Source organism: Macrotis lagotis, chromosome X, assembly GCF_037893015.1.
Source record: "Macrotis lagotis isolate mMagLag1 chromosome X, bilby.v1.9.chrom.fasta, whole genome shotgun sequence".
Lineage (NCBI taxonomy): Eukaryota > Metazoa > Chordata > Mammalia > Peramelemorphia > Peramelidae > Macrotis > Macrotis lagotis.
The window spans coordinates 281,800,354-281,860,365 of record NC_133666.1 but is presented as its reverse complement, the minus strand read 5'-3'; the positions used below and the strand labels follow the sequence as shown (position 1 = coordinate 281,860,365).

The window sequence follows — 60,012 nt, the reverse complement described above, 5'->3', positions numbered from 1 at the left end:
AGTATTATCAGTGTCATTTTTCTATACAGGAATACATGCAGTTCATCATCATTAAGTCCCTCATATTTTCCCCTTCTCCTCCAATCTCTATGCTTCACCCAAGTCCTGTATCTGAAGATCAAACCTTCTATTCAGCTCTGGCCATTCCAAAAGGAACATTTGAAATTCCCCTGGTTCATTGAAAGTCCATCTTTTTCCCTGGAAGAGGACATTCAGCCTTGCTGGGTAGTTGATTCTTGGTTGCATTCCAAGCTCTTTTGCCTTCCAGTATATTCTATTCCAAGCCCTATGAGCTACCAATGTAGTTGCTGCTAAGTCCTGTGTGATCCTGACTGCAGCTCCATGGTATTTGAATTGTGTCCTTCTGGCTGCTTGTAATATTTTCTCCTTGACTTGGGAGTTCTGGAACTTGGCTATGATATTCCTAGGTGTTGGTTTTTTGGGATCTCTTTCTCAGGGGATCAGTGGATTCTCTCCATTTCTATTTTGCCCTCTGCTTCTAGGATATCAGGGCAATTTTCCTGTAGTAATTCTTTGAAAATGATGTCAAGGCTCTTTTCCTGATCATGACTTTCAGGTATTCCAATAATTTTTAAATTATCTTTCCTAAGTCTGTTTTCCATATCAGTTGTTTTTTCAATGAGATATTTCACATTTTCTTCTAATTTTTCATTTTTTTTTGGTTTTGAAGTATTGATTCCTGATTTATGGCAAATTCATCCATCTCCCTGAATTCTATTCTTTGTCTGAAGGATTTGTTCTCCTCAGAGAGTTTTCTTATCTCTTTTTCCATCTGGCCCATTCTGCTTTTTAAAGCATTCTTCTCCTTAATAACTTTTTGAACTGTTTTATCCATTTGACCTAAGCTGGTTTTTAGCATGCTATTTTCTTCAGCATTTTTTTGGATTTCCTTGACTAGGCTGCTGACTTCGTTTTCATGTTTTTTGTGCATCTCTCATTTCTTTTCCAAGTTTTTCTTCTAACTCCCTCATTTGATTTTCAAAGTCTTTTTTAATCTCTGTCATAGCCTGAGCCCAATTTTGTTTTTCTTGGAGTCTTTAGATGCAGGAGCTTGTGCTTCCTCATCTTCAGACTGAGTGTTTTGATCCTTCTTGGGTTCATTTGCAAAATATTTCTCAGTTGTGTTCCTCTTTTTTTCTCTGCTTGCTCATTTTCCTAGCCTGCACCTGTTTTGGGATGCTTCCTCATCTTTTGGGACACTCCTGCAAGGGTCTCAGTGTGTGAGGCTCTGTCCTCCCTCCTGGTCTGTGAATGACCATATGCACCCCCCTCTGCCATGGGGCTGAGGTGGGGGGGCCCTGCTGCTCTTCCGGGGGGGGCCTAGACAGCAATCAGGATCTGAATGTGGTCAGAGCCCCTGAGTCCTGTTCCTGGGGCTAAGGACAAAGCTCTGCAGTCTCTCTCTCCTCACTCCCCTCCCTCAGCTCAATGGGCTCATGCCCTGGGGGCTCCTGCTTACTGGCTCTGCCTGCTTCTGTTCCTGGATCAGGGCTGCAGAAAGACCAAGTTGCTTGCTGTGTGCCCTGAGGGCTGGGCTTCATGTGCTCGCTCTGGCAGAGATCCCACGCTGTTCCCCCACTTTGTGCCTGGTGCTCCCTGGGATGCAGCTCAGGAGACTCCCCTGCTGCTGTGAGCCGCAGCTCCCAGCGCCCTGGGGCTGCCTCCGGGAGGCTGAGGTTCTTTCCCTCTGGTGGGCCACCCCTCTGGTGAGCTGTCCCTCTGACCCCGGGAAGCAGAGCCTTTCTGCTCTTTTCCAGGTTACCTTGAGTAGGTAAACTGCCTCATTGGGGCCCTCTGTGGGTTCCGTCTCTGGAAAGTTTAGTTAAGAGTCCTTAGCTTATGAGTTTTTTATAAGCCATATTTTAAAAAAGAAAATAAATATGCTTCAATTGGCATTCTGAATCAATCAGCTCTTTATTTGGAGGTGGATAACATTCCAGTATGAGTATTTTTAGAATTGTGGTGGATCTTTGTGTTGATCAGAGTTACTAAACCTTTAAAACTTGTATATCTTTCCAATATTGCTGTTACAGTATAGATTATTCTCCTGATTATGCTCTCTTCACTTTGCATCAGTTTATCCAGGATTTATTAGGTTTTTCTCAAACCATTCTCTTCATCATTTTTTATAGCACAATAGTATTCCATCACATTCATATGCCTCAATTTGTTCAACCTTCCCCTTTTGGTGGGCATCCCCTTAGTTGCTAATTCTTTGTCATCACAAAAATACTGCTTTAGATATTTTTGTACATAAGAATCTTTTTTCCTCCTTTTATCTCTTTTGGGTATAAAGTAGTAATATTAGTGAGTCAGAGAACATATATACAGGTTAATAGCCTTTTTGGGGCATAGTTCTAAAATGTTTTTCAGAATGGTTAGATTAATAATGGAGTTTGCTGCTCCAACAGCAATGCATTTTAGTGCATTGTTTTTGCATATTCCTTCCACCATTTGTAATTTTCCTTTTTTTTCTTTTTGTTATCTTAGCCAATCTGAGGTATAAGGTGGTAGCTTACAGTTGTTTTAATTTGCAATTTTATATTTATTAGTGATTTAGATTTTTTAAAATGACTAGTTATAGCTTTTATCTCTTCCTCTGAAAATTGCCTATTCATTACTTTTGACTATTTAATAATTGGGTAATGTTAATCATTTTGCTTCCAAAACAAGCCTCTTCCACATGAAAGTTTCAATTTTTATGTTAGCCAAGAAGTTGCAGAAATTAGGGATATTAGGTTCTTTAGTTACTGAAAATCTGTGAGGGAAAAAAAGTAACCTTGATTGCTTTGTTTTCTCTCATCTGAGGGAGAATAGTTTTGTTTTTTGTTTTTGTTTTGTTCTTTGAGATACTTTAAACAAATCTCTATCTATGAACAATAATCATTTAATCAATCAATACCTGTTTTTAAAGTACTTGCTTTGTACCATTTGTGCTAAATGCTGAAGATACACAGACATGAAAGGAACAGTTCTACCCTCAAGGAGCTTATATGCCACCATCAAAACAGATTATATATAAGTATAAACAGCATGCATATAAGTAAAATACATAGTAATTTTGTAAATATAAAGTCATTTGAATAAAGAATATGAGTTGACACATCTACAGGAACTAGGAGAGACTGGTAATGTATCATAGAATTTTAAAACTGGAATAACTGAGTCAAAAAGTTGAGTGACTTGGGAAAGGCTGCATGCTTACTTAGAGGGAAGAATAAAACCAAACCTCTTCCCATTAAACCACTCTTCAGGTATTGAAGTAGGGAATATTTTTAGTATTATCCTTTACTGCACTAGCAACCATAGTTGATGCTGAAAGTAGGTTGCAGAGTATATAGAGCACTGAGCCAGGAGTCAGAATAGACTGAAGTTCAAATTTTCCCTTAAACATTTACCAGTTTTGACACTCTGGGAAGGTAATTTTTTTAACCTCTGTCTTATTTTTTTCATCTGTAAACTGGAGATAATAATAGCAGCTGCCTCCTGGGGTTATAAGGATCAAATGAGATAATAATTACAAAGTGCTAGTACAGTGCCTATTACATAATAAACACTACATAAATATTATTTGTTATTATTTTTATTAATTGCTCTAACCTGTGATTTCATTGCTATAGTAAACATCTGATATGGAAACCCCTTCCTGTGACATAAATCATCCATTCAGTTGATTATAAATTCTCTTATCACCCATAATTTGAAGTCTTAGAGATTGCCTGGAACTCCAAAGAAATTTTGTGAATTGCTTATGGTCATATAGAGCATTCTCTTAAGAGTTAGGACTTGAAGCTCAATTTCCTCAACTTCCAAGGTGATCTCTTGATCCCCTCTTCATTAATACCACCTGTTATCATCTTTGACCACAGTTTATGGATGGAATTGAGAGATCATTGCTCTTCCCTTTCTCTCGTAGAGATTGTAATGACCAATACTAGTTTCCTCTGGGACTGACATCACTGAGCTAATGAGGAAGTAACAACTGGAAGATATTAATTATAATGCTAGTAATTTGGATATTTGAATGTTGCTTTACATTTTATAACATTTTAATATTCCTTTAAAGTTTATAAAATGTTTTCATATATATTATTTGATTATTTGAGGTATTCCAATAGTAATGGCCATAAAGGAAAGGAAAACAAAACAAAACAGGTAGTTTTAAGTTAATACAGAAAGTTAATCATAAATATTTTTTTCTTTTAGATTTTAGTTTACTTGCCATGAAGGAATGTACTTCACGAAAATTGAATCTTTTCTTTGTTAGAGTATCTAATCTGAAATGCAAGGAACTTATTGAGTTATTAAAGTTGGCATCAGGTAAGTTCAATACTTTCATCAATTTGCTTATGAATTTTTAAAAAAATTTTATAGTATGGTCAATATTGATAAAACTGCTTGCAAAGGTGAGAAGTATGTATCTTCTTTATAATTTACATTCAGTAATTGTCAGAGGTCTCATATCTAAATTTTCTAAGTGAAGGTAGCGTTAATTTATTGTAAACAGCACTTTCTGTCTCTCTCTGTCTCTCTTGTTCTTAGTGTTTATTTCCTATTTGAAATCTTCTAACTTTTGAAGGAATTTAAACTTTGTAGAGATAAAGAAAAACATTAGCTACTCCATAACCAATGACAGGAATAATCCGGGACCCTTGTTTAGACTAGAATTATGGAGATTTGGTTAGTATATATAAGGGTCTTCACACCCACAAGCTTCTTCTGTTAATCTTTTCCCTAGACCCTTTCTTGAATAATCTATTTTATTAGATTAGCATTGATAGGAGGGGTTTGCTGGGTAAGAATGGAGAATATATTGGGTCAGAAGATTCCAGAGCATCACTCATTTCTTCCTCTCTTTTAAAACATAAGTGAATGAAGACAGGTTAATAATTGGAATAATTATTTATATCTATGTTAAAAATGTACCATTCAAACTGAAACAATAAATTCAGCAAGCCTTCTATGCTATTCTAATTAAAGTTTCCAAGCCTATGAGGACTTGATGCATTCTTTCTTCCATTCTTTCTTCTTTTGAATAAAGTATTTTTTGGTTCTCTGTTCTGAACTTGTTTTTTTCCTGTTGATCTAACTTTATTGGCTTTCATCTATTTAGATACACCCTTTTTGTTTCTACTGAGGACAGTGTGGCTTAGCGGATAAAGAACCAACTTTGAATCCAAAAATATTTGAATTCAAATCTCACCTCTCCTGCTTACTGGCTATGTGACTCTATACAATTCTCAGGCAACTCCCCAAATTGGTGAAGTTCAGGAAATCTCCTTTCTCTGTCTAGAAAGTTAGAACTTAGATAACACTGCCTAAGGAATGTAAAATTCCCTTTCCTTTGCATGAATTTGAGGTTCACGAATATTGTCTACGGACTAATCTTTTGGGTGAAGCACAAGTCTTGTTTCTACTATATGCTTAAAAATTTTTTTTAACTTAATTTTCAGTGAACAAGGATATATTTTCTCTGCCTTCCACCTCATCCACATTCTCATGGGGAAAAAAGAAAAGCAGTCTTTGTAACAAATCTGCATAGTCAAATAAAATAAATTCCCACATTGGCCACATCTAAAAAAAATATATATGTCTCATTCTGTACCCTGAATCCTTTGCTTCTCTATCAGTAGGTGATCAGAATAGCATGTTTGATTACTCATCATCTGCAATTTTGGTTAGTCATTGTGCTTATCAGAGTTCTTGAGTCTTTCAAAATTGTCTTTACAATGTTGTTATTAAATAATTATTCTTCTGATTCTGTTCACTTTATTGTGCATCATTTCAGATCTTCTGAAATCATTCTTTTTTTTATAATTTCTAATAGTATTCCTTAAAATTCATATCCTATAATTTGTTTGGTCACTACCCAAATTGATGAATACTCCATTAATTTCCAATTAATTTCTTTGCTACTTACTAAAGAGCTGCTCTAAATATTTATATATTGATATATTCTTTCCCTCTTTCTTTAGTCTCATTTGGGAGTATAGGCCCAATATTGACATCCCTGAGTTACAGAGTATGCACAGTTCAGTTTCATATCTAAGAATGTGTTTAAGGTTGCTTTGACTTGTGTCTTATGCTTCTGCTGGGCACAGGGCTGTGCAAGGGCACAGATTATTCAACCCCCAAAGCACAGATTTTCTCTGTTGCATTCTGGTCCATTCTCAAAGTTCAAGGAGACAGAGACAATTAGAGAATTAAGACCTTACAGCTTGATTTTTTATCCATAAAGAGGGGTATTTCCTTTGATAAGAGTCTATCCTCTGAATCTCAATCAATTTTCAAGAGTTCCTTATGCCCTTTCAGCATGGTACCAATGGGCCTATCTATAATCCAAATTGAGGGGGCCTTTTTTAATTAAAATCTGTGACCTATGATTTCAAGCTGATTTGGGAACAGGGACTCCCCTGATCAGTTCTGTTACACCAGAAACATTTTGAATCATTTAAGTGGATACATCTTCAGAGGCTCAGATCACAACTCATTTTGTGTTAATTAAGATTTTAACTTATACTTCTATTTTTGTACTTTATGCTTCTGTAATTCTGAATGTTGTGCTATGCTTGCTGGAATTTTCATTTTATATGCATTTACATTTTCTTAATTGATATCTTTAATTCCTTCTTGTATAGAAATGAAAAATAACTTGCTCCACGGTACTGCATTTGTCAAGGGAGGAAACTCAGCTTTGGTAGCTGGTCTTAGTTATTTAAATGTAGATGATCCTGCTGGAAATAGAGCCCGGTATGCTTCATGGGCTGCAACTGTGGGGCAGTATCCCCAAATAATAAAACAAAAGGTAGGTGATTTTTTTACATAAGACAGCCAGGAACAGATATATTTATTTGTAAAAGTAAAATGAGATGGTTAAATAGAGGCGGCTGCTCTAATGAGAATTTCCTGTAGTCAAATCCTGTTTGATACGTTAAAATGTATACATACACCATAATAAGAAATTTTAGTCACATTGTCAGGTAGTTTATCAGGAAAAGTTTAATGCTAAATATCATATTAGGGAATTTAGCCACAAAATTTCTAATTATTATTTACGTTTTGGATTTTTCCGTGGCTCTATACTTGCAAGGTGTCAAAACCTCAGAGAACAAGTCGCTTGGTCTTGCCTACTTCCTCCAAGTTTATGATACAGACTGATACTTATTCCTATTTTTAAGGCTCTTCAGGTACTGAGATTCCATAATCTTCAAGGGCTGCTCATTCTTGAGTTAAACCAATCATCCTATAAATCAAGCTATTTATTCTGCTGACTAATTAAAGTCTTGAAATATAGTAGAAAAACACTGAATCTAGAGTTCTCAAACCTAGGATCTTCTATTTGTTCTAGTAACCCCATTGCATCCTGTCTCCTCCATCAGAATGCCTCATCTATCATCCCCACTCTCACTTATTTACAGTTTCCCTTTCAATTTCCTACTCATTTCCTATTGTGAAAAAGTATGCATGTCTCCTCTATCCTGAAAAAAAAAATTCTCACTTGATCTTTCCATCATGAGTAATTATTGTCCTTTATCTCATGTGCCCTTTGTAACTAAACTTTCCAAGCTAACAGCAAAAGGTGCTTCACCTTTTCTCCTATTCATTTATTATCCCCTTACAATCTGGCTTCTGATCTTATCATTTCACTGAAACTGATCTCTCCAAATTTACTAATCATCTCTTAGTTGTCAAATCCACCAGTCATTTTTTTTGAAAGAAAATAAAAATTTGTTAAAAGAAGTTTACAATATATAAAAAAATGATGGGTAAAGAGAGATAGAGACAAAAGAGCAGTCAAGCAGAGTTGACTGGACTAGCAAGTCAGAGGAAGACTGGTGTCAAGTGAAGGTGTCACCCAGACTTAGGTAGAGTGTGAAGCCTAAGGAGAACAGGATACAAATTTTATATTAAACAATGAATCAATGGTAGTCAACTTACATATCAAGAATGGGGATCTTTATCCAATTTGACAAGATTTAGCAGTCTTTAAGATTACAAATTTTGTTTTTGCTACATTCATAATTCTCTATTTCTAGTCAATTTACATCTCAAGAGTAGAAAATCTCCATTCAATTTAACAAGATTCCACAGTTTTTAAGATTACAAATTTTATTTCTGTTAGTTTACAATTCTTTTCATCTTTCCGTGCATCATTCCCCCCCCCCCCCCAGAATTATTTGGGACCCAGATTCTTCTGAGCCTTTCAGAGTCTTTTTGGAGAATGAATGCATTACAGGGAGGATTTCACTGAGGCAGGGTCCAGGGAATGATCAGTGGCAAAGCTGGTTGGCATCCTTCAGAGGCTGGTCTTGGAGATATACAGCTAGAGAAACAAAACTCAAGGGGAAAAATTGAGCAAGCAAAAACCAGAGATTTGTAATAGAGAAGGCTATTTAACATAGGTCCAATAATTAGAAAAAACTAGAAGGTCTATAAAGAGCAAGAATTATACTTCATGATCTTGAGCCAGTATCAAAATACCTTTTATAAGAACATGGGTTCCAATATAACATAGATTCATCGATGGATGCCACATAAGTTATAAAGAAAAGCTCAAAAAATAGTATAAACAAATGTACTGAAAAAGCATTTTAAAACTCCATGTGTCTAAAAGGTAATTTACTCCAAAATTTTCTATTTTGCTTTGGCTGTGTTTAGAATGAACAAAAATTCCAATTGAAGAATGGATCTCTCTTTTAAATCAGTTAAAATATACCAATAAGGCATTATCCTGATATTAACAACTATACTTATATTTCTTTTCCTTAAGGGAACTTGTTGTGGTAAAAAGTCACATCCTATATTAAAAAGACCAAGACAAAATATTTGCCACTTATTTAAAATTTAGAAGATAGAATTCTAAATGGCTCACTCTCATATTTAATTATGATGCACCTGGAATGATCATGGCAATTCACTATTACAGAGAAGAGAGGAACATGAGAACATCTTCACTTATGAAGTCATACAGAAAGTTCTTTTCAATAAGCCAGGTGAGGGATTTCTTTAAGAAAATCTTACCCCAGATGAGGCTAGGGCCATTCTTTTTTTTTTTTTCTTTTTAGATTTTTTTTTTCAAGGCAATGGGGTTAAGCAGCTTGCCCAAGACCACACAGCTAGGTAATTATTAAGTGTCTGAGGTCAGATTTGAACGCAGGTACTCCTGACTCCAAGGTCCGTGCTCTATCCACTGTGACACCTAGCTGCCCCCTAGGGCCATTCTTTAAAAGGTCACTTATTCCATCTGTAGCATTTAACATAGCAATAGGGCTAATGGCTTCATTGGCTTATTGTCTATTTTAGCATACCTAATGTCAGGCAGATCAATTATCAATATGTTGTAATGTAGCAATTACCTATAACCAGAGCTTATTCAATTGTTGCTCATGAACCTAAAGTCAGTGCTGTAAATGAATTGCAATAAAACAGATTTTGAGATGTAAAAACACAATAACTTTAATTCATATTTTTTATAAAATCAACTTTTTTTGCAATAAACCCATTTAGTTATTAACTATGTTTAAAATAACTAAACATCTCCTTCTGGCTAGGAGGTTGTCCATCATCTCCAGACTTTTTATATAACAATTGGCTAGAGACTACCACAGAGAAATCTCAAATTATCATCATTATTTTATCCTCCTCATGTTACATGGCTGCTTTTCCCTCAAAGCAAATAACCACAGTTTAGTCCTAGTTTACATATATAGCTATAAACGTCTATACATAAACTTTTAACTAAAAGCTATCTTCAGAATACAAGTGATTACTTTCAGAATTCTTTAAAAAGCCATTAGAACATCTTAGGTAACCTTAAATTTCTAACATGTGTTATTGATTCCAATGCAATTAAACAATAGTAAAAACAACCTGGCATTCAAGTCAATTAACAACATAAGTTATTATGCATGAGTCCATAGATATCCCAGAAGGGTCATAATTTGTGATACTTCCCTTACCATTCCTTCAAAGCAATCACATGTTAATTCAAGGCTTTAACATTACAGTATTCAAATAACTTACATGTTCACAAAAGAACCAAACACTGTAAATATAATTTCTTTGAAGCTACAAAAGAATATCATATAACTGATAAGCACATCCTATTCATCAATAAGTTACCTTACAGAGGAACCATACAATTGCTATTTGTTCATCTGTCAGAGTTGTCTGCAGTTACCATGAGAAAGTCCATATTCTTGACTTCTTGAAAATTAGTGTATCTTATTTACAGTGAACATGAGATTCTTATTTAAACATCTCATTCCCCTTAGAACAAAAATAAAATGCTGTAAATGCTAGACAATGTTAATACATTTTCTTATTTTCAAATAACAGCTGTTAAGTGGATGCTACTTTTGTCATATATATGCATATATATTCCCTTCCATAAATGTGTGATAAGAGACAAAGATTACAAACTTTCTTCCTTTACCATCAAAAGACCTTGTGAGATTGTTGACAATGTATTATCAATATCAATTTAACATCAAAACAAATCAGATTACAAAATTTAGTATATTTCTCTTTCTCAAAAGAAATCAGTAAATATAATAATTACATATGATGAAATATTCCCAAATTCCTTGACATACAATTTATCTCTCAATCATATTTTCCTTCTTAATAACACATAAATTCTCAAGACTTGTTACAGAACTTTCAAAGGTGACTAAATTACTCTTATTTAGCTCTCAGGTAGCTTCCTTTTTTTTTTTTAACACAAGGTGGTGACTTTTTCCTATCAAAGGCCTTCCCACTCTCTTTTCAATGCCTCTTGAGGGCAGAAAATTTGCATTTACTAAACCTTGAAGTTTCAGTTACCATATAAGTTGAATACAGCCTTCACAATATTAGGTTAACAAAAACAGCACACAGCTGAGATCCTTTCACAAACTTTGCCACTTACAAACTTTCAAATAGTATAAGGGGATGGGCTCAGATCCCAACTTCATTAATTACTTAAATTTAAATTAGACCTTTTTAAGTGATTAAATTCAAAACCCAAACTAAAATGAGTAATATTTAACTCAGGTAACTAACTATTTCAGATCTGAATTATGCACACACACACACACACACACACACACACACACACACACAAAACACAGGAATTTAGACTCTTTTGTATAAAGATTTCAATTTTACCAAAATGAGACTTTGGATACCCTGGCCAGCACCAAATCTCAGAAAACAGAAACATTTCCCTACATCTGCAGGCCAGTGGAGAGATGTGAAAACATTCCATTGATGTTTTAATACACACATACACACATATTATCTATATTTTTCGAATAAAACAATTAAGACCAGTCAAAAAAATAATTTTTAGAATCAATCAGAATTTCTTGAGGAATCTCATATATTCATTAAGATTTTGAAATAGCCAATCAATAGTTAAAATTGAATGCATTCTTAAGTAACTTTATAAAGTTTGAATCTAGTTACTCTATTAGAGATATTAGTTATTAGCATAGGCTTAATTAAAAGATGAAATCTGAGTTTTCTAGTCCCAGAAAAAGTTTTCTCTTTTTTTTCTTTTTTCTTTACTAATTGACCACAAGGCTTCTCAATCAATCCCGAGGGTGGAACTTTCTCTGCCCAGCTAATGTCTTTAGGGAATGAGGCTTGGAATTGATAAAATACATGTAATCTAAGAAAAACATGGTTGTTGCCCAACTTCCCCTTCCCCAAACCAGAAAAAGACATGGGGGGAATCCCCTCTTTTAAACAATAGGGCCAAAACAAGTTTTTTTTGGGGGGTCTTACCCTTCCTGCAGTGAAGCATGAGACAGCATCTGAGACTTGGATTTCAGTTTCAGAAGTTCTAAAAAGGAAGATTTTCCTTTTCCCTCCCCCCCTCCCCCTGCACAGGGTGAGGGCAGCAGAGAATGAGAGAGATCTCTTCAAAGAGGAAGAGAGAAAGAGAGAAAGAGAGTTCCACCCAAAGATAATTTCCAGGAGCTTTTGTCAAATCTAATTTCTTCCAAGGAGCTAGCACACAGCTTGGGGGGGGGGAGTCTTTGGTACCAAATTTTCCCCATGTTTTAATTCTCCTAAACTTCTAGATAGTCAAACACGTCAATTGGACATATGCCAAACATTCTTCTTTAGCAACCCACCACTCCACACTGGGGGTTCAAACACCTCAGGGCTGCCATCACCGTTCAGCCTAAACAAAACACAGGGCAGACCCACATAAGGATGGCCACAAATATGTCAATTGGACATATACCAAATGTGCTTTCTTACACAGGAGGAGGACTAGTAGTCCAATAATTTTCCTACTTTTATAAAAATCTAGGATCTAAAAAAGGAGTGTGCTTCTCACTTATAGAACATGATCCAGCTTCCCAAGTCTGGGCAGAGATTTCCTCTTGGCTGGCTTGCCATTATGTAGCCTCTGGCTATTTCAATTTGGTTCTGCCTATGAAGAATCATTATTCAGACTCAGAAAAGCAAGGGTGGAAAGAAAATAAAAATTTATTAAAACACATAAGAAAAGGGTAGGTAAAAAGAGAAAGAGACAAAAGAGGAGTCAAGCAGAGTTGACTGGGCTAGTGAGTCAGAAAGACTTACCCTCCTTAACCTCTCTACAGTCTCTGACTGCAGCCTCTCCTTCTTGATATTCTGTTGATTTTTGGAACAACCATATCCTGATTTTCCTCTTTTCTCTATCTTCTAACCATAGGTGTCCCTTAGGATTCTGTCCTGGACCTTTTTCCTCTTGTCCCTCTATACTACTTCACTTGGTGATCTCATCAGTTCCATGGATTTAATTACTGTCTTGGTGATTATGACTCTCAAATAAACCTTTCCTGCCTCAAATGCTTTACTAAATTCCAAACGAGCAGCTCCAATTACCCTTCAAACATCTTGAACTGGATATCTATTAGACATCTGAAGCTCAATATATCCAAAATGAAATTCATTATCTTTCCCCTTAAAGTCTTCCCTTCTCCTACTTTCCCTTTTATTGTGAACAATAATACCAACCTCCCAGTCCCTCAAGCTCAGGCAATTATCCCGAATTACTCATGTTTTCTCATCCTTTTATCCAAGCTATGTCCAAAACTTGACAATTTCACCTTTGCCAAACTTTTTTTTTAAAGAAAGATTTTATTTATTTTGAGTTTTACAATTTTTCCCCTATTCTTGCTCCCCCCCCCACAGAAGGCAGTCTGTTAGTCTTTACATTGTTTCCATAGTATACACTGATCTAAGTTGAATGTGATGAGAGAGAAATCATATCCTTGAGGAAGAAAAATAGAGTATAAGAGATATAGCAAAATTATATAATAAGATAATTTTTTTCCCCCTAAATTGAAGGTAATAGTCTTTGGTCTTTGTTCAAACTCCACAATTCTTTCTCTGGAAACAGATGGTATTCTCCATCGCATATAGCCTAAAATTGTGTCTGTTGCACTGATGGAATGAGCAAGTCCATCAAGGCTGATCATCACCCCCATGTTGCTGTTAGGATGCATAATGTTTTTCTGGTTCTGCTAATCTAGCTCAGCATCAGTTCATTTTGCCATTTCTTCCAAAAACACCCCATTCTTTTCTCTGACAGTGCCACTACTCTAGTCTGATCACATCACCTCCCTACTCCAATGAACTCTAGTGGCTTCCTATTGTCACCAGGATTAAATGCAAAATGCTCTGCTTGTCATTCATAGGCCTTTATAATCCAGCTCCCTTCTATCCTTCCAGGCTTTTTATACCTTACTCCCCAACACATACTCTTCCATCTAGTGACACTGACCTCCTGTCTATTCCACATACAGGACACTCCATCTCTCGGCTCTGGATGCTTTCTCTGTCTGTTCCCTCTGCTTGAAACTCTGCCTGCTGACCTTCCTGATTACTTTTAAGTCCCAACTAAAATATTATCTCCTAAAAGAAGCCTTCCCCGCTTTCTCTTAATTCCAGGACCTTCCCTTTTTATTTCCTATTTATACTGTATATAGTTTACTTTGTATAAATTTTGTTTGTATATTGTCTCCCCCCTTCTCCCATAAGGTACTTGCAAATAGGGATTGTCTTTTGCCATTTTTTTTGTATCCTTAACAGAGTGTCTGGTACAATAATTATTGAAATGAATTATATACTTTTAGCTTCTGTTTTCCTCTCCTATAAAATAGTGATAAATATCTTCATAAGATCAAACCAGATAATGTAAACCTCAAGTTGCTAAGTGGTTGTCAGGTATTACTCTTCTGTATTTCAAGTCCATTTCCTTTTGTTCTTCCCTTGGTAGAAATGGAAGGTTGCTCCTCTCCTGGCTAATGTTGACTTGCCTGAGTTCTCAGTAAAATTTCTAAAAAATGAATTGGTGTAGAGGGCAACTAGGTGGTACAGTGGATAGAGCACCAGCCCTGTAGTCAGGAGGATATAAGTTCAAATCTAGCCTCAGACTTGTAATAATTGCCTAGCTGTGTGACCTTTGGGCAAGTCGCTTAACTCTATTGCCTTAAATAAATAAAATTGAAAAAATTGGTGTCTTTTAGATTTAGGAAAAGGATAAAAAAAGCACAGAATTAGCAAGTTTTGATTCAGAGGCATTATTCTATGAACTATATGGCAGAGGCTTTTTCCAAAGTAATCCATGTATTTAACTTGTCTTGACTCTTATAGCTCACACCTCTGTATGAGCTTGTGAAGGAGGTTCCCTGCTCATCTGTCAAAAGGCTATATCTGAAAAGAGCCATTGAGGAGTATCTGGCAGAATTTGACCCTTGCCATTGCAGGCCTTGTGAGAATGGTGGTCTGGCAGTAGTTGTGGGAACCCAGTGCCAGTGTCATTGCAAACCTTACACATTTGGCATTGCATGTGAACATGGATTCCTTGTAGAAGGTCAAGCAGGTCAGTATTCTATTTCCTAAAGTTATTTTTTGGCACTTAGCATCTGACTGTAGCATTAGCAGAGTATGGTAGAGATTGACTGAATATTCAGTCTCTCTGCAGAAGAGAGATCTTAGTCTTGCTTCCAATTTTAAGAGAGAAGGCATGTCTAGTTTTTCCCAGTATTTCCTGGTAGAACTGTCTCTCTGAAGAGAATCTTGTACCTAATGGCTTCTCTCTTCAAGATGGAAAGGACAAGAGTAAAATCCCTCCGATTTTTCAGACTCTCATCAATTCAACCCCTCAGGCAAACCTGGAACATTGAATCGTCAATCTGTACCAATGAAAAAAGTCTTACACAAATGAGTGGAGGGAGGCAATGAGAGGTTGTTGTCTGCGTGTGGGGGGGTAAGGTTTAAAGCATGAATCTAAATATGGGGGTTTAGATTATAGTTTGTTCCCCTCCCGACCTCACCCCCATCCCCAATCACTTATTGGCTAAATTGTCTTAAGCAAGGCTCTTAAGTTCTTTTAAAGTCCCAGTTTTCTTACTGGGAAAGCATGGTATAGTACAGAAATCTGATTTTGGAGCAAGATGTATTCAATCCTGGCACAGATGTGGGATATTGTATATGATATGAGTCTTCAGTTGATGTGTTAGTTGGTTTTACTGGATTGCTTTTTTTCTTTCTTCTTTCTTCTTTGTTACATAAAACAGTACTTTGGCTCAGAGTAGGTGATTAGTAAAAGCTTGTGGACTGATTTATTGCTTACAAGGTATGTCTTACTGGTAGGAAAGGAGGCAGTGAAATATTTGGAAATGAAAGTAATTTAAGAACAAAAGACATTAATTGAAATTTGAAATGAAAAATATCAAATGAAAGCATTATGTATATAATATAAAATCTTCCTGTAATAGATGCTGCAGTAAAGTGAATTCTAATCAGAATGAGGGACCACATTTATTTGTGTGAAAAACACCATCACACACACACACACACACACACACACACACACACACACACAAACACACAGAAGATATGTATCACACCCAGAAGAGTGATTTGGAAATGATTGAAAATCTTCATTTTATGTTCTCTTCCAGTTTCAAGTAAAAGCACATAATCTAGAGATATATAAATTCTGAGTTTACCCCCAAATTCAGAAAATCTTTATTTTTATTGAGTTATCACACTCTTACCCTACATGTCTTTTAATCAATAGGAATTGTTGATGGAAGATGGAGTTGCTGGTCTCCTTGGAGTACTTGTATGGGGGGAAGGAAAGTAAGGAGACGAAGTTGTGATAATCCATGTCCTAGTAGAGGCGGTAAATCCTGTATAGGAGAAGCATTTGAAACACAGCCTTGTCAAAATGAAGAGTTGGAGCATTTTCGGTAAAATGAAAACAAAACTTTTGAACAGTCATTGGGTGGAACATAATATCCCAAAATATAGTAGTCATTCAATAATATTTTCTTATTTCTTATTTTCCTCTTATTATCTTTAAGATTGTCATAGTAAAGTAGGATATGGTTTATTATGGCATAGCGTACTAGACTTGAAAGCAGAAAGACCTCAGTTCAAATACTGCCTCAGACATTTACTAGCTAGGGGACTTTGAGCAAGCCATGTAGTTATTCTTTTCTTGTTTCCTCATTTGTAAAATGTATGGAGATTTGTTGGCCTCTAAGATCCTTTCCAACTCAAAACTTATACTATGATCTTATGAGCTTGTCTAGTCATTTTCTGTTGCCATGCCTTTACATAAAATATTCTCCATGCCTGACTGTAAAGATTAGCTCTCATATTTTTTTTTGATGATTAAAATGCTTCATTTCCTTTTAGGCTCTGTCCAGGAGTCATCTCTATGAAGTTTTCTGTTTATAGCCACTTTTATTTATTTATTTTTTTGGTGGTAAAGAACTAGAAGCTAAGGAGGGGTGCTGCCAATGGCAGTTTTCTTCTCTTCTCAGCCTTTCCCCGTGAAATTCTTACATCTCTCTTGGGATTTCTCCTATGCCCTCATATCTCAATATTTATTTGTATATTTCTCTGATTTCCTCTCCTAAACTATTGATGGAGGATTTATGGAAGGAAATAGACAAGGATTACATATGATGAGGATACCATGAGTTTGAGTATGTGTTATTGGAGTTAATATCCATTTAGTCTTTTATAAATGCCATTATGGATATGCCAAAATATTGAAGTATCAATTACATAAAAACTGTGTCAAGAGCTGGGTTTGTTAATGATAAGGCATTAGATCCTGTTTCTACATTCTACCTTGATTAGTCATAGAATCACAGAATCTCAGTCTTGTAAGTGATGTCAGGGATTGTGGTACAGTTTATTTATTTTTAAAATTTAATAGATATTTTCCAATTTTAACAAAAAATTATTTTTTCTCTCATTGTTTCATGGAAAAGAAGAAAACAAAACCATTATAACAAATATACATAGTCAAGCAAAAAAAATTCTTATATTTGGCCATATCAAAAAAAATTGTCTCATTCTATTCCATAAGTTCATAGACTCTCTGTTAGGAGGTGGGTAGCTTGCTTCATCCTGAGTCCATTGTAGCTGATTAGAGTTCTTTTGTGCTTCAGAGTTATTTTCTTCACAAAATTGATGTTATAAATTGTTCTCCTGGTTTTCTTACTTAGCTCTTATCAGCTTATACCAGCCTTCCAAAGAGTTCTCTGAAAGCATCCTTTTCATCATTTGTTACAACCCAAGAATTCTCCATTGTATTCATATACCATGATTTGTTTTGTCTTTGGCAGCACCCCCTTAGCTTCTAGTTCTTTACCACCAAAAAAAAAATTAAATAAAATAGGCTATAAATATTTTTGTACATTTGAAACCTGATAGGATTATTCTAATAAATCTTCCATTACCTTCTCATTTAGCTGCTTGAAATATCAACATACTTACATTTTGGTATTATCTTGTTAGTTGTCATATTGGTATACACAATAAACATATTCCTTTAACACACACACACACACACACACACAATTCATCATCAGCATATACAATAATGTACAAAATCTTTAAAGTGCTACCTAAATAATGATAAAGACCTTTTGTGTTTTACTTTTCAGTTTGATAGAACCACATTGTTTTGATATGTCTGGAGTCTCCACAGCTTCCTGTCCATCACCACCTTCCTTAGAAAATGGATTTGTTCAAGTAGGTTTTCTGTGTTTTCTTTATATTCAAACTTTTTTTTTTATGTTTGGGCCAGGCTTTAGTTCATTGCACAGAATCATAGAATTTTTGAGTTGAAGAGGACCTTGGAGATCAGGCAGTTTAACCTCTTTTTTTCAGGTTAGAAAAATCAACATTCAGAGGTTTAAATAACTTGTCAATAGTCACAGAAATCTCCCATGAGTCCTAGTAGTGAAAGTTTACTATCCAACATAATCTTTTGAGCTAGAAGTTCAGCTCTTTCAGAGAAATAATCCACAAAAATTTATTAAGAATTGTTCCCTTTGAACCCTTTGCACTCCTCTCCTGTGTTTTGTTTCTTTAACTGATGTGACTTTTCTTTCTTATCAATTATCAAGAATTTATTAAGTTCCAATGTAATGAATGACACAGTGCTAAGCCCTAGAGTGAAGACAATCCCTGCCTTCAAGGAGCTCACAATCTAATACATAGTAAAGAGGATCAAAATTATCCTTCCCCATTTTCTTCCTTCTTCTCTTATTATCAATGTAGGCATATAAGAGGTCATGTCAAACCATAAAGTCTATGTCAGATTTGTAAAGATAGAAATATATATCCTTGGTACCAAGAATGAATATCCCCCAGGAACATGTCAACTAGGCAGTTCATTCTGGTGGGACTATCCCAAGGAAATCCATTGGACTTGTAGACATTTAGTGAATGAACTGTGAGTTACTTATAACTGAACTTTAGACATTTTGTTAGAATGGGAAAGGGAATGTGACTTATTGAATGGACATACTTCCTAGTTATTTGACAACATGGGAATTTGCCCTCCCTGCTTTTGATTCACATTAAACCAGAAGCTTCAATTTTTCAGGAAACTATTAATGAAAATTTAGTTTTTCTTGCTTCTCAACACATCCACAATGTTTCCAAAGTAAATATTACTCACATATTTAAATGGCACTATGATTGATGTAGGTATCAGGGCAGATACTAACCCATTTCCATCATTTTATTCTCTGATTCTTGTCCATGTTCTTTCATACATCTTACATTAAGAATGCTTGAGGTCTTCCTAAAGATCCTTTTTGGCATTTTTTTGAATACTAGTGTAGCATGTAGGTTACCTGATTGCTATCCCTCACTCACCATATCCCTAAATTCTAGTTGCAGAGGTATCTAACTGGCACAATGGATAGAATCCTGGGACTGGAATCAGGAAGATCTGCATACAAATGTTGTCTCATAAACTTTACAAAGTCCCTGTATGACCTTGGACAAGTTTTTAATGTCTCTGCCTCAGTTTCCTCAATTGTAAAACATGAGGATAATATTAACATCTACTATCCAGGATTATTGTGAGACTTAAATAATATCAGATTTGTAAAATGATTCACATCCAGTAGATAATAAATGCTTAGTCTTTTTCAGTCATTCCCTTCCCCCTTGCTACATGATGAATGACTCTTCAGATTGTACATTTTCTGGGTGATAATATTTATGCCAGTTCTTATACATTTGACTTTATTGAAAACCTGCTATAGTCAACTTGTATCTATCATGTATACATATAAACATGTAAACAATATATAAATATACATATATTATATATATATTATATACTTAATTTACCTATCTACAATATGCAGACAACCTATTTTTTTCCTTAAAAGTATGATTCTCTTCCCCTTCCTATTCTACCTCTTGCTTCATGATCTGACTTTTCTTCATTCTGTTCAGGATACAGGTCCATCATTTCCAGTTGGGAGAAGTGTGATTTATACATGCCAGGAAGGATATGCTCTTATTGGAGACCCTGTTGCCAAATGTGGAGAAGATTTAAGTTGGCTTTTTGGGGAAAAACATTGCCAGAGTATGTACTCTTAATTATAATGTACTATTTAATCCCAGAAGTTGCAGTTGGGACCCGTTGAGAAGAGTATGCTGGGGCACAAGGATGTTTATTCTCTGTCCTGACATCATTTATTTGGGAAATTTATTTGGTCCTAACCCAAGTTCAGAGATACCCAGAGAAATCCTCTTGAGGATATTCTGCATTGATAGGTAGTGGGGTAGGTAGAGTACTGAATTTTCAGTTAACCATATCTAAGTTTGACTCCTTTTAATAACTAACTGTTGAACCTAGGCAAGTCTCAGTTTCTTCATCTATAGAATAAGAATAATTATACCTTTATTTTATGTATATATATATATCTCCATATAATATACATTATATATTATAAGGACTGTTGAGAGGATTAACAGAGATAACATATATAATGTACTTTGCAAACCTTAAAGTATTATATAATTTAATTATTATTATTATTGTTATTTTTCAGTCCTTGGAGAATTCTTTAACTTAGAACAATATCTAGATCTCTATTTAGGGTTCCATCTCATCTATATTGCAGTACATAGTTGTTTCCCAAATTCAGATTAGCAAAATGGAAAGAAAACTTTGTGAGTTGATTAATGTGATTTGTAGAAAACCCTGGGCAGTGAAATGTATGAGATATTAGTTTTATTATGAAAATATACAAAAATAAAGCAAAATATTCCAAACTTTGGTTCAATGACATAGTGGTTCAGTAAAATTTTCTTAATTTTTTTATTATTCTTTTTCATGCTTTCTCTAGCTGTGTGTGTTTCCTCTCTTTCTACATGATACATTTTCACCTTGAGCATCTAGGCTAACAATGGTAAGCAGATCATAAGAGATAGAGACAGAAGAAAATGAAGACTTGACAGCCCTGTCGAATAAAACTGTTGAATGAAATTTCTAGAGAGTAGAGTAATGCAAATATATAAGAACATGGCATTAGGCAAAATCTCTGAGGGAGATCACTCAACTAGAGAGTTCCAGGTTTAGTTAATTTTGCTTTTAATTGTAGACTGACTTATAGGTCTCTGGGTCTCTGTATTCATCAGTCTTATTTAATTAAAATTTTCATTTTATTTCTGGAGAAAGAATATCTGACTTGGTCTTTCAGAAAGTTCTCAAGAGTGAGTTTCCTGATTCTACTCTTTTCTCCACTCACAAGCAAGAACAAATTAAAAATACTCATGCAACATAGGACTGTGAAAGTTTGGAAATTTAAGGACCCTTACATTTTGTAACTTTATGTTCTATTTAGAAATAGGCTGTGTCTTGCCTGCCTTGGAAAGAGGTCTCCAAAGTGATCCACAGAAACCTTTTTTTGAGGTGGGAGAGAAGGTGACCTTGACTTGTTCAGGGGGCATGATATTGGAAGGTCCATCTCTATTTTCATGTGGCTCCAATCTAAAGTGGTGGCCTGATATGAATTCCCATTGCAAATTAAGAGGTAAGTTGTTCTATGTTTTCAGTGATTCTAATCCAGCAATTTAATTAAATTCAACAAACTTATTCCTCTCTGTCCTCAAGAAACTAATGTGACCCAATAACTCGAAATCAGGAGTCCATTTTACCTATATATTTTGGTTCCTGTTCAAACTGCCTTAACTGTAGCCACATTTTTGTATAAAGTATTTTATTTTATTTTTTTCCAATTCCATGTAAAGATAGTTTTTAGCCTTTATTTTTTAAGTTCCAAATTTTTCTCTCTCTCACTGTCTAAGACTAAAAGTAATCTGATGTAGTTGTACATGTACAATCATGTTAAATATATTTCATAGTACAATCACGTTAAACATATTTCATAGTACAATCATGTTAAACATATTTTGCACTGCTTAAAGTAGAACCAATTTCCATCCAAAGCATTATAACATGATGCAGTTATATAGCAGAATTTTGAAGTCACTGGCAAGCAGAGCAACTTTGAAGGGATTAACAACTGTGCTTACAAATAAAAAATGATCATGGATGCTTTGAAAATTTCAGAGAAACAGAGGGCAATGAGATTTATGAAAGGAGAATTTCCCCCCATCCTTCCACTACATATAGGGTTCATATGGCAAATAATGTGAAAATACTATTTTTATTTTCCTAGTGCTTCTTATTTTGTTTGTTGACATTATTGAAATTGAAAATTAAATCACATATATATATATTTAAAACTTCAAAAGAGAATTTCAAGAAGGGAAAAGACAGTCTTTTTGAATAATGCTATTTTTGAAAGTAGCAAATAAGGAACCTAAGGTTTTGAATATTTAGCAGACTGAGCTCTTCTCTTTAGTGGGTTTCTCAGATGGGAAGGCACTTAGAAAAGCCAAACTATTTACCTCTACCTCCTCTATTTTACAGGTAAGGAAACTGAGGCCCAGATAGGTCAGAGATATCTATGAAAAGATGAATTGATCCAAAATAAACTCCAGGGGGTGGCTAGGTGGTGCAGTGGATAGAGCATTGGCCTTGGAGTCAGGAGTACCTGAGTTCAAATTCAGTTTCAGACACTTAATAATTATCTAGCTGTGTGGCCTTGGGCAAGCCACTTAACCCCATTTGCCTTGTAAAAACCTAAAAAAAAACAACCCCAAAACAAAATAAACACCATAGTCTTTTTTCCTTTGAAAACCTAAAATGAAATAAAATAGCATAGTTTTGCAGTTATTGGTATAAAAGAACCAAATTTGCATACTTTCCATATTCAACTAGCTTAAGAAGTATTTATCAAGTTTGAAGAAGGGGTCTTATTTTTACTCATGTTTACCTCTTGAAAACAAATAATTTATCTTTCCATTATTGCTTGATTCAATTTGAGGTAACATATAGGCTCTGGAGATTCAAAGACAAAAAATAAAACATCTTTGCTCTCAAGAAGCTTATATTTTGTGTTACAAGGGGCAACTTCACTAACTGATTTTTGTCATGTGGACTCAAGTTTTGTTTGGAAAAGGATGGATTGCAAAAAAACTATGTTTTATATGGATCTTGGCCATGAAATTATATCACCACAGAACTAGAGAGATAGGAGTGCTAGATTGTATCCTCTTCAGGACAAATTGTGATGTCCTCTTTAGTTTTCAAAGACAGTTATTAATGGAGAATAATTTTATTTTGCATATATACTGAAGCCAGAATAACCATGTGTTCATTTGGGATATTGAAAATAATGCACCTGGGTAATGATTTCTAAAAGGAAGAGAAACAATGTGACACTGATGAGGTCGCACTTTTGTTCTGAAAGAAGATTGCATATTAATTCGTCTTTCTAAAATGTCTGTTCTCATGCACATTGTAACTTTTTTTAAAAAATACTTTGGGATGTGATTTCTCCCACTCAGGGGAAATTATTTGGTAATGAAGATTTCAAACAAAAATATACTTTCAGAGTATATTTTTTGAGGAATCAAGATGATTGATTAATATTTTTTAAAACCAATTTAGCTAAAAATGATGAGATAGTCAATTTTCATTTAAACTTGTGCTTTATATAGTTTTGATAGATTAGCATCCTTGACTTAATTGGAAGAAATTTGAAAGAGCAGATTTTTAAAAATTATGATTTCTTAAATGGTACTACATTTTTTGGAAGTTCCAAAAAACTATTTCTAAATGATCCATGGCATCACTTTTTTTTGTTAGTTTTTGACAGGCAAGTCATATAAAAAAAAACAAAAGACTTTTTTCTTTTGTTTATTTTGAAATGAAATGATTAGCAATCAATAGCAACAACAAAACCACTCCTTAAGAAAGTCTTTGTAAATAATGTATACAGAAACATTACTCACATTCTATGACTTTTCAGAAAGAGAAAATCTTTTTTTAATTTATTGCCAATATTGACATTGACACTGCAAAGCTCATAACAGATTTATTTATTTGATTTTTTCTAGGTTATAAGTGATGAATTATTAGCTCATTGAATATTTAAATTTTGTCCAATTCTAAACTTTTGTGAATAAATATAAATTTGCAGTTAAAGATCTGGGAAATATCTCTGCTAATCATTTCATTTTCTTTTTTTCTCCTTGAGTTTCTTTAATTGAATGACCTGTATGCCTTAGTTGTAAAGTATTATTATTTTAAAAATAGTTTTATTTGTTATCTTTTACTTCATTATCACTTTCTTTCATGAATCCATTTCCATCCCTATAATAAAGCCATTCCTTGTAACAAAGAATTAAAAAGAAAAAGGACAACTAATTTGTGACTACCTAGTATTGAGGTTTCTTTTTCATTTGTTTTGAAAAATCTTATTTGTAAAGAGGAATGTGCTAAATGGCCCAAATATGAGCAAGCTTATAAGTTATCTTATCACTAGTCTTTATCAGATTGATTGCTATTGAAGATGCTATAGAAGTAATCTCAAACTTTCTTGGGATGTGAATAGTATTTCTGTATATATCAATTTACCAAAGACTCATTGAAAGAACAGTTTTGTTGTTGTTGTTGGTTGTTAGTTTAAACTTTTGCAATTTCATCTGTGTAAGAGACTTCCATTATGAAATTTTTTTCTGCTGATGCAGATCAGCAACATATCTGTAGGATGGTGAGTTGCCTAGGGCACAGATTCTTAAATGGCTTTCTTAGTCTTAAAACTATTATTATGTGTCAGTCAGGCAAGACCTGAACTGCATTAAAAGCCTGTATTCAAAGTCTGGTCTCTTTCTCAAGGTAGTTTTACGTAATTAGTAAACAAGAATTTATGAAACTCTTACTATTTGCCAGACACTGCTATGTGCTAATGATAAAAAAGGGCAGCTAAGTGAAGCTATAGATAGAACTTTGTGCTTGGAATCAGGAAGACCTGGGTTCAAACTCTGACTCAAATACATAAAAGCTTTATGACCATGGACAAGTCACTTAGTCTGCCTCACTATCCTCATGTTCAAAATGAGCTGGAGAAGAAATGAGAAAACAAATCTATTGATTTGGACATGACTGAAACAATAAAAAAATGAAGATAAAAATAAAGCCCTTGAATTCAAGAGGCTCAACTTTGATATGAGGAGATTACATGCAAATATCTATGTACACAAAAGATCTCTCTCTGACATAATCTTGAAAGGAAAGGTCTATTCTAGAAGCCAGATTTGAATTGGATCTGAAAAGAAACCAGAGAAACCAAGAAACAGATGCAAGGAGGGAAAACATTTGAGGCATGAGAGGCAGTCAGTGAAAAAGGCATAGGAGGTGGAGTATGGTGTGAAAGTCACAGCAAGGGGGTGGCTAGGTGTCATAGTGGATAAAGCACCGGCCCTGGAGTCAGGAGTACCTGGGTTCAAATTTGGTCTCAGACACTTAATAATTACTTGTGTGGCCTTGGGCAAGCCACTTAACCCCGTTTGCCTTGCAAAAACCAAAAGCCAAAAAACCAAAAAACAAACAAACAAACAAAAAAGAAAGTCACAGCAAGGAAACTGATGTGCCTGATCTTATGTCATAAAGTGTATTAGGCTAGAAAGCTTCTAGAAAGTGGTGGAGTTGTAAAAGATTTTAAAAGGTAAACAGAGTAGGTTATATTTAATTCTAGAGGTAATGGGAGCATTGAGTCTATTGAGTGGGTGGAGCAGCATGGTTAGAACTGCACTTGAGAAAGAATACTTCAGCAGATGAGTAAGTGATGCTTTGGCGAGCTAAGAGTGGAAAGAGACTCAAGACCAATCAGAAGTCTAGTACAATAGTCAAGGTATGAGGTGAATAGGATTTACATCAGAATGGGATATATGCAAGAGATGTTATTAAGGTAGAATCAAATATACTTGGCAAGTGATTTAATAGGGGTAATGAGAGAGAATGAGGAGTTGAATATGACATCTACATTTCAAGTCTGAGTGACTGAGAATTGAGTGATGCCTTAAATATTTGTAGAATTATTAAGAAAAAGGGGAAAGTTTAGATGTAGAAATAATGAGCTCTCTTTTGAACATGTTGACATATACTTTGAGATGTGACTTTAGTTCAGGAGAAGTTATGACTAGATAAAGAGATTTAACAATCATTTGCATAGATAATGGTAATTGAACCTGAGAACTGATGAGATCACCAAGTGATATAGTAAGAAGGGAAGAGAATATCCCCATGACAGAACTTTAGAGGACACTCATATTTAGTTAATGTCACCTAGATGAAAAACAAATAAAAGAAAACTTAGAAGTGGTCATAGGGATCTTAGAGAGTGTGAGGAATACCAGGAGAGAGCAGTGCAGAGATGTGTTAGAGCCGACATGAACTATCTCAAAAGGGCAATTGTTAAATCTTTAGTGTGAAAAGTTACACCTTGGAAGTTGGCAAGCTTCAAATCGAATCTTGATTTACTTTTTCAATAATTATCTGCCTAGATTTGATAAAGTGATAGGAAAAATGTTAATTTTCTCAGAAAAAAATCGAAGCGTGTGTCATGTAAATTTTTTTCCCCTAAGAGTTGGTTGTCAGCTATGTACTAGAATATCCATGGTCCGTGGCACAAAAAACTAAGATAGGGAGAGCATCCCAGGAAAGAGAATAATGAAATCTCAGTCTGTCAGAGACTGTAGAGGTCATGAAGGTTGAGGACTTAGAAATGCTATAAATTGGGAAATATTGGCATCATTAGGAACTTTGGGAAGAACAGTATCAGTTAAATGTGGTCAGAAGTAAGATTAGACAGAGTATAGAACTGAATGGTGAGTAAGTAGAAGATTTCTGAATCTAGAAGGCAATAAGAACCTAGAGACTTATTCAATCAGCAAACTCTTGTCCTGTTTGTTTGTTCTGAAAGAAAAATATGGTGATCAAGATTAACACTGGTTAATAATTTAGTTAATTTGTAAAATCTTATGGAGAAGGATGGTTGAAGATTTTGAGTTAATATCATCTCAGAAAACAGTTAAGAAAAAAATTTTGTTAGAAAAAGAAGTCTTGTTAAAAGACTAAGCCAGGGTGGCCAGGTGGCTCAGTGGATAAAGCACCAGCCCTGGAGTCAGGAGTACCTGGGTTCAAATCCGGTCTCAGACACTTAATAATTACCTGGCTGTGTGGCCTTGGGCAAGTCACTTAACCCCATTTGCTTTGCAAAAACCTAAAAACAAAAAGATCCTTAAGAGACTAAGCCAAAGCATCTCAGACACTTACTAGTTTTTGTAATCCTGGATTAAGTCACTTAATCCTATTTATCTCAGTTTCCTTATCTGTAAAATTTGATGGAGAAGGAAATGGCAAACTACTGCAGCATCCCCATATTGGATCTCAGAGTCAACTGTGGCAACTCAACAACAAATCATCCTTAGAGCATTTAGGCATGAAAATGGAAGGAGGACAACAAACAGATAAAAATAGAAAATACATGTTCAAATTATAACAGATTGTTCTATCAATGTCAATGGATCTATGATAATAATAGAAACAGGTAACAATTATATGCCCTTTAAGGTTTGCAAGCATGTACATCTTTTATCTTTTATTTGGTACTCACATAATCTTGTTTTTGTGAGATAACTGCTATTAATATATATATATATATATATATCCATTGTTCAGTTGTGGAGACCTTTCTCAGAGTCACACACAGTTAATAAGTTGGTGTCTGAGATTTCAACTCTGGTTTTCCCGACTTCAAGTTCAGAAATTTTTTTGATTGATATTTTGTTTTATTTTTCCAATTACATGTTATGAAAGTTTTCAACATTATCCACTTGCACATTTATGTTATACATTTTTCTAGACCTGTCCATTCTAACCCCCTTCCCCTCAGCAGTATACAGTCTACATGTGAAAGCTGTACTTGTTCATTTGTGTTTAACATGTTTACACATTAATCATTTTGTGTATGAGGAAATAGGACTAAGGGTTAAGAAAGAAAATCATAGGATGGAAAGGAAAAACAAGATAGAAGTTTTACAAAAGTGAACAGAGTATCCATTCAGATTCTGTTTTTTTAACTGGTTTTTATTTTGTTTTCTTCTGAATGTAGAAGGCGTTGTCCACAGCTGGCATCTCAGGCTTTTCCTAGATCTCTGAACTGCTGAGGGGAGCTGCATCTATTATAATTGGTCAACTCACAATGTTGTTAATATGTACAATGTTCTCCTGGTTCTGCTCCCTTCACTCAACATCAGTTCATGTAATTTTTTCCATGATTCTTTTCATGGTTTCTTATAGAACAATAGTACTCCATAACATTCATATACTATAACTTGTTCAGTCATTCCTCAATTGCCAAATCCAGAAACTTATTCACTATCCCACATTTCAGTGATATTTGGACTCTTTTTTTTTTATTAGGTTTTTGTAAGGCAAATGGGGTTAAGTGGTTTGCCCAATGCCACACAGCCAGGTAATTATTAAGTGTCTGAGGCTGGATTTGAACTCAGGTACTCCTGACTCCAGGGCCGATGCTCTATCCACTGTGCCACTTAGCTGCCCTGATATTTGGACTCTTAAAAATCATAGTTCTTATTGTGGTCCCTGAGGAGTTAGAAAGGTCATTAAAAAGATGGGAAGAGCAGGTGTGTATAATGCATATAGAAGGTTCATGAAAAATTGAAAGCAATGAGGGATCAATTCCCAAGATACTTGAAACACTTTCACTTTCAACTATTACCTTGGTTTTCAATCTTGAGACCCCCAGACTTAAATCTCTGTCTACAAGATACATCCCCTGAAGATATTGAGAGCTCCTCAAATTTCCTGTCCCAAGCCAAGGTATCTTTCTCCCTAAGCCTGGTGATTTTTTTAAGTCTTGGAGACTTTCTGTCAGTGGCCATTCAATAAGTTTTTCCAGGTAGAAACCTTGGTGCTATTGCTGGCTCTATCAGTTGTCACACCCTAACAATTCTTCCTTCAAAATATCTCTTGCACTTCTATATGCTTTCGTATGCTTGCAATGTCACCACTACCCCAGAATGGGACCTTGTTACCATTAGCTTGCAGCATTATAACCACCTCCTAAGAGATCTTTCTGCCTATACACATTCTTTTCTCTTATGCTACCAGAATAATCTGTCTTGAAAAGTTTTTCATGTTGTTTCCCTACTCAGAAATCTTCAGTGTTTTCATAATTTCCTGGCATTTTCGGGTCCCAGTAGACTGATGCCTTTATTATCATTCTAGTTATCTCATTTAATCCCTGCCATGACAGTTACATTCCAGTCAACCTGGATCATCCACATTTCCCCAACACCCCACACTTTCCTGTTATTGCTTACATTGTTTGCTATGCCTGCATTGTCCTCCCCCTTCTTCACCTATTAATTTCTTTACATCCTTTAAAAAAACTCAGTTCAAATGCTTCATCTTCCATAGTTTCCTCTTGTCACCTTTCCTTGACACATTGTTTTGTATATTTCTAATTTGTTTTTGATTATTATTCTTTTGTATTAAAGTTATCTAGACATAAATTTTACACCTTTACTACAAGTTTCATGAAGGCAGGAAGCATGTTTAAAAGAGCAAACCTAACCTTATATTTAAAGCCCATTAAAAAGTAAGACTTGATGACTACAAAATTCTGCTTTTGTCTTTGTATTTTTGTTTCTTAGTGCAAGAGCAGGTACTGGCTTGATTGTTTGCTAAATATGTCTTTCTCACATAATAATTACTTCACAATGTTTATTTGAATGAATATGATGAAAGACTATCTTGTAGTGAAAAGTCCTGTAAAACTCAGTTTTTACAACAGAAAGTTATTCACAGGATATTTGGTTTCACAAAGGTAATTTGGACCTGTACAAGACAATATTATGGTGGCTTTTTTAACCTGGCAAGCCATGGTCATGGGGAAGAATGAGGAAGATTGTGTTATCAATATTTTCATTTGCTGCAGAAATTATTCCCTGTGTCAGGAGGGTCTTGCTGGCATATAAAGTGTATTGTTAGGACAGTGAGGCAATGCTGTGGATAGAGCAACTAGATCTGTAGTCAGGAGGACCTGAGTTGAAAGAAGACCTCAGATTCTTATTAGCTGTGAGATACTGGACAAACCACTTAACTGATTGCTTACCAAAAACAAATAAAGTTTATTGTTATTAGAGCTTGAAATTCACAATTGTCCAACCATCTCCTTGTACAAATGAGGAAAATGGGGGCAGCTAGGTGGCATAGTGGATAGAGTATGGCCCTGGAATCTGGAGACCTGAATTCAAATTCACCTCAGACACTTAATAATTGCCTAGCTGTGTGATCTTGGGCAAGTCACTTAACCCTATTGCCTTAAGTAAATAAAATAAAATAATGAGGAAATGGAGACTCAGGAGGATTAGAATAATTGCTAGGAATTAAGTCTTATACATCATAGGATTAGAAATGGAAGGAACCTTAAAGTCTATCTAGTACAAATCTTGCATTTCATAAATGGGGAAACTGAGACAAAGAATGGTTAAATGAATTGTCTAAAGTCATGCACATAATAAGACAGACAGGTTTTGAACCCAAATCACCTTGGGACACATAATCTTTCTGGGTATGTTATTTTCCTGGTGAGTCTTTTGTGGTATCCCTGGACATGAGATATATGTAGTAGAATTTTTGTTTTTAGTTTTTTTGCAAGGCAAATGGGGTTAAGTGGTTTACCCAAGGCCACACAGCTACGTAATCATTAAGTGTCTGAGACTGGATTTGAACCCAGGTACTCCTGTCTCCAGGGCCGGTGTTTTATCCACTGTGCCACCTAGCCACCTCTATATGTAGTACAATTAATCAACCTACATTATTTCTGAATAATAAAACTCTTGTAAGAGCTGCTGGTGATCTCCTGAGTGTAACTGCCACATGCGCAGTATGTATCAGTGTGCTCAGTGGATGCAAATTCTTATGTGGAAGAGGTTGTGGAACCTGGGAATGTGCTGGACCCCAGTTACAAGTGATAAAGCATCTTGAGCAGCTTTAAAATGAGCTTCATAGTGCATAATTCCTTGCAGTTTCAGAATTTTTTTAATTTTATTTTTATTAAAGATATTATTTGAGTTTTACAATTTTCCCCCAATCTTTCTCCCCCCCCCCCACAGAAAGCACTCTGTCAGTCTTTACTTTGTTTCCATGTTGTACCTTGATCCAAATTGGGTGAGATGAGAGAGAAATCATATCCTTAAAGAGAAGAGAAGTCTAAGAGGTAACAAGATCAGACAATAAGCTATCTGCTTTTTTTTTTCTAAATTAAAGGGCATAGTCCTTGCACTTTGTTCAAACTCCACAGCTCCTTATCTGGATACAGATGGCACTCTCTTTTGCAGACAGCCCAAAATTGTTCCTGATTGTTGCACTGATGGAATGAGCAAGTCCTTCAAGGTTGAACATCGCTCCCATGTTGCTGTTAGGATGTACAGTGTTTTTTCTGGTTCTGCTCATCTCACTCAGCATCAGTTCATGCAAATCCCTCCAGGTTTCCCTGAAATCCCGTCCCTCCTGGTTTCTAATAGAACAATAGTGTTCCATGACATACATATACCACAGTTTGCTAAGCCATTCCCCAATTGAAGGACATTTACTTGATTTCCAATTCTTCGCCACCACAAACAGGGCTGCTATAAATATTTTTGTACAAGTAATGTTTTTACCCTTTTTCCTCATCTCTTCAGGGTATAGACCCAGTAGTAGTATTGCTGGGTCAAAGGGTATGCACATTTTTGTTGCCCTTTGGGCATAGTTCCAAATAGCTCTCCAGAAGGGTTGGATAAGTTCACAGCTCCACCAACAGTGTAATAGTGTCCCAGATTTCCCACATCCCTTCCAACAATGATCATTATCCTTCCTGGTCATACTGGCCAATCAGTTTCAGAATTTTTTAATCAAATAATTTTAACCCTTAAAATGATCACCTCTTGCATGAGTGTTTCCTTCCTAATACAGTGCCATCTCCTATATTGTTTCCCTTTAGAAGGTGGTGAGAAACCAATATTGACAGCCCAGTCATGTCAACCCTGGGAGAAGATGCAGGACTTTAAATGTGTTTGTAAAATGCCTTATGAATGTGGGTAAGTTGTGCCTCTGCTCATCTCAAATGTTTTGCTTAAGTCAGATGACATTGGGAAGACTTTCATCTCTCTCATGATAAGACAGATTTGCCTTCATGTTTCTAAGTTATCAGTTTTTGTTTGCATTGCAGTACAGTCAGTGTTCTGTCTAGAGTTTTCCTGGGTCACCAGAGCTGTGAGGCGACATTTAACCCTCAAGAAATCTGGTTAAAAGGAATATGACTGAGAAGCAACTGTCTAGACCCTTGCTTGGGAAAATGAAATAACATGATAAAATGGCCATCTGAGGAATTAGAGGTTTAAGGGATAATTAAAACTGCAGTTCCTGGGGTGGCTAGGTGGTGCAGTGGACAAAACACCGGCCCTGGAGTCAGGAGTACCTGGGTTCAAATCTGGTCTCAGACACTTAATAATTACCTAGCTGTGTGGCCTTGGGCAAGCCACTTAACCCCATCTGCCTTCCAAAAATAAAACAAAACAAAAAACCCTGCAGTTCCCTTGGGATGTAAACTCTCAAAGTAATAGTCAAAGAAAATTGAAAAAAGAGCATTTTTATTTTGTTTTTATGATTATTCTTTTAACATAAAATGCCACCCAGCTAGAAAACTTGAATTTATTTTATATAAAGTTGAAGAGTTAGATAGCTTTATATAGTGAAAAAATAATTAAATCCAATTCAATAAATATTTATTAAATTCTTGTTGTTGACAAGTTACTTTATAAAATGGTGGGGGGTGGGGTGGGGAGAGAGGTAAAGTTTTTAATTCAGTTTAATTTAGTTAATTTTAATTCACAAATAATGAAATATAAGCAAAGCTATAACAATTACATAGGAGAGGTACAAAGAATCATTTGAGATAACATTTACAATAGTGCTTATAAATTGCTTTACGTGGATATTAGCTCTGTGACATAGGAGGCAACTGAGTCTGAAAAGGATGGGTGACATGTACAGTGTCACACAGCTAATAAATGTTAGAGATAGATTGAAACTCAAGTCTTTCTTACTTCAAGTCCAGTGCTTTGTCCATTATTCTATGCTATCTTTTTGAGTAATAAGAATAACTAGCATTTATATAAGGTTTGCAAAGTACTTTGCATTTATTATATCAATTTGATCCTAAAATGACCTTTGTAAGGTAGGTGTTTATTATTCCCAGTTTACAGATGAGGAAACTGAATGTGAGAGACTAAGTGACTTGACTGGGGCACATGGGTAGAAAGGATCTAAAGTAGGGATTGAAGACAAATCCAGGACTCTATCCACCATAGCACTGGCTGCTTCAAGAAAAGTCTATTTCTGAAAGGGAAGTTTTCATGGAGGAGGAGGCATGTTTGATGGGTCTGAAACAAAGGTTAGAATCTTATCAAGTGATAAGATTGTAGATGTTGGAAAATATATTTGAAGTATTGGGTTAAAAGGGGAAGCACCATAGGATCAAAGACCCAAAAGTGGAAGAGAACAGGACAGAATTATTGAACAGTGTGTTATTTCAATTGGAATATAGTGTATGTGAGAATTAGGATAAAAGGCTAGAAGGGTAGGCTGGAATCATATTGTAGGGCCTAGGCAACTAGGTTAAGGAACAAGAACTTTATTTGCAGTGGAGTCACTATTGAGACTTTTGGACAAGGATGATCCAAGGTGCTATATGGTGCTATATATTTTATACTTTATACTCTTATATACTTTATACTCCTCAATTTTTCAGTTCTTCCAGGAGTGACCAGGTTTTGGCAACAGAATCATGTTAACCAAAGTCACAAGAAACATTTTGGTAAATAGAATGCCAATTTATTAATTTATAAGAAGAAATATATTTGTCAGATATCTAGGACAATGCATTGTCCATAGTATGGACTCAATTCAAATGTGCTAAATGGACTTGAAAAATGATCCTCATAATTATGTTAAACGAATGGTACCTTTTCTTTCCAGTAAAGAAATTCACTTAGTAACAATTGACTGCTGAAATTTTTATGCCACTTTAATGTTTACAAAACACTTTAAATGCATTTATCCTATTTGATTATCTTTATAACAACCCATGAGACATGTATGAAAACAAATTATCTTTGTTTTCTAGCTGAAGAAACCAAGTCTCAGAGAATAAAAAGACTTGCCCACAGCCAACCAGCTTATAAGTAATATAGTTAGACCTTGAATTTAGAATAACTGAATCTAAATTCATTTTACTACAGCTACTTGAGAAACTGAATTAAGATCATAGAGTTGCTTAGCAATCATAGAACTACAGTGAATGTCACTGAATCATCTTAAAGAACATTTTCTGGGGTAGTCTGGTGAGCTACCTTTATCTATTTAAGGATTCTACCAGCTATTTATGCTGTATGGTCAGGGCAACATGTCTTTAGCAACTTCTTTGCAATGTCCATTCAGATAAAATTTGATTAGGACACTAAAATGCCCTGACATAATGGAAATTTATCTAAGAGAGTATATGATATAATTAAATAGACAGATTGCATGTATTTTATATCTATATACAGTGATTACATGACTTTATGGACAGGAAGTAATGAATAGACAATTTTAGATGAAACACCCTCTCTTCCTCCCCCCCCCCCCCACCTTGTTGGGGAAATGTAAGACTTGGAAAAGGAGGACTCATTATTTTTAGCTACTGATGAATATCTCCATCTTTTTGGAAAGATCTGGTATATAAAAAAAGAGTCACTTTTAAAAACAGTTCACATTTTTATAAGGATTTGTAAAATTAAAGCACTTTTCTCTAATTCTTTAGGTAACTAGTACAAGAATTTTTAAACTTTGATTTTAAAACTGGTATCATAGAGGGAAAGGCATTCTCCCAATCCAGTAACAAGTATGTATCAGGAATAACAATCAAACCTAGGCTTTCTTATGGCCAATTGACCCATACCAGACTACCTCTTAGTGTCAATGACTTGCATCTGTTCAAACTGCCTAGTGTCCATAGGATCCAGAAACAAACAAAACTGATAGGGGGTGTAGACAGATATAATTGTTTAATATGTTCATTGTTTTTAAAAAGGGCAGCTAGATGGTACAGTGGATAGAGCACTGAGCTTGGAATTAGGAAGATTTATCATCATGAGTTCAAGTCTTGTTTCAGAAAGTTATTAGCTGTGTGACCTTGGGAAGTCACTTAACTCTGTTTGCCTTAGTTTCCTTATCTGTAAAATGAGTTGGGGAAGAAAATGACAAACTACTCAGGCATTTCTATCATGAAAATCCTGAAAGGGGTCATGAAGAATGACTGAAAAACTACTGAACAATAGCAAATGTATTTATAAAAATAGGTATTGGACTGGATGGTGTCTAGTTTCTTCTTTCAGGTTGCTTTAAATCCTGTGATACTAAGTGATTGAAATAACTGGACTTGATAGTTATTTTGGTCTCTAATAATTGAAATTCAATTATTGCTTGATTACTTGGCATTATGAGTTGATCACATTGATGATGGAAAATATAAAGCCAACTTCAAATAGTTGATTTTTTGATGCTATATACAGAAGACTTTGTCTCCTGAGAAGATCCCATGGTTGGGGACTGAATCTGTGATTTCATTGACAGAAGGAAACACCCTCTTACCAGTTTGGGTCACTACCTTTTCTGTAACTGGAGAGTTTCCTAGAGTACTGGGCATCGATAGACAATTTAGTGGACTTGGAACCAAGAAGATTGGAGTTTGAACTCTGCCACAAATGCTTATTAGCTATTGTGACCCTGAAGAAGACACAATTGTTCTTATTTTTAGTTTCCTCATCTGCAAAATAAGGCACTTACTTTATAGGATGTGGGAGAATCAAATGTTACAAAAGCACTATATGAATTTAGTTATGTCCAATATTATTATTAGGTAAATTGGTTAGGGGTCGCAAGTCAGTATATTTCAGAGGCAGGATTTGAATTTTGGTTCAAATTTTTGGTTCAATATGCCACAATGCCTATCCTGTATTGGGAAGAACATGGTTTAATATAATTAAGTGGTATGGCAATCTTTAATGTATGACAAAAAAGTATATCAATTTCAACTTTATTTGGCATTAATCATGACTTGCTTTGATTGATTTTACTTCTTACTACCTCTCCCTCTTCCCAATTCATTTAGATTATCTGCAACCTTTTATTTATAGAAACCATGTGAGTTTTCATATAATTTTAAAATGATACTCAGATGCTGATAACTAAGCAGCTTTGCAAAATCCCAGTCTTTTCAGCAGAGCTGAGTAGTTCTATTTAATATGTTTAATAAACAGATTAAAGGTTAGATACTAAGACTTGTTTCCATCATTCAAAGAACTCCAAGTGAATTTAGCTTCCAGATGAAAAAGAAAGTATTTGAGCTAAATTGAAGCACATACAAACCATGAATTTAGTCTCTTTCCATATCCTTAGGTGTGAAAAGTGCTTTAGAAACTGCAGTTTCATGAATAAATTGAGTATTTCTATAGCCCTATCTGAAACACCTTATATATCAGGCTCTGTCAGCGAATTAGATGAAATAAATGAATGTTTCATAAATTTTCATAAATTCACATAAATGAAAATTTTCAGAAGACCTTTAAAGTATACAAGCTATTGTGTGTGTCCCTGAATTCTTTAATGATGAATCTTGTACTTTTATATTTTCATATTGGCTTACGGTCATCCTTCTTATATAGATTACTATGCTATACTATAATAGAGAGTCACTCACAGAGGATCTAAGGAGGTATCCAGGGCTGCTTGCTCCTACACTGAAGGGTCCTAGCCTGCTTTATTTTTATTTGGTTATTGTCAGGTCTTGGAAATTTATTTTTTTGTTATTATTTGCTGCCCACATACCTACTTCTGAGAGCTGCTTCTGTAATCCCAGTATTCCTCCCTCCCCCAATTTTGATTCAAATTTTCTGTGTACCAGTACCTTTAAGAGCTGTACTTAAATAAAACAAATTGTGATTAAAGCATGAATAAATGTTTTCAGATTGAGAACCCGAGAGGATCCTCAAGTCCATGGCCCTTGTGACTCTTATTTTGACTGTCTCCTTAGAAGCTTTTTTGCTTCCTTTCTCTTTCTCAACTATATTCTAAATAGTTGAAATATTTGGAAAAGTATAATTGAGCAGCATTTTTACTTAGAAAACATTTGGTTAAGAAACCACTGCCTTCTCTTTTGTGACTGAACCATTTGAAGAGACACAAAACCAATTATGTATTCATTTATTTCTTTTGTTTCTGAATGTAAAAATTTTCATGCAAGCTAATCTCAAAGGGAGAGTAGTTAATAGTAGAAAGAAAACTTTCAAGCTGGTTGTCTCTCTCTCTCTTTTCAATTAATTATTTTTTTTTTACTAATTAACCAAACTTAAGTTCTTTCCTTTCTACATCCCTACTGTTCTCCATTGAAAAAGGAATAAAAATAAAACCTTTGAAGCAATATGACTAGTCAAGCAAAACAAATATTGGCATTGGTCATGTTCAAATAGATATATATAGAGATAAAGGTATGAATACATTCATATACATATAAGCGGGTATAAATATATATATGTATTTGACTGTGAAAATATATATATATATATACATATATTTATATATATAGATAATATCTTAATTTGCCCAGAGTCTGTCTATCACTTCTTTTCTGGAAATGGATAGCATGTTTTACCCTAAATCCTCTGGAATTCTGGTTGATCATTGTTATAATCATATTTCTTAAGTCTTTCAAAATTGTTTTTATAATATTGTTGCTATTGTATACATTATTCTCTTTGTTCTGTTCACTTCTCTCTATATCAGTTCATTGACATCTTTCCAGGTTATTCTGAAATGATCCTCTTTATAATTTCTTAAAACATACTGGTATTCTATAGACTGGTTCAATTATTCCCCTCTTGATATATACACTCTCAGTTTTCAATTTTTTATCAACACCTAAAGAACTTCAACAAATAATTTTGTACATATGAATCCTTCTTCCCTTTTTTAAATCCCTTTTGGGATACAGACCTATTAGTAGTATTGTTAAGGTTAAAGGTATCCATAGTTTAATATCTTTTGGGGGCCTAGTTCTAAATGGTTTTCCAGAATGTCTAATAGCTCTTCAAAAAAATGCTACATTAGTGTATCTATTTTCTCTCAACCCCTCCAACATTTGTCAATTTCTTTTTTTGTCAACTTTGCCAATATGAGAAATGTTATAATGTGAATAGTATATTTTTTATATGCCCTTTGATTGCCAGGTTAATTCTCAAACTGGTATCAGTATCTTTCATAATAATTATTGTCAATGCAGTAAAAATAGCTGTCCTTAGTACTGTAACATCTTTGCATCATTAGAAAGACCCAGAAATAGATACGATCCAAATGTGAGAAGAGAAAAGATAGCAACACAATGTATGATGGGTCTAGGAGTGTCCAGTGTTGTGGAAGTTATCTGGGTAATATTTAGGGGTTAGGAAGGATTTTAATTGATTTTTTTGAGAAAAATCCTTTCATATTTGCTTAACTGAATTCTGTAAGATTTCCCCCTATTCTATATAATTGTGAATTATACTCATTTAACTAATGAAACATTAGGAATACTATCAAAATGAATGTACATAGTCTATAAACTTGTGAGAATTCTAAAATCTCAGATTTTAAAGTTTTTCAAATCCATTTGATAGGGATGCTGCTTGTTCTGCCATTTGTATTGTGAAGTACAGTATTTTCCAAGTAATAGTTTATTTTGTCATCAGATTTAGTCTAGACTAAATTTTGGGGGGAATTTTACAATTTTTGTTTAAGAACCTTTAAGAGAAGCAACATGTGTAGAAGGGTTGGAGAGCTAGCTTCTGAGTTAGGAAGACCTTTGTTCAAACGCCTAGCATATATTAGCTATTTGATTAAATCACTTTGAGTAGCTAACTTCTTCACCTCTCATCTGAGTTGGAGAATTAATCTTCTTCAGCCTGGAGGTGTCTCTGCCCTGCAGCCTTCCCTTCTGACTGTGGGTACCAACTTGGACCATCATTTCACAAGGTGCTCCTGGATGAATACCTTACACTCCAGATCTCTGTACCTCCTCCCCAGAAATCTTGTTCCTTTTTCATTCCTTTTCCAGGTCCCTGTCTTCCCCCATTCCTTGAGGGTAGAAATTCTCTTTTTAGTTTGTATTTAGTTTATATCAAACACTTAGTACAAATGGCAGCCTGGCAATAATCAACCCTTAATAAATACATGCCCTTGCCCCTCCTTCACTTTCTAGAAAGAGGTCATTCTTTGTATTTCTAGCTGTTGAATTTAGCATTTAACTTGGAACATAAGTAATACAGTACTTAATAAATGCTTAATTGATATATGGAAATACTAAAATTCATTCCATTTTTTTCAGACCTTCTTTGGATATTTGTGCTCAAGATGGGAGAACAAAAAGGATCTTAGCTTTGACAGTGTGCAAGCTGCATGTTCTTGAATGCATGGGGAGGAGTTACACTCTTGCTAATAGTAGGAGTTGCACTCTACCGGTCTTAGCAGAGAGAACATGTGGCACTTGTTCTATGTGGGAAAAATGTAATGGTAAGAGACATGCTACAAATGGAACTGTAAGAATAATTACTAGTAATGATTGTTTGTCATTATATCTCTTGAGTATTATAGTGTGCTGGCACATAGTGGGTATTTAATAAAACAGTCAACAAGCATTAATAAATGCTAACTGTGTTTTAGAAACTACCAAGCATGGGTGACAAGGAAAGGCAAATGACAGCTCTTGATTTCAAGGAAATATCAGTCTAAAAGGGAGACAACTTGTAAATAACTAATGTACAAATAAGGTATCTTGTTCTCTCTATATACATATATCACATATATTATATATAATAAAGTATAGATTATCAATGGAAGAAAGACACTAGTATTAAAGAGATCAAGAAAGACTTCTTTGAGAAAGAGATATTTTTAGATGAGACTTGAAGGAAGCCAGGGAAGCCAGGAGGTGGAGAATAAGGAGGGGGCAAATTCCAGATACCAGGGACAGTCAGTGAAAATACATCAAGTTGGGAGATAGTTGTTGTCTCATTTGAGAAAAAGCAGGGAGGTCAGTGCCACTAGATCATAGAATACATGGTGGAGGAAGGAGTATAAACAATAAGAAAAGTGGGGAAGTAGAAAGGAGTTAGGTGAAAAGGCTTTAAAAGTCTAATAGAAGATTTAGATTTGATCCTGAGGCTATAGATAGCCACTAGAATTGATTAAATAAGGTCAAAACTGCACTTTTAGAAGATCAGTTTGATAGCTGAATGAAAGATGGATTGGAGTGACAAGAGACTTGATGCAAGGGGACCAACCAGAAAGATATTGTATTAGTACAGGTGAGGGGTGATGTGGGTCTGTACCATGGTGGCAGTGTTAGAGGAGAGAAGAGGGGCATATGCAAAAGGCATCACAAAGGTTTAGAAACAACAGGACTTGGACAAATGATTGGATATGGGTAATAAATACTTGTAATTGATGATATTAGCATGAATACAATTTAAAATTTTAAAGTTTTCTAGGTTTTTACAGTAGTGGTACAAAGCACTTCCCTAAGGATTTGGGGGACCCTTCCCAGCCCTTTCTAGGTTTAAACTATCTTTTGGTCTAGTCTAACTCTATCTTCTATGTATCACTGAGATTAACCTGAGATTGAAATGCTGAACTTCAGCCACATGTATTTTACTCTGGCTTGGAAAATTCTATGACTGCTTTCCTGATAGAGACAATGTCTACCTATTGTGTTGTGTTTCCCAAGTCACTGCAGCTGGTGTGTAAATATTTCTGTCCCCTGAGCTCTGTTTATGAGATATGGGAATCATATTTACTTCAGACCCTCTTCAGGGAGACTTGGGAGGCTTTCAAGAGAGATAGCAGTCCCTGATTTGGAACCATTATGGGAAATATAGGGCATTTCCCCAATTGTGTTGACTTCTTTCTTATTATCCTCTGAACCTTTATAACTTCAATTTTATGGGATCCCGTGTTGTAGACTATATGTGATGGTAGAAGTGAGTCTATTCAATGTTCTGGTTTCCCTTTCTATCATTATTTGAATATGGACTGGAAAGAACTGGAAAGAATATCAGTATAGGATTCCAACCAATAAAGGGATTAGCATTGACCCCATTGCACATTTAATCTTGGTAGAATAAAGGAACATTAATCTTCTGGTGCTTGGTCCAAGAGCAAATCTCTAAATTACCAAATTTGTGCCTTTTGGAGAAAAATTCTTCCAATTTGTGATTAACCTCTTCCTTCTGTTTTCCAGCTCAGATAAACAAATGTGAATGCCGAGAATCAGCAGCAAATTGTGTGGAAGGAGGACTCAGTATTTGTGTGGAAGTAAATGGGAGTGAGCAGACCATGTCTGAGTGTGAGGCTGGTGTCCTTAGATGTCAAGGTCTTAGCATCTCAGTTATCAGCATAAAGCCCTGTGGTGCAAAGAGCATATAGATGCCATTGACTTGGTTCTTAGCCTGAGATCTCTCCAAATCTTTCCTATATTTATTTCATTTGGGCAATCTTTTAGACTTAGATCTTTGTTTCTTCCTCTCTTGCTCATTCTCTCTTTCTGCCATGTCACCTATCATCCAAGTCATAGATATCTCATAAATATTTTGTTTTCCAAAATTTGCTTCAAGGAGTCTTCATTTTTCATTTCACCCTAGACCAAATCAATTAATCAATCAAACAAGCATTTGTGAAGTCCTATTATATATTAGATTCTATGCTAAGTTAAAGGAAATCAAAATAAGCAAAAACCAGTCCTTGACCTCAAGAAGTTAACATTCAAATGGGGACATAAATTTGTATAAATAGGTACATACAAAATATATATACAGCATAGAAGGAAATTAATCTTAGAGGGGAAATAAAGAATCATTCCATTCCCTGCCTCCAAGGAGTTTATATTCTACTGGGGATAAACTATTTACACACCACTGATAAAATACATTATGCAAATTGGTTAGGAAAACAACAACCCACAATTGCTTGATATAGACAGATGGAGGTTGATGAAGGCCCCTGAATGCCAAAAAAAAAGTATAATTATTCCCCTTCAATGCAGTAAACTTGCTTCCAATTAACCCTGTTTTAATTAGACAGAGTTTCTTCTTTTCAGAGAGTTTAGAGTTGAAAGGTCAGAGGATGTACTTGATCATAATGAAAGGAGGTACCTTTCAGTTCTTTAAATGATTACAAACACATTTGAATCAATGTCAATCTTTTAAACAAGCATTTTATTAATCATTTCCTATGTATGAAGCTTTTCTTTCAAGCACAAAGTCACTTTCAAAACAAAAGTCTGTCCTCGAAAATTTACATACATACATACATTCAAAACACATAAAGCAGATGCAAGCTAATCTTGAAGCTGTTGTTCAGTTGTGTCCTGCTTTTTGTGATCTCATTTGGGATTTCCTCTTGGCAAAGATACTGGAGGGGTTTTCCATTTCCTTCTTCAGCTCATTTTACCAATGAGAAAACTGAGAACAAAGGGGTTAAGTGACTTACTTCAGTTCACACAACTTGGAAATGTCTGAGGCCAGATTCGGAAGATGAGTCTTCCTGATTCCAATCTGACACTCTATCCATTGCACCACATGGCTGCCTTAAGTTTCCCTTTGAAGGGTAAGGCACTAACAGCTTGGTGGACCTAGCAAGGTCTCATTAAGAATTTTCTCATAAAGGTGTTGCTTTATTAAGTTTCTCCATAATTTTGAGGAAATTCATGCACATTGGAAAGACAGAATAAGTTTCATAAGGTAAAATGTTCCCAACTATTTTTTTCCCTCCTGATATGACTATCCCTCTCTTTTTCATAGACTTTGAGACAAACAATGGAAATTTGGCTCTATTTCTTCTTTCTCGTCTTCAGAATAGAAACAGAAAAAGCTGGTGTGGGTAGTGGATTGAGTGGGATTAAAATAATTATGAAATAGATTTATATACACACATACACACTACAGCTCCATTCTCTTGTTTTTGATAAATAAATTGCAACAAAACTGTCATGGTTCTTAACTATAATTATTTTAAAACTTGTATAAAAGAGAATGTTCTTTAGCATTAATTAGTTCTCAGAAAGGTTTACCTTTAGAGAAACTTCACAGAAGGTTGTATGCATGTGTGCAAGTGTATATGTTTGGGTGCATATATATGCAATTAATGTATTCTTATCTTAAATTTTATATAAAACCTATCACATTTATGTTATTTTTTAAAGAGGGGGAATCTTTTAAAAAACTTTCCTAAGATCTTTTTCTTTTTACATTAGAGTATTTTCTAGTTATACTCCTCTTCCTACTAGTCTCCTCTCTTCCTTAGAGTTCCTTTGAAACAAACAATTAAACAAAATGAACCTCCAGGATTTGAAAGCATCATTAATATTCCCATACCTATTCATTTAAAGGGGAAGAGTAGGCTGTATTTCTTCAATTCTTCTCTGAGGTTAAGATTGGTCATTATAATTATTATATTCAGCTTGGTTTTATTGTTCCTTTAATTTATATTGTAATCAAAGTGTATCTTGTTTTCCTATTCTGCTTAATTTGCTCTGCCTTAGTTCATATCTTTTTATGTTTCTCCAGATTATTCATTTAGACTATTTTATTACAATAATATCACATCATATTCTCATTTAATATATTTTTTCAGATATTCCCAAATCAATGAGATTCTGATTCTAATGTTTTGCTGTTATAAAAAGTGATGATATATATTGTTTGGTATATTTGACAAATTTTCTATCTTTAAGCTCTGGTGGGAGCATTATCTTAACTCTTCTCTCCATACTGCCTATATTGAGGCAGCCTAAAAGTGTTGAGACATTCCCTGAGATTTAGTTGGCTCAGGGGACTAAGAGCTCAGATTGTTGATCACACTTCATCATCATTTGGGTAGGAAGTAGCCACAAGGAATTAGAAGAGCTAAGATGCTTAGTCAGTGAATGGTGATGAGAGGTTTATTCAGCTTAATTAACTCAGAGGATTCTTGATTTCTATTTTTATTCAATATTCTTATCCTACCATTGCTAAATAAATCTAATGAATAATCCATGAGTGTCTCATTTTGTTTCAGAGCCAAATTTAAATGACCAGGGCACTGGCCTGAATCAGATTCAGCCCAGGACAACGAAGTTGGAGGTTTTTATTCCCAAGAATGCTATCTTTGGGTGGAAAATTATAAAGAATTAATTCAATTTTCTCATATAAGTCCAATTTATTTTCTAGAATTCTTGGACCTGCTACAAACAAAAGTAGTTTGCCTGCCTTCAAATATTTCCTCCAACACTGATTAATTTTTCATCATTTTTGCCAGTTTACTGGACATTAAGTGAAACCCTAGAGATGTTTAATTTTCATTATTCTTATTATTAATGATTTGGAATAAATTCTCAGTGATTGCTTAGTAGTTGTAATTCTTTTGACAACTCTTTGTTTCAATCCTTACACCAACTGCTGATTTTTCAAAAGACTTAAGAGTTTCTTTGAGGTTGAGTTTTTCATCCCTGTAGGAATTGTGCTAAGTCCCCCTTGGTTTTAAATGTCCAACTTTTGTCATTGATAAGTATGCATAGTTCTGCTGAAAACTTAATTTGAGCATTGTCATATTTCTTTTTGTTTGTTTATTTTTTGTTTTTGCAAGGCAATGGGGTTAAGTGATTTGCTCAAGGTCACAGCTAGATAATCATTAAGTGTCTGAGGCTAGATTTGAACTCAGGTCATCCTGATTCCATAACTGGTGCTCTATTCACTGTACCACCTTAGCTGTCGCCATTGACAAATTTCTTAATTTTTGGAGAAAACATATTCAAACTTGTATCATTTATTTTTATAGAAACTTTGCTAAAACTGATTAAATGGTGATACTTTTTTTCTTGGCTATACATAGCATCATCTCTTTGTTCTTATAATTTAGGAGACTGAAAATAATATGCCTTCCGGAATTTAATTTTGAGTTCTTTTACACAGAGTTGCCAAACTAATATTCCTAAAACACCATTTTTATTTCCTTCCCCTCATCAAAATGGATTGGTCCTGCAGCAAGAACTAGGCATAACCTAAGGACATCTTTCTGGATGGACTCCATTGGTATCAATCACTTATTTATGAAGCACTTGCTATTTATCAGATATTGGGGACTGAAATAAAAAGAATGAAACTATCTCAGCCCTTAAAAAATTTACATTTTAACAGGGGAAATTCGTGTGTGTATATATGTGTATATATATATATATATATATAATAAAAATAAAGAGATTACATACAAATAAATACAAAAACCTTAAATACATGATAAGGAGAGAGGACACTAACAGTTGAGATGATCATCATTGTAATAGCAGTATTTGAGTTGAATCTTGAAAAAGGAATTCTATTAAGCATATCTTAATATGAGAATATCTTCTAGTCATAGGGGATGACCAATGCAAAGACTTTAAAATATCAAGGAAGAGAGGAGGTCATTACTAGATGAACTATCTGTAGTAGATTTTTGGGAAGATCTAGGTAGGATATACATAGGATAGGTAGACATGATAGGGTTGCCATTTGCTTTATTGGAGAAAACAGTAACACTGATGAATCCCAGATCTACTGGAGTATTGTATCATATTTAAAGGAATATAATTTTTAAAGAATTAGTGTAATACTAATGAGTTTAGTTAGTACACTGCTCCCTTCCACTTCATTATCCTCTTTTATAAGGGAGGGAGTAAATCTCTTCATCTCAGTTGATATGATCCCTTAAGGCCCAGAATATAATCACAAAGTACAAAGGAGGTATTAAGGAGTTTTTCTATAATTCCAAAACAATTTGTGATTATTTCTTAATCAACTTGAGAGGATTTGGGGGATTTTGTCATTAAAGGAAAGCAACTGATACTATCATTTTGGTTGATTGGTTGAGAGCATCATTGAGGGGATTTATCATATCTCTTGTGAATTTCAAAGAAGCAATTCATTCTGGTGTTGAATCTAGGTTCAGGAGCAATTTGTAGGGGAGATATTAGAGGGGTAGATTTTAATGCCTTTCCCCTCTTCTCCAATCAGTCATGTCATTACATCTACCAATCCAGAAGAAAATAGTATATCCAAGTGGGATTAGAAATATATACTTGAGGATAAACATGATTACAGAAAGATAACACCAGTAAGAAGAAGCATTTTTAGTTAGTCCATAAACATTGATTCAGGGTCTTCTAAGCTCCAGGCACTGTGCTAAGTTCTTAGGTATATATATATATATATATATATATATGTATATATATATACATATATATATATATATGTATGTATATATATGAAAAAAGACAATCCCTACCCTCAAATTCACAATCTAATGGGGGGCACAAATATGTACAATTAACAGAGAGGAAGTGCTAGAATTAAGAGACTTTCTCTCCCAAGAGGGATTGGGAAAAGTTTCTTGTAGAAGATGATATTTTAGTTGAGGCTTAAAGGAATTATAGACAGAGGAGGGAGGGCATGGTTCTTATTCATGAAACTGTAAGGACAACAGTGTCATTAGTTCAAAGAATATGTGTTGGGGAGTAAGGTGTGAGAAGACTGAAAGGTGGGGGATGGAGTCTAAGTTCTGAAAGGGTTTCAAAAGCCAGAATGAGGATTTTTTATTTGATAATATGGATGTTAGGGGGCCACTGAAGTTTATTGAGGTGGAGTTGACATAGTTGGACTTAGGCTTTAGGAAAATCATTTGGTGGTCTAGAGAGTGGAGTAGAGTAGAGAGAGGCTTGAGGCAGACTCACCAACAGTCTGATTCAATATTATAAGCATGAATTTCTGTAGATCTGCACCAGAACTGTGACAGTGCAAAGGGAGACAAAGAGGCATATTCGAAAGATATTCCATAGGTGGATTTGATAGACCTTGTCAACAGATCTGATATAGGTGGGAAGAGATAATGATGAGTTAAGAATGTTATCTATTGATTGCAAACTTCAAGGACTGGAAGCTGGTGCAATTGATAGTAATAAGGATATTTGGATATGGTAAAGAATTGGGGGGAAGATGAGTTTAATTTTGGCCAAGTCAAGTTAAAATATCTACTAGACATTCCATTTGAGATATCTGAAAAGAAGTTGGAATTACAAGATTGTAAGCAAAAAAAATTGGATCAAAAAAGGCAGATTTGAGAATCATCACTATAAAGATGCTAATTAAATTCATGAGAACTGATGAGATTACCAAATCTGCATAAATGATCTTACTCTTTCTTTTCTCCACAAGTGAAGAATAAGATCACTTAGACAGAAGGTTTTACCTTGCTAAGGAAGAGGTCCACCTGTTTGTGTGAGACAGGAGTGAAAGAAGAGAACAGTACAGAAGAAGGCTAGCTATGACATGTAAGAAAGTAGCAGATTCTGGGAACTCAGCTAAATGACTTGCCCAGAAAAGACAGTGAAACTCCATGAGAACATTATAAAGAAAGAAAGGACTTCTAAACACTACTGCACCAGGAGATATGAGTTATCCTTTGTCATAGATGTATCTTGTATGTATCATTAAAATTTTACTCTTTGAGTTTTCTCTTGTGAGTTTGTGCACCTCTAATTTTTTTGGAGAATGTTTTGTACCAACTGATCTTTTTATATGATCTATAATATCAATATCATAGTAAATGCCTTTGCTAAAAACTAATTAAGTTCACTAGTTGATTGTTAATGGGAGGTATATGTAAAAGGGCTTAGGAACTATAGTAGAAGAAATAGTCACCCATAAGGTTACCTAGGCCCAAAGTAAAAGTGAGAGTTGGAGAAGTGGCTTAGAAGAGTAAGCATAGTAGACTTAAAACAAATGAAATAAAATGTCTTATATAAATATTTTATTCTTAATAATATTTTATTTATTTCCAAATACATGTAGAGCTAGTTTTCAACATTCATTTTTATAAAATTTTCTTCCTTCCTCTCTTCCCTCCCCCATATTCAATAAAACAAGAAATATATTATACAGGCACAATCATGTTCAGCATATTTTTGTATTAGTCATGTGAAAAAAAGAATTAGAAAAAAAAGGAAAAAACCATGAGAACGAATAAGACACAAAAAATTTGAAAATAGTATTTTTTGATCTGCATTCAAGCTCCATAGCTCTTTCTCTGAATGTGGACAGAAATTTACATCATAAATCTTTTAGAAGTGTCTTTGTTCACTGTATTGCTGAGAAAAGCTAAGTGTATCATAGTTAATCAAAACACAATGTTGCCCTTACTGCATCAGTGGTATCCTGGCTCTGCTCACTTCACTCAGTATCTGTTTTCTGCAATCTGCCTGCTCATCAATTCTTAAAGAACAATAATATTCCATTACATTCATATATCACAACTTGTTAAGCCATTCCCAAACTTATGGTCCCCTCAATTTCTTTGTCTCCACAAAAAGGGCTGCAATAGAAGTACAAACATTTTTGTATATGTGAATCCTTTTTCTTTTTTTAATGATCTCTTTGGGATCTAGAACTAGCAATTATATTGATGGATCAAAGAGTAGGCACAATTTTATAGCTCTTTTGGCATAATTTCAAAGGACTTTCTAGAATGGTTGAATCAGTTCATAACTCCAACAATAATGCATTAGTGTCCCTGTTTTCTCATATTCTCTCCAACATTTGTCATTTCCTTTTTCTATTATATTAGCCACTCTGATGGGTGTGAGGTGGCTCCTCAGAGTTGTTTTAATTAGTATTTCTTCAGTCAAAAGTGATTTAGAGCATTTTTTCATGATTGTAGATTAATTTATTCATTTGAAAACTGCTCATTCATATCCTTTGACCATTTTTCAATCGACTCAATTCTTTATATATTTTACAAATGAGACTTTTATTAGAAACGTTGGCTATAAAATTGTTTCTCAGTTTTCTATTTTCATTCTTATTAAGGTTGCATTGGTTTTATTTGTGCAACAAATTTTCAATTTAATGTAATCAAAATTATCCATTTTGCATTTCATAATACAACTCTTGTTGGTCATAAATTTTTCTCTCCATAGATCTTTCAGATAAACCATTTCTTGTTTTCCTAGCTGGTTTATGATATCACCCTAGATATGTCTAAATCATGTACCCATTTCAAACCTTATTTTGATATAGTGTGAGATGTTGGTCTATGCCTAGATTCTGCCATATTATTTTCTACTTTTCCCAGCAGTTTTTGCCAAATAGTAAGTTCTTATCCCATTAACTGGAGTCTCTGAGTTTATAATACAGTAAATATTTCTTAGCCTTTACCAAATAATTTTGATGATCACCACTTGATAATATCATTTTAGATCTGGTATGGCTAGGCCACCTTCTTTTGCATGTTTATATAAACTCTCAGAAACCATAATTATATTAGCTTTCACAGTAATAGGTCTGAAAAATTTACTATTTATATAAATATGACTTAATTTTACAAGGAAAATTTTCTTTTAGAGCCAAACTTAAGATATTTACTCTTTTTTTTCTGAAAGCTTGAATTTGGTTTTACTGTTCTGTGAAATAATTCTGGAATACAATAAATAAATTCTTGATACAATAAATATAAATTTAAGTTGTTATTGCTGAATTTCCCACCACTTATTCCATTTGTAAATTTCCTCCCTGATACAAATATTTCACTACTCAAATGAACAAGGAAGAACACATTGTTCCATCAATCTTCTGCTAGCAAAGCCAGATTTTGGAATTAATGGAATTTAAACAATCAGTGAATGTCTCTAGAGACATCATGGGATACTGGAGTGAGTTTGAGGGTAGAGAGAGCAGCCCATAGGGCTGGTTTGTGTCAACAGCACAGAAATAGGAAAAAATAAGGCATGGAGTCCCATCTCCTCTACAGTTGCAATCTTTTTGGGGGTGCAGCTTCAGTGGTTACTAGCCTTTGTTGCTGTTGTTCTAGTCATGTCCGACTTTTTCATGACCCCATTTGATGTTTTCTTGCCAAAAATACTAGAGTGGTTTGCCATTTTCTTCTCCAGCTCATTTTACAAATAAAGAAACTAAAGTTAATACACCACACACAGCTAGTAGTTAGCTGCCTACTAATCTTTTATATATATGCAAGTCAAGATGGACTTGCTACTTAGCTCTTGTTTATTCAAGGGATATTATCCAAGTTGTGAATTATCTCATTAAGTTATCCAAGTTTTATTTTTCTTATTTCTTTTTTTCTGTCTTAATTTTGAGTGTTCCTTTTGTAGAAAATAGTCTTAGTGAAAGGAGAGGATTTTCAATCAAGCAATTTTTGCTATTTGCTGAGAGGCTTTGCAACTCAATTTTAACCAGTTAAAGAATTTGTTGAATGACTTCTTTGCACCTGCTGCTATTCTAGGAACTGCTAGGGTTATTAGAGAAGAATGTAAAATTCCCTCAAGAGGATTTATCATGTCACTAGGGAAATATGAAAGACATGCTTAGAAGAAGTATATAGCAGGATAAGTTAATAGTAAATGACTACGCATTAAAGTATATCAATTTTGTGCAGTTGTCATTATAATAAGGAAAAGATCTACAAGGGATGAAGGCACAAAAGATACAAAACTTGAACTGGACATTTCTTGAATATTATTTAAGTAAATGGAGAGAAAAGAAAAGACATCATGGGTTATTAGGACCTGTGAGAAACACCACAGTAACTTGTTTGTAGGCTATGCTTTGTAGGGCAGGTGAGGGTAATGACAGATCTAATTGTGATTCTAGACGATTGTTAAAGGAAAATATATGGGGGCCTCATAAGCTATACTTCCAGGAGTAGAGTTTCACAGAATTTGAAGCAGCAATTGATTTCTGTTGATCTACTAGGGCTGTCCAAAATGTGGTCAATGGTCCACATGTAGCCCATAGTGTGATGGACAGCCCCCATGGATTTACTAAATAAACAAAGCCGAGCTACCACAGAGCTCTCACTAAAAAGGCAAATCAAAATATATTGTCTATTGTTTCAATAAAAACTTTTAAAAGTAAGGTGAGACAGCCCTGATCTAACCCGTGAATGTAAGAACAGGTTGGGGGAGTAGTCCAGGGAGGATATGGTGTTACATTAGATTGTGTAAACTAGGAAAAAACCAGAGAGGAACCACATGGATAGGAGACAGAAAGTGAAGGTAGGGATACAAGAGCTAAGGAAAAGTTAACAGAGCTTGATACCCCAAATTTAGGAATCCTGGCAGAATCCTGAAGATCCCAGAATCACATTAAGTGATATTAGAAATTACAGCCTTTCCTGAGTGACTTTCAGAGATTTCTATGAAGCAGATGGCTTTGAATTTAAACTTAATTAGTGGGTCATGAGTTTGGAATGACCTATATTTCTTTCTGATTATCCTGGGGCTGCAGGGAAGGAAGAATTACTGGGATCAGGTGAAGACTAGACTATTAGCCCTGTGGAGTCTTTAAGAAGGATTGTACCATTTATATAAATGACAATATAATAATTCCATTATGTAATTCATTGTATTTGCATTGTCCATATGCTTAAATGAATGCTCTTGTTGTTGGATTTATAGTTTGCATGGTCTTTAAATAGAGAGAGCATTGTATGGTGAGGACATGATTTGTAAAATTGATTACCTGAAATAGAGTGCATTGAATTCAGGAAAAGTAGGAAGGATTCTGGAGACAATATTCTCTGAATATTCAAGGGCCCTTTTAGTTACAGTAATAATGAGCCTTTCTGGTACCAAGATAATTCACCCAGAAGATCATATAGCTACTAAGACTCAAACTGCAAGCAGAAAATCTATTGCTGTTTTTTTTGTCCAGGAAAAAAAAATTAGGCCCAGATCTAAGCAAATTTGTGAAATAGGCAAAGTTTGACTTGGTATTTCCCCATCTCTTTTCATTTCCCATTTTATTTGCCCACCTCTTTGTTCTTTCCTCCTTACTTCCCTACTCTCAACTTCATTCCTTATCTTAACACTGACTTGCTCTCCTATTCTTAGTGGGTCATGAGTATTTTTCTCAAAGTTCTGCTCAATATGGGTCCTGGGAACAAATTGTGAACTTCCTTTCACAGCAAGACAACAGTATTTGATACTTTCTTTAATATTCAAGAATTGTGAGCTGGTTCATGCTTGCTTTTCAATCACTTTAATCTTTCAGGCAATTTATACATTCTGGGACAAGAAAACTGATGCTGTGACAGGAGATCTTGCATTTATACATGTCTTCCCTATTGCCAAGAAGCATCAGACTCTATGTTAGTGTCAAAGCCCCAATCACTTAGAAAAAATTGCTTTTTCTGTTAAGGGTTAAGAAATCCTGATAAAAAAAAGATTATTCCAAGAACAGGGTAAGTTATAGAGGGAGCCAGGTAGGAGGAGTATGAAGAACATCCTGAGGCCTGGTAGAATAGATAGGCTCAGAGCAATTTCCTGTCAAAATCTGAAGGCTAGCAATTGCTCCCTTATCAAACCCAAATCTAGACATTTCTGAGAGCAGAACCAGACCATATTCAAGGATGTGGGGCATTAGGTCCAGACTGCAGAAAAATAGTGACCAAATAGATTAGAAGTATGGCCTGTGAGATGGCAGTTCTTTTCTGGATCCTTTTTAATAACAGTCCTGGAATTCACTAAATAATGGCTATCTATCCTAGTCAAGTGAATTTTCTGAGCAAATGATAGAGATTTCTCTCACTAAAGAAAAGTCTTTACTGGTGCTTCAAGGAGAGAGAAAGATTCTACCGTCAAAGATTTGTGACTCATTGTGACTCTGTTTTGGATTTTCTTGGCAAAAATACTGGAATGTATTTTTCCTTCCTGGAATGTATTCCTTCAAAAATTCATTCTACAGATGAGCAAATAGGGTGAAGTGACTTGCTTAGGGTTATATAGCTAGGAAGTATGTGAGGTCAGATTTGAACTGAGGTCAGATTAGGTCTTCCTGCTGCTAGGCTCTGACTCTCTGTACTGTATCACCTAGCTGCCCTTAAGCAACCACATGGTATTTATAATTCCTGATGTCTCCTTTGAAATTAAAGGGTGGGGACTTCTGGGCAACATGGCAGAGAGAAGCCAGGCACTATGCTAAGGTCTCCTGGATTTCCCTAAGAAATAATATGAAAGAAAGCTCTTAACAGAAATTTGATCAACAAAACCCAGAAAAAGAAACTAGGAGAACACCTACCAACAAGGTCTGTCTCAGGGGAGTGTAGGTGAACTGGGGGCAGAGAGCAGAGAGCCAGTGTAGGGTGAAACTGGAGGATCAACCTAAGCTGCAGAGGCTTTGGCTGGGACTGGAGGGTGAGCTCCAGCACAGAGAGTGGCAGAGTGCGCCTGGACATTGATCTGCTTGGATGATCTTTGAGCTCCATAGTTTCAGTGGAGTCCTCTTCCTAGAACAAACACAGGAGCAGCAACCCCCCCCCCAGTTGCCCCCTCCCCCGGCCTAGGGAAAGGGCCTCAGCTCAAGGTCCCAGACACTACAGAGAAAGTAACCAATGCCCCCTAGTGGCCAGCCCACTTGGAGCTACTAAACCCAGTGAGCAAAGCCCTAGGATTTTCAACACCAAAGATCTGTGAATCAACCCCACCCCAACACAAGATCTTAGAAGAATGAAGAAAGACCAGTAGGAAGGGAGACCCATTGAAAACTACCTTGAAGGCAAAGATCCTAACCCAGAGAGATCTAGAACTGCTGAGGAGAATATGAATTGGTCTCCAGTCCAGAAGAAGATTCCTAGAAGAAATCAAGAAGGAGTTTAAAAATTCAATTGGAAAAATGGGGAAAAGAATCTCAAGATAAAATTAACACCTTGAAACAAGAAAAAATTAGTATCTCACAACTAGAAAAGAAATCCTTGGAAAATGCAATTGGACAAATACAAAAAGAAAATAATTCTCTCAAAACCTCAATTGGGCAAATGGAAAACTCCTTCAAAAATAGAATTGACCAGTTGGAAAAGGAGTTGAAAAAGGTAAATGAAGAAAATTCTTCTCTTAAAAAATGAATGGAATCTGTGGAAACTAATGACTTCATGAGACAACAAGAATCTGTTAAATGAAATAAAAAAATTGAAAAATAGAAGAAAATATAAAATACCTCATCAGCAAAACCACTGACCTTGAGAATAGATCCAGGAGAGACAACTTAAGAATCACTGGGCTTCTTGGAAACATTGAAGAGAAAAAAAACCTGCACTCAATATTACAGGATTTAGTGATGGAAAACTGCCCTGATATCATGGAACCAGAGGGCAAAATAGTTATTGAAATATTACATCAATCTCTTCTGGAAAGGGATCCTAAAATGAAAACACCAAGTAATATTGGTGGTCAAATTCCAGAACTATCAGATAAAAGAAAAAATCCTGCAAGCAGCCAAAAATGAAACAATTTAGATACCAAGGAGCCACAATAAGGATTATACAGGACCTGGCTGCATCAACTTTAAGAGATTGAAGGGCCTAGAATGCAATATTCTGAAGAGCAAGGGAGCTTGGAATGCAGCCAGGAATTCACTATCTGGAAAAATGGAGCCTTCTCTTCCAGGAGAAAAGATGGATATTTAATGAAATAGGAGACTTCCAACTTTTCCTGACAAAAAGACCAGAGTTAAACAGAAAATTTGAACTACAAATGGGAGACTCAAGAGACACATGAAAAGGTTAAAAAAAAGGGTAAAGAAAAAAATGTTATCCAATAAGATGGAACTGGCTATATTCCCACCTGGGAGAAAGATTGAATTGTAACACTATTAGAGAGAATATACTTAGCCAGAAGTAATGGACACTCATGACTTATCCATGACTCTGATAGAATGATTTAAAAACAATATCTCCTTAAAAGGGGGGGGCAGTAAAGAGACAGTAGGATGGAGGAATGAGGTAAATCACATTACATAAAGATGTGCAAAGGACCTATTGCAATAGAGGGGAAGAAGGGAGGAAGTGAGAACCTCCTGAATCTTACTGTCATCAGATTTGGGTTAAAGTTAACATAAACATGCTCTGTTAAGACACTTACCTTACCTTTCAAGTATTAAAAGGGGAAAGGGGGAGGAGGGAGGAAAAGAGGAACTAATAGAATGAACAAAGGGGCAAAGGGAAAGGGGAAAGAAAGGGCAGGGGGTTGATACAAGGGGGTAAACCCACTGAAGTTGGTGGTATTCAGAAATAAAATACTGAGGAATATGGATAAAATGAAAAAAGGGGAAAAATATAAATGGAGGAAGATAGCTTGGAGGACAATAAAGAGTTAGTAATTATAACTTTGAATGTGAATGGGATGAACTCTCCCATAAAACATAAGCTAATAGCAGACTGAATTAAAAAAGAATAATGCAATATGCTGCTAACAAGAAACTCATTTGAAGCAGAGAGATACACAGAGAGTAAAGGTAAAAGTTTGGAATAAAAATCACATGCAATAATGGGCCATGGAGAAATAGACCTAAAACTAACTGAAAATAAATAACCTTATTTTAAAGAATGGACAAATCAAACAACAAATTATAGAAAGAATTAATGATTTCATCCCAGATAATGACAATAATGAGACAACATACCAAAACTTAGGGATACAGCCAAGGCAGTTGTCAGGGGATATATTATATCTTTAAATGCTTACATGAATAAATTGGAGAAAGAGGAAAATCAATGAACTAAACATGCAAATAAAAAAATTGGAGAAAGAACAAATTAAAAAATCCCAATTAAATACCAAATTAGAAATTCTAAAAATTAAAGGAGAAATTAATAAAATCGAAAGCAAGAAAACTATTGAACTAATAAATAAAACCAAGAGTTCATTATATTAAAAAACCCAATAAAACTGTTAAACATCTAATTAATTTGATTGAAAAAAGTAGAAAATCAAATTGCTAGTATCATAAATGAAAAAAGTGAACTCATCACCAATGAGGAAAAAATTAAAATAATTCAGAATTATTTTGTCTAATTGTCTCCCCAATAGATTTGATAATCTAAGAGAAATGGATGAATATTTACAAATATATAAGTTGCCCAGGTTAAATGAAGAATTTAAATACCTAAAAAACTCTATCTCAGAAAAAGAAATTCAACAAGTTATTATTGAACTCCCTAAGGAAAAACATCTCTGAATCTAGATGGATTCATAAGTGAATCCTAACAAACATTTAAGGAACAATTGGTTCCAATTCTATATAAACTCTTTGGCAAAATAGATGAAGATGGAACTCTGCCTAACTCTTTCTATATGATAGTAATATGGTGCTGATACCTAAACTAGGAAGAGTCAAAACAGAGAAAGAAAATTATAGACTCATCTCCCTAATGATTATAGATGCAAAAATCTTAAATAAAATCTTAGCAAAGATATTACAGCAAGTTATCACTAGGATAATACACTATGATCAAGCAGGATTTATCCCAGGAATGAAGGGTTGGTTCAATATTAGGAAAACTTTTAGTTTAACTATATCAATAACAAACCTATCAGAAATCATATGATTATATCAATCTATGCTGAAAAAGTCCTCAACAAAATACAGTACCCATTCCTACTAAAAAACCACCAGAAAGCATAGAAATAAATTGTTTCTTATCTACAACCATCCACAAGTATTATATGCAATAGGGATAAGCTAAAGGCATTCCCAATAAGATCAGGGAAACAAGGATGCCCATTATCCCCACTACTATTCAATATTGTGTTAGAAATGTTAGCTTTATCAATAAGAGAAGAAAAAGAAATTGAAGGAATTAGAATTGGGAAGGAAGAAACAAAACTATCACTCTTTTCAGGTGACATTATGGCATACCTAGAGAATCCTAAAAAAAATCTAAGAAACTACTGGAAACAATTAGCAACTTTAGTAAAGTAGCAGGATATAAAATAATCCCTCATAAATCCTCAGTATTTTTATATATTATTAGCAAGATATGACAGCAAGAGCTAGAAAGAGAAATTCCATTCAAAGTAACTTCAGACAATATAAAATACTTGGGAGTCTACCTGCCAAAACAGACTCAGGAAACTCTATGAAAACAACTATAAAATACTTCTCACACAAATAAAAATCAGATTTAAATAACTGTGCAAATATCAACTGCTCATGGATAGGCCAAGCTAATATAGTAAAAATGACCTAAATTAAACTACTTATTTAGTGCCCTACCAATCAAAATTGCAAAAATTAATGAGTTAGAAAAATTGTAAGTAAATTCATATGGAGAAATAAAAAGTCAAGAGTTTCCCAGGGATTTAATGAAAAAAAAAATCCCCGGTAGAGCTAAGCCACCTTCTTTTGCATTCTTAATGAAAAAAAAAAGTGCAAAAGAAGGTGACTTAGCCCTACCAGATCTAAAATTATATTATAAAGCATCAGTCATCAGAACTCTTTGGTATTGGCTAGCAATAGAGTGGTGGATGGATCAGTGGAATAGACTTGGTGCAAAAGAGATAGCAGGAAATAATTATAGTAATCTGCTGTTTGATAAACGCAAAGAGTCCAGCTTTTGGGATAAAAACTCTCTCTTTGATTAAAAACTGGGAAAATTGGAAGTTAGTATGGCAGAAACTTGGATTAGATCAACATCTCATACCCTATACCAAGATAAGCTCAAAATGGTTACATGATTTAGACTTAAAAGACAATATTATAAGCAAACTAGGAGATCAAGGAATAGTTTACCTGAAAGATCTATGGAAAGGGAAGCAGTTTATGGCCAAGGAAGAGATAGAAAATATCATTAAAAATAAATTAGATAATTTTTATTACATTAATTTTAAAAGCTTTTGCACAAACAAAACCACCAAAACCAAGATCAAAAGAAATGTAGTAAATTGGGAAAGGATTTTCATAACTAGTATTTTTGACAAAGGACTCATTTCTAATATATATATATATATATATATATATATATACATATATAAAAAATTGAGTCAAATTTATAAAAAAAACCAAGCTATTCCCCAATTAACAAATGGTCCAAGGATATGCAGAGGCAATTTACAGATGAGGAGATCAAAGCAATCCATAGCCATATGAAAAAATGCTCTAAATCATTAATTATTAGAAAAATGCAAATTAAAGTTTCTCTGAGGTACCACCTCACACCTCTCAGATTGGCAAATATGACCAGGAAGGCTAATGATCATTGTTGGAAGGGTTGTGGGGAAATCTGGGATACTATTACACTGTTGGTGGAGCTGTGAACTCATCCAACCCTTCTGGAGAGCTATTTGGAACTATGCCCAAAGGGCAACAAAAATGTGCATACCCCTTGACCCAGCAATACCACTACTGGGTCTATACCCTGAAGAGATGATGAAAAAGGATGAAAACATTACTTGTACAAAAATATTTATAGCAGCCCTGTTTGTGGTGGCAAAGAAGTGGAAATCAAGTAAATGTCCTTCAATTGGGGAATGGCTTAGCAAACTGTGGTATATATATATATGTCATAGAACACTATTGTTCTATTAGAAACCAGGAAGGATGGGATTTCAGGGAAGCCTGGAGGGATTTGCATGAACTGATGCTGAGTGAGATGAGTAGAACCAGAAAAACACTGTACACCCTAACAGCAACATGGAGGTGATGTTCAACCTTGAAGGACTCTCTCATTCCATCAGTGCAACAATCAGTAACAATTTTGGGCTGTCTACAAAGGAGAGTGCCATCTGTATCCAGATAAGGAGCTGTGGAGTTTGAACAAAGTTCAAGGACTATTCCCTTTAATTTAGAAAAAAACAGATATCTTATTATTTGATCTTGTCATCTCTTAGACTTCTCTTCTCTTCTTTAAGGATACGATTTCTCTCTCATCACACCCAATTTGGATCAAGACACAACATGGAAACAAAGTAAAGACTGACAGAGTGCTTTCTGTGGGGGGGTGGGGGGAGGGAAGCAAGATGGGGGGGAAATTGTAAAAATCAAATAATATCTTTAATAAAAATTAATTAAAAAAGATAAAAATTACATTTCTATATAAATTAAAAAAATAAATTAGATAATTTTTATTACATTAATTTTAAAAGCTTTTGCACAAACAAAACCACCAAAACCAAGATCAAAAGAAATGTAGTAAATTTGGAAAGGATTTTCACAACTAGTATTTTTGACAAAGGACTCATTTCTAATATATATGTGTGTATATATATATATATATAATTGAGTCAAATTTATAAAAAAACCAAGCTATTCATACCTTTTGATCCAGCAATACCACTACTGGGTCTATACCCTGAAGAGATCATGAAAAAGGGTAAAAACATCTTATTCAAAATATTATTCAAAAATATTCATAGCAGCCCTATTTGTGGTGGCAAAGAATTGGAAATCAAGTCAATGTCCATCACTTGGGGAATGGCTGAATAAATTGTGGTATATGTATGTTATGGAACACTATTGTTCTATTAGAAATCAGGAGGGATGGGAATTCAGGGAAGCCTAGAAAGACTTGCATGAACTAATGCTGATTGAGATGAGCAGAAGAATACTGTACACCCTAACAGCAAAATGGGGTTGATGATCAATCTTGATGGACTTGCTCATTTCATCAGTGCAACAATTAGGGACAATTCTGAGGTATCTGTGATAGAGAATACCATCTATATCCAGGAAGGGAATTGGGGAGTTTGAACAAAGACTCTTACCTTTAATTTTTTAAAAAAGGTACTTACTATGTAATTTTCATTTCTCTTAAATTTAATTTTTCCTTAAGGATATGATATCTCTTAACACATTCATTTTGATCAATGTATAGTATGGAAACAATGTAAATACTATCAGACTGCTTTTTCTGGGGGTTGGGGGGAGGGAAGCAATATTGGGGGAAAATGGTAAAATTCAAAAAACAATAAAAAAGAAAAAATATTTATACTGATGAAGACACTGAAGTGGATCTAGAAGATCTAGAGGAAGCAGTGGATAGGTTGAATGCTGGACCAGGAAGATCAGAGTTCAAATCCTACCTCAGACTCTACTCGTGTGACCCTAGGAAAGTCACTTAATATTTGCTCTACTTTAGTTTCCTCATTTGTAAAATGGAGATAATAAGACAACTACCTCATAGGGTTGTTGTTAGGATCAAATAAAATCACATGAATATGAAAAAAGAAAACAAAGGGTGAGCTCTAATTACAAGAATTTTTCTTAACCAATCAATATGCTTTTATTAAGCATTTAGTTAATAATGTGTCAAACAATGTACTA

The 60,012-nt window shown here is 34.7% G+C and overlaps 1 protein-coding gene across 1 annotated transcript; it reads left to right on the top strand.

Annotated features, from left to right (window-relative positions):
• The first annotated feature begins 4,192 nt into the window (after positions 1-4,192).
• On the top strand, positions 4,193-49,391 carry C7 (complement C7). Its single transcript, XM_074207917.1, has 10 exons — positions 4,193-4,341; positions 6,660-6,826; positions 14,659-14,887; positions 16,091-16,262; positions 17,976-18,063; positions 19,789-19,921; positions 21,186-21,374; positions 31,767-31,863; positions 39,225-39,409; positions 41,136-49,391. The coding sequence occupies exons 1-10, from the start codon at positions 4,245-4,247 to the stop codon at positions 41,318-41,320; spliced, it is 1,542 nt and encodes a 513-aa protein (XP_074064018.1). The 5' UTR covers positions 4,193-4,244; the 3' UTR covers positions 41,321-49,391.
• Positions 49,392-60,012: the final 10,621 nt, after the last annotated feature.

What these genes read in the sequence shown, in the direction of transcription:
- C7 (XM_074207917.1), top strand. Translation starts at nt 4,245, where the DNA reads ATGAAGGAATGTACTTCACGAAAATTGAATCTTTTCTTTGTTAGAGTA. An exon ending in CCCAAATAATAAAACAAAAG is followed by an intron (nt 6,827 to 14,658) that starts GTAGGTGATTTT and finishes TGACTCTTATAG; the next exon opens with CTCACACCTCTGTATGAGCT. An exon ending in TATGTGGGAAAAATGTAATG is followed by an intron (nt 39,410 to 41,135) that starts GTAAGAGACATG and finishes TCTGTTTTCCAG; the next exon opens with CTCAGATAAACAAATGTGAA.